The sequence below is a fragment of the Beta vulgaris genome, chromosome 3 (assembly GCF_026745355.1).
Source record: "Beta vulgaris subsp. vulgaris cultivar EL10 chromosome 3, EL10.2, whole genome shotgun sequence".
NCBI classification, from domain to species: domain Eukaryota; kingdom Viridiplantae; phylum Streptophyta; class Magnoliopsida; order Caryophyllales; family Amaranthaceae; genus Beta; species Beta vulgaris.
In genome coordinates, this window is record NC_079204.1 from 22,425,436 (window position 1) to 22,486,383 (window position 60,948).

Genomic DNA, 60,948 nt, shown 5'->3' on the forward strand with positions numbered 1-60,948 from the left:
GTTTATTTCCTAAGCTAAAAACAAAAAACCAAGGGCCCGTTCGGTAACAATGTGGTTTTCTTTTTTTTGGTTTTTTGATTCTCAAAGTCATATAATATATGTCCTATAATGAATAAAAAGTTAGTCAAATTTATTGAATATATGATGATTTTGAAAACTGAAAACCACCTTTTCTGGTTTCCAGTTTTTGGTTTTTAGTTTTCAAAAAAAATGAAAACTGAAAACAAAAAACGATAACGAATGGGCCCTAAGTACTCAGATATATTCCCTAAATTTATCTAAAAGGTCGACTCCATTAATCCCTACCAAAAAAAAAAAAAAGTGAAAATATGCCAATCAAACGACAACAACATTTATAATGACAAGGTGTGTCAAACGACATGGAGGGGGATTACCTATGTTGCAAAATGCAAACCTCTGACCTCAGACGGACACCCGTATCAAATGACACACTGGAGTGCATCAACACACCAGTGTCAAATGACACATTAAGGTGTGTTGTCCCTGTTAGTCATCAAACCATGCCCAATTTAGCTCAAATCAACTCAAGGAGCTCGAAGGTCGTCCTCACTCATCTCAGACTCCAGTTCTTGTGCTATAATGATTCAAAAGCCAAAAGATTCTCCAATTCTGCAAAAAAAAAAAAAAAAAAAAAAACAAGAGAAAACAATACCAAGTCCAAGCCAAGAAAAACTCCCAAATCAAGCATAAAACTTCTTATAAAAAAGCAAGGGGATAACGAAGGGAAAAATCCAACAAAATATAAGAACACCAACCACTCTTATACGATTTGCATAGTGGATGCATTTGTTGGCCCGAATCCGGACTAATGTAAATTTATCTTTCCTGCAAAAAGTTAACCAGAAATCGACTTAAACAGTTAGTCCTTTTAGGTATAAAGGACAACTGAGTTCTCGATATGCTTTGGTTCGTCATCATCCATAGGTGTTAGTGGGGTATAGAGAACATATCTTTTATACACCCGATTGCACCTATTAACCTATCTTCAGGCTTCAGTACATCCAAGGCACACCCAGAAGTTTATGTTTAAGACACACCCAGATGCATGTAACAATTTGTATTTAGACTGATTTTCTTCTCATGTCTGTCCAGGAAAAACCAAAAAACCAAGTCTAATTGGATAAACTTTCAAACAAAAACTGTTACTAATGTAATACATAATTTACATTAGTAACATAAATCCAGAATAAATTGATGTTGACCCAGTTAAGGAAAATTTGATTTCCAATCAATGGTCATCAATTTTTGGCTATCTAATCCAACTTTCTGCAAAAGATTTCAGGAGACTTTCACCAGAAAGAGGCAAGAAACGGAATCAGACCAGACCAAGGGCTTCTGCAGCACTTCTTGGACTCTCTTCACCACAAACACTGACAATATTAGTTAGCAGAAATTCCCGGTGCTCTAGTTTCAAGTGTTTCTGTAGACCCCGAGCAACCATCTCCATCTCGGGCTGCAAAAAAGAACATCAAACATCAGAGTGAACATCATAACAGCAAGAAGTGCTACACTTCTGAGCAACAGCGCTGCATAGCTAATCAGTCAGTCACAAGTGTATTTAGGAAATAGACAACAACATTTGGAGGTTTGGGAAAGAAGGAAGAACAGGGGATGGGAGAAAATTCAAATCTCCTAGACATTAATTTTCAGATCAGTAAGCACACAGCTATTGCATTCCATATGTCCTTTTAGGATGTGACTGCACCAAAATAAATATTTTAAGGCTATTGCGATGGTCCAGGACGAGGTGGTACTTGTGATATTTCGGCTTGGGACGCATTTTATTTGGCAGTTTTCTTGATGTTAAATACCATTGGATGGGTTACCAAAAATTGAAATTCTTGATCAATGGAGGAACAATATTACCATCTTTGTTCAATAAGACACCAAAGTGGATGATTGTATCTGTTTGGTTTAAATTAGGTTATTCCTTGAACCAAAACTATTATTCAGATTTCAGACCATTCACACCAATTTTCCTTATTTCAATGTAGTCAATCACAGTCTATGGAAAAACAAACGAATATCTGACTCCATCAGAATGGACTACAATGCTACTGCACTAAAAGATAACAAATTCAAACATGGCCCACCCAAATTTACAAATAGAAAGTTCTTTAAGATACCATGCAGCTCATAAAAATTTAGTTTGAAAAGCAAGAAGACATACGGAGGAAGGTTCTGGTGGAAATATCTGGTGAATTAGACAAATCTTCTTTAACTCCTCCATCGCTTCTGAGTGTTTTGCTTGCATCTCCAAGGCCTGGAAAGAGTATAGAGCAGCACCAAACAACATCAGAATCAATTCATTCACACTTCAGATATGGAGTTAAATGGAATTGAAACATGGAGTGAACTTCTGGAAAACCAACAGAATGAAAACAGGGGTCACCATTTCCTTGTCCAAACTCCCATTGATAATCCCATCGAACAAGGCCAATGTTGTTGGTGTAGGTATAACTGCAAATGGCTCTCAAAGAAAAGGTCTACATAGTTTGAGGCAATTGTGAATGTTGGACTATATTTTGTGTTTTTTTTTTGGGGGGGGGGGGGGGGAGGGGAGGAGAGAGGGAGAGTGGATGATGTCTGTTCCCCAACAACATAGAATAAGTAAGAGGCTAATAGCAGTTTAAGATAGTCCCTCGTGAGCCAAAAACATTTCAACTTATGCTATGATGCTCAGACTCTGATATGAGTGCTGAGACTCAGGTACGGATCCAAGAGTTTGACAGGAAGAATTCTGAATTTAAAGATATGGGACACGTAAACCATGCTTAAGTTAAGATATGGACATGGGGAATAGGATGCTTTCCCTTGTTTTTGTACATGTAAACAGAAGTATTATTTTCCTTTTCTTTCTAAAAGGGAAGCGCCTATAACCCATATTGGAGTTTCAAGTATTCGATATGGATGCTTAAGCTAGGATGAAAAAACCGAGAATCATAAATGTATAATGTATGATGAAGAGAGACTTTAAGTCATAAAATAAAACATTTACATGAACTAAGGATTGTATATTTCTTTGAAAATGAGAAGGAAAAAAGATAACTAGATGTGACAAGTATAGTTCATCATACATCATTTCATAACCATTTTTAGCATGAATGTTACACCATCAGATCTTAATGAATGTTAAAATGTGGCAAATGCATTCTCTATTGCTGGCTACTTCATTAAACTTTTGCCAGGTAAAGGAAGGCTGTAAAACCACCAAAAATAAATACTAAAATGTAAAATCCCAATGACACATCATACGGGTGCAAAATGACATTGAAATCAATAGTATTACCCAAGCCTGTAAAAACCATTGGCGTGTTTGAGCAGCAACAGCAGCAGAAACAATTGTTACAGCTCGGGGATCAGAGAGACCTACATCATAAGCAAGCCCAGCTACAAACAGTCGTGCATCTTCACCATCAATTTGAACAGAAGGACTTCTTGCCCTGCAAAGTAACAGAATATATCACAAGTAAAGAAAATATCTGGGGTGCTCCAGATTCGGGAAATAATAAGCGGATGTTATTAGAAAATATGACCTGTACCTGCAACAAGTGTTTATGACATTGTGCACAGCTAACCGATAAAAAGAATCCCGCGCATTCTCCGTTCCGAATGAGAGTTGTACTCCAGACATTCTACAAATCCTATGCAGCTATTCTCACACCCAACAACAAAATAAAATAAGATACAGAAAAACCAGAAAAGGTTTCCAGTCAATTAACAAGTAAAAATTGAAAATGATAGGAGAGTACTCTAGCCTCTACGTAGAAGTCAATACCTATACAATCTAGCATTTGGACTTCTACTGCAATAAGACAGTGATCAAGAAGGAATAAAAAGAGGCTCTATCCATCCAGTGCCTTCAATCCTAATTGAAAATTGCATCATAAATCCTACAACTGAACTCTTCTACTTCAAACCAGGTGTTCGTCACTAATTAGGGTAAGTTGACAGACGCTTCATGTAACATCTTCTATCTTAAAGGAAAAGTGGTCTTTGTCACATAAGGATATAAATTTCCACTGAGAATACCTCTCCTGCATACCAAGTCTTAAGTTCCGTAAGAGTTCCATCCAGGTAATCACACTCATCAGTCATCACGAACTACGTATCCCTTCTCTCGACCTATTGGACAATATCATAGCACATAAATTACTTAACCGAATCATTTACCCGTCAAACATTGGTTAAATGTTGGTGGATAAAACTTTCATAAAAGAGCTAGCGCCTTCTTATAGAACATTGAAGGATTAGGAAACAAGAGGACCAGATATTTTTTTCTAACAAATGTGATCAAACTATTAGTCTTATAGTGACCCTAAAAAGGATAAAACCAAGTTACAAAGTATATCTAAGGGGATACAGATAAAAGATAAAAATATTAGGTTATATTCCTAGATTAATCTACAAGAGTTTATGTAATGTATTTATCAAACCTCTAAATCACAAAATTGTAGATTATTCCACGCCAAAAGCAAACAGAATAATTTCTTAAATCATTCTTCCAAATATGTCATACTGACTTTTATGTCTCTATTTATAGAGAAAAGTGGGAAGAGGTGCCTCTAATTCCAAAAGACAAGTCTTTGATATAAATGTTCTTTAAATCGATAGACTTCTCAGTGATTAATGTATTAATTAGTATAACATCATATCTTCACAACATAATCAATGAAACCCACCGACTGGACTTAATATTAAAAATTATAACATCTATTCATGTGTCTAATTGTCTAGAATCCTGAGAAATTTTAGAGCAACATGAACATTCTTAATGCCTGGTTGGGCCAATCTGCTCGGTTTCCCATGGCAACCCCATAAATTCCCTTTTTACTCCCACTTTTTTGCCTTAAGCTTCAAACTGTGCTGTGTAAATCCTTTGAGTATATCTATTACGCAATTACTCCTCCACATGTTGCATAATATTCCCTCCCTCTCACAAAGATTGACTCACTTTCGTTTTCGTATCTTTCACAAAAATTTACTCACTTCACTTCTTCTATAATGGGACATGAGGCTCACAACTGGGGTAAATAATAGTGAAACGAATGGGAGTATATACTGCATACATGAACAATGAACGCACCTATACCATAAATGTTCCAACTTCCAACACCTTAAATTAAATTTAATCATACTCTGTGACATGGTAGTGAAGGAACGAGTATGGTTCATATGATGTTCAAAACTCAACCCCCCCCCCCCCCTTTCCTTCAAATGCCCAAAAAAGTTCTACCAAACTTGACAAGGGGAGTGAAAAGCAATTTATACCTATATAAGATATCAATATCACTGCAATTCTGTAGCAGAATGTACAACAAATGAAGCCAATATTGTTGGAAAAAGCCAATATTACTTAATCAAATACATGACTCAATGTTATTCAAGAAAACTCTACGATTCAGATTCAACAAGGTAAAGCAGCTAATGACCCCAAAGAAGTTGAAAATTATTTTTAAAAAATGTCAAAACAAAGGTGTCTATAAAATACATATATTAAGTTAAAAGATTAATAGAATAAAAACCCACTAACTTCAAGTATATCTTCCTCTGAGACGTCCTTTCCTCTCAATTTATCATCCATGATTGCTGGAAACAGGCCAACAAATCATGATTGGAAGGATAAAGTATGATTCTAACATTTAGACAGGCTTGAAAGGCATGCATTTACCTGTTCAAAAGGCAAATTAACATCAATCAAACACGCAATAAAGACAACTTCAGTAGTAGAATTTTAGACAATGGCAGATGCGGGAAGACAGACAATATCAAACATTACTATGTCCGCACAACAAACAGGTAGCTATTTTCCCATACAGCATAAAGGTACATCAATCACCCTCTTACGGAAAGAAACAAAAAAAAAAAAAGAGGAGACATACATTATACTATTATAGCCATATTGAATTCTATCCCACAGAAGAAAAAAGTTTATGAGCCCAACAGGCAGTTTGACGGTTTCACCTTGGGTCATCTCTCTCCCTCTCTCCCTGCGGCCCCAACTAAAGCTTTCACTTCATGCCCTCACTCTACCTCTTTCCCCATGCCCCAGCTCCTAGTACATGTAATTTAAGAAAAGAAAAACTGTTCTAGATGTCCCATACCCATGACAACTGTGCAATTCTCTACTTCGAAATGTTCAGAAAAGTTCACCAGCTCAATCACCTCCCTATATTACCTATATGTTATTCAGCTCAAAATTCAAACCAAACATTCCTATATAGATATTTTGTCATCAAGAGCACAGTATAGGGCATACGAAACAACAAACAACCCATCCTTGGAAAAAGGCTAGAACCAACGGGAGGGTAAGTTTCACAAAGGTTTAGGGTGTGTCATTGTGATCAATCCATATACTTTCCCCTTTCTTTTTTAATCCCAATGTTTCCCTTATTTGGAAGATTCATATTAATTACAACGTTCCTTTATTTGGTAATATCTTCTCTCTATCTCTCTCATATCACGTGGGTCCCACTTTTTATCTATGTCTATCTCTCTCCTCCTTTCTTATAAAATGTGCCAAATGACAATGTTGCAATAATAATGGAACGGAGGAAGTATCAGATAGTAACTTCCCTCACCTTTCTCCATTAAATCATATCAAATAACAGTCCACTTATATTATAACAATACTCCACACTCTATCTTCCATAAAAGTTTGTTGCCACAACAAAAAAAGCCAATTACCAAAGCGAGAAACAACTTCATATTAAGAAAAACTTTCATAACCTAAGAAACTTCTTTTCAATCAATACATAATCTAGTCTCCTATCATTAACAAAACAATGTGAGTCCTCAAAATTACTAACCTTGAACGAGTTCGTCGGCCTGTCTCTTAAACTCCTCCCTATTTAACACCAAAGCAGGTCTCGGACCGAAAACCGGCCACCAACTCGGCAACTTCCTCTGCTCTTTACGCATCGAACTCTTCGGCATTACCTCCAAATCCCGCTCATTCGTCTCGATATCACTCTTTCTCTCTCCTCCCTTAACAACTCTCCTCTCAACCACCACTTCTCTACCACCTAAACTCCTATCCCTCCTCTTAACAACCTCCACCTTCATAACCCCAACCCTCCGCCTGAACCCTAACCCTAAACCAACCAAAACCCTAACAAAAACAACACTAACAATACTCCAAATCACAAAACCACCAACAAATCGAATAGTAGACTCGGAACACGACACTACGATTCGATTACTCCCTGGTTCGACAATTATAAGGTTTCGAAGATCATTATACGCTTCAATTCCAGACGATACGAATTGATTGAACTTCGATTCCCAAAGATTAAGAGGTGTTCTAGTTTTCAATTGATCGACGTCGAGGACGAATTGGAGCCTGTTATGCTGATCGGAAGAGGAGGAGTGAGAAGGGTCGGCTCTTTTGAAGGGGTTTTTGCGAGTAATGCGGCGGCGCCTGCGGCGGGGAGAGAAGGAGGAAAGAGAGAGGGGGATTGTGGAGTTTCTGGGTTGTTGTTGCCATAGTCGCCATTGTTGGTGGGGAAGTGAGGTTGTGGAGGTCGTCGCCATTGAAGGGGGAAGAGAGAGATGGGGAGCTAGTGACTATGAGTGAGCAGCTGACTAGCTTCGGATTATGTCAACGCTTGTCATCTTCTATGATATAGTTCCTATTCGAGCACACTGACCAAGAACCATTATAAAGCAACTATACGTGCGACTATATATTATCTATTGTATGATAGAGAGATTTTAAGCAAGATTGGAGAGTAAGCTCTTGTTGTTGTGTTGTTTATTTTCTCCCGCGAAGTGCGGTATATATAGTGCCGGGTGAATAATTCACCCGGTGATACATCAAATCACTGCATAACTGCAGTGTAGTGTCTAATCATGGGCGGCGCCGTTTTATCCGTTCACTGTTTACATAGAATATTACAACACTCCCCCTTGAACGGATCTTAAAACATATATTACGGGGTGACAACTGCCTCATTAGAAACTTTACATTTGAAAAACCCTAATGGGATAAAAACAAATAAAAAGAGTACAGTTGGGCTCTGATATGCCTATATGCTTTTCTGCCTCGTTAAAACCTTGCCAAGAAAAACCCTATGGGATAAAAACTTGGACGAAGGAAAAAGAGTACAGAGCATATGGCGCTCCCCTCAATTTAACGTATATCACGAAGGCGACGCAGACCAGTTAGGTGTACAAGCTCTTGGAATTGCTTTGCTGGTAATGCCTTTGTGAGTAGGTCGGCTAAATTGTCGCATGATTGAACTTGTGTGACATTAATTGTTCCTTCCTTCTCCAAATCATGAGTGGAAAAGAATTTAGGATCGATATGCTTTGTTCTGTCACCTTTGATATAGCCTTCTTTAATTTGTGCAATGCAAGCGGTATTATCTTCATGGATTATAGTTGGACCTTCTTGTGTCTCTTTGATACCACTTTCCCTGAGTATATGATGAGTCAAAGATCTCAACCATACACATTCTCTACCAGCTTCATAGAGTGCGATTAATTCAGCTTGATTTGATGAAGTAGCTGTTAGAGTCTGTTTTGTTGACTTCCAAGAGATTGCTGTATTTCCATAGCTAAAAATATAACCTGTTTGCGATTTTGCCTTGATTGGATCTGATAGGTAACCTGCGTCGGCATATCCTACCAGGGTAGGATTTCCGTCTCGTGGATAGAATAATCCCATATCCGTTGTCCCGCGTATATAGCGGAGTAAGTGTTTCACTCCACTCCAGTGCCTGTTTGTAGGTTCGGAGCTGTATCTAGCTAATAAATTGACCGAGAATGCAATGTCTGGTCTAGTATTGATGGCTAAGTACATTAGGCTCCAATGGCACTTAGGTATGGTACTTCGGGACCGAGTATATCCTCACCTTCTTCCCTAGGGCGGAAAGGATCTTCATCAATTTTAAGCGACGAACAACCATAGGTGAACTCAACGGATGTGATTTGTCCATATAGAACCTTTTTAGCACTTTCTCGGCATAATTGGATTGGTGAACAAGGATTCCATCCTTTAGGTGTTCATTTGTAATCCAAGACAAAATTTGGTTTTTCCAAGTCTTTCATCTCGAATTCCTTCATCATGCATTTAGCGGTTTCTTCAATTTCATCGGGTGTCCCGATGATATTTAAGTCATCAACATATACTGCAATTATAACGAACCCTTTTTCGGTTTGTTTGATGAAGACACATGGACAGATTTGGTCGTTCTTGTAGCCTCGATTCATGAGGTATTCACTAAGACGGTTGTACCACATCCTTCCAGATTGTTTTAAACCGTAAAGTGATTTTTTCAATTTTATGGAATGTAGTTGCCGAGGTTTTGACCTCAAGGATTCAGGTAGTTCAAGCCCTTCTGGGACTCTCATATGGATATCATGTCAAGCGACCCATAGAGATATCCGTCACGACATCCATAAGGCGCATTTGTAGTCCTTTGCATGCAGATAGACTTATAAGGAATCTTAGTGTCGTGGCATCTACCACTGGAGAGTATGTTTCCTCATAGTCAATTCCAGGTCTCTGGGAGAAACCTTGGGCTACAAGTCTGGCCTTGTATCGTACGATTTCATTTTTCTCGTTTCGCTTTCGCACGAAACCCATTTATATCCAACGGGTTTTATTCCCTTTGGGGTTTGGGCTATAGGGCCAAACACTTCTCGTTTTTTGAGAGATTTCAATTCTACCTGAATGGCCTCTTTCCATTTAGGCCAATCACTCCTTCGTCGACATTCATCCACGATCTTGGTTCGGTGTCCTCGATATCAGTGGTGATTTCTGTGGCTATTGAATATGCAAATATTTCATCAATCGGGGTTTTTACCCTATTCCATTGCTTTCTAGAATGGACAAAATTTATTGAAATTTCGTGATTGTCGATGCTAGCATTTTCATGCTCCCCCTCAGATGCACATCTGATTCTTTGAGTTCATTTTCGGGATTCATGACGTTTTTATCGTTTGAAAATTGTTCCACTTTAGAAGAATCATCAGTTTTTCATTATTGGTGTCTATTCTTCTAGACTTCCTCGGTTTCAAGTCTTTGGCTCCGAGTGGTCTTCCACGCCTTTTGCGTGTTATAGATTCATTTGCGAGTTGATTTTCCGCTTTTTCTCTTGGAATTTCAACCCGTGCAGGAGCATTTACAGCAGGTATATGTGATTTTATCACTCCTTTTGAATCAGTGAATGCATCTGGCAATTGATTGGCAATGTTTTGCAAGTGTATAATTTTCTGAACTTCCTGCTCACGCATATTTGATCTTTGATCAATATATGATAAATTTTTGGCATTCCATGATATTTCATTCCAACATGGGCCTGCTTTATCTCCCCCTAAGGTTGGGAAAATTGTCTCATCAAAGTGACAATCCGCGAACCGAGCGGTGAAAAGATCACCAGTTAACGTTCTAGATATCTTATGATGGACGGTGATTCAAATCCAACATAGATTCCCAACCTTCTTTGTGGGCCCATCTTAGTACGTTGTGGTGGTGCTATGGGAACGTAGACTGCACACCCAAAATTCGTAGGTGAGCAAGGCTTGGTTCCTTTCCAACCACTAACTGTAGTGGGGATAGATCATGCTTGCGCTCGGCCTTAGTCTCAGTAAAGCGCAGCATGTAGTATGGCATGTCCCCATGTAGAAGATGGGAGTTTTGATTTCATGAGTAATGGCCTCGCAACTAATTGTAGTCGCTTTATGAATGCTTCGCTAGGCCTTTTGTGTGTGAACATGGGCTACAGGATGTTCCACGTCTATCCCAATTGACATACAATAGTCATTAAAAGTGCGGGATGTAATTCTCCGGCATTATCAAGCCGAATTTTCTTTATGGGATAGTCTGGGAATTGAGCCCTTAGACGCGTAATTTGTGCTAGCAGTTTTGCAAAAGCAACATTCCTTGTTGATAGGAGACTAACGTGAGACCAACGTGTTGATGCGTCTATCAACACCAGAAAGTATCTGAATGGTCCACATGATGGGTGTATTGGCCCGCAAATATCTCCTTGGATTCTTTCTAGGAATGCAAGATTTTCACCTTCAAGTTTATTTTTAGAAGGTCTTATGATTAATTTGCCAAGGGAACAAGCCTTACAATTATGCTCATTTGAGTGTGGGGCCCGTATGTTTTTCAACGGATGCCCATTTGAGCTTCGGACGATTTTCGTCATCATGCTTGTTCCTGGGTGACCCAAGCGATCATGCCACAGAGTAAATATTGCTTGGTTGTCTTCCTTATGGTGGGACACCAAATTTGTTTCGACTGGACTGATATAAGTAAAATACAGTCCGGAGGAGTATGATGGCATCCTTTCAAGGATTATTTTCTTCGCCTCGTCACATTTAGTGAGATACATGTACTCCTTTCCGTTTTCGTTAATGGTTTCCACATGGTAACCATTTGTGCGCAGATCTTTGAAACCAATAGATTTCTTTGAGTTTTACCTGAATACAATGCGTTGTTTATAGTGAGTGTGTTCCTTTTGGTAACACTATGCATGCCTTTCCTGAGCCCTCAACCATCTTTGCAGTGCCTGCAATGGTGTTGAGGTCGCCTTTTCTTGGCTTGAGGTGAGTGAAGTATGACTTGTTGCTCAGGATGGTATGTGTAGTGGCACTATCAATCAGGCATTGTTGGGCGCCTTTGTTTGTCATTATCTTCATGAAAACATAAATCTGTCAAAATCTAAAAATTTATTCATAGAAAGAGGTACATTACATGGAATGATAAAAAGGGAACGCAAGATACAAGAGACATCAAGTAAGGCAAGAGTACATGAAGTAAAGTGATAAAACAACATCACAGGTTGATCTAAGGGGGATAAGAGGGCTAGGCATTAGAAATATCTTCCATGAGGTAATCAGCTACATCGAGGTCCGGGAGCGGAGGAGTTTCAGTGACTAAATTTGTTTCGCCACGTCTACCTTGACCCTTAGTAGAGGCCACATATAGATCCACAAGATGTTTGGTTGTGCGGCATTCATTTGCCCAATGCCCTTGAATGCCACATTTAAAACATTTTCTTGTGTTCTTTGTTGGGAGTTTCTTCCTCCGCGTCCTCTATTTGGGCGCCAGTTTTGGCGTCCTCGTCCTCTTCCTCTTCCTCTTCCTCTTCCACTTCCATTGTCATTTCTTTCCCCATTACCCTTATTTTTGAACTGGCCATTCCAGTTTGAGTTGCCTCCCGCTTATTCCAGCGCTTACCACCTCTAGTGGCATTTTTTCAACTGTTGCTGCGCTGGTACCGCTGGCCTTTGATTATGAATTGAGAGGAGGATTTGATTGTTCTGTTCTGCAACCAAAAGGATGGCAATTAGGTCGCAGAACTTTTCGCAACGCCTTTCACGATATTGTTCTTGCTGAACAACATTATTGGCATGCATAGTAGAGAGAGTTTTCTCAATCATGGCTCGTTCAGACACAGGTTCTCCGCACAGTTTAAGTTGTGAAGTGATGCGAAGTACTGCAGAATTGTATTCGCGTACTGATGCAAAGTCCTGAAACCTGAGTACTGACCATTCATGTTGGGCCCTTGGAGCGATAATTCTTTGCAAATGCTCAAATCTATCTTTTAGGTTATCCCATAACTCTTTGGGATCTTCCACAAGGATGTATTCAATTTGAGTTCTTCATGTATATGATGTTTGAGATACACCAATGCTTTCGCTTGCTCCAAAGGGGTAGGGGCACCACCTTCGACAATGGTGTGGTCGAGGCTAAGTGACTTTAGGTAAGCTTTTGCATCCACCCTCCATTCTAGATACCTTTGGCCTGAGGTTTCAAGGATCTCAAAGTCTCGGTTTGCAAGTCTAGCCATTTCTGAGTTCATGTGATGTTTTAAAAGTATTAGTAGAAAATTAATGCATAAATATATAAAGTTCCGAAAGAAAATCACACTGGGATATAAGCCATAGTGGTCCGAGAATCCTTAACCGTTCAAGAGGTTAAGGGTTCGATTCATGATAATAACATGAAAGGTGAACAATAAATATATATAAAAAAAAGGCTACATATTTTTTTTTTTGTTTAACCAGAATTTGACTATCATGTCTAAAATTAAACCACATGTGTTAACAGCATATTAATAGAAAATTTACATAATTAAGCATTATAATTGCGTTTTACAATATGCAGAAACAGAATTACAATAATTCATACTAAAACTGTTATAAGTATCATTCCCCAGTAAAACATGACCTTCAGCTGTCTGAAAGATTCTAGAAGATCTGGTGTGTCGTTTTGAGGACGGCGGTTTCCGGCATTGTACATGGTGGCCGAAAATAGTGGAGATAAAATTTGTGAAGTTTTATGAGAGAGAAAATTTTATTGGGTAGAAGTGAGTGAGGGAGGCGGACGAGAAAATGAGAAGGGTTAAAATCCCTTTTATAGTGGTGTAAAAACACTATTCACATTTAACAGGTAAGATATATATACTGGTATGTAATACATAACGTGTTTACAAAACAGAAAATAGAGTATTACTATAAGAAATAATAATAATTAGTTTTCCAAAAAATAAATAAATTAACTAACGTATGTTCATGGTCTGAGATATTAGATACTAGTCATACCATTTATTGTCTAAAAAAGGCTTTTTATATATGCTTTTTAAGTCCAAAAGAAAAATAACAAAAGGCAAAAAAAAAAGAGAAAGGAACATAACTTTGGATTCCTAATGTACAACTATGAAATCCGACTTTGGATTCCTAACGTGCCACTATAAAATCCCTCCCCCTTTTTCTTTTTTTTTTTTTTATAAAAAAAACTTAGTCTAACCTTGAAAAGGGTGGACATGCATTTAATGAAAATCAGAAGAAAATAAATGGGGACATGCATTTAACAGTAGGCAGGAGTAGGGGTGAAAGTTCGGTGTGCGGTTTGGATTAGGGCCTAATCCAATCCGATCCGAATAAAATTTGGATTTAAATTTTTCAATCCGAATCCAAACCAATTAGGGTTTGAATCCGATCCAATCCAATCCGAAATTTCATACTCTAGATTGGATCCGATCCGAAAATCCGATTTTTTTAAAACTCTAGTTTTTCGATGAAATAAATAAAGCACAACATCAGCCTAGTAGATTTAGGAAATGAGTAATTGAGTGCAGTTAGTGTTTTAGGGGAAGGATTGAAGTGCTATATGTACTGGGCTATGGAGTAGGTTTTTTATAATAAAAAATCAGTTAAGCACTTAAGCCCAATCCAGATACATAAGACAAGACATATTACTATTCGGTTATATTGGATTTTTGGATCCAATTACCCTCAATCCAACCCGATCCGAAAATCCAATTTTTAAAAAAATCTCAATCCGAATCCAATCCGAACACAGTTCGAATCCGATCCAAATTACTAATTCGGATTGGATTGGATTGGATTTTGGATTTTATCCGAATAACTTTCACCCCTAGGCAGGAGAAAGCAAAAGCACAAGTCAAGTCAAGGGGAAGAAAAATTTTGAGAGATGCGTGTAGTAAAGCAGTAGAATACAAAACTTTAAGTTAGTGTTGGAAATAGGTGAACACAATTTACAAGGACAAGTCATCAGATTATGACATTATGTGTCATCATATGGGCATTATAACTAGTATGCTTTTACAATTTATAGAAAAACTGAAGATAGATGTTATAAGTTGTTTCATTTATGTGCAAAGAAAGTCTAGCTATTTCTTTAACCATTTTCTTTCAATGCTTTCTCCCCCTTTTTTTTCACTCTCCAAAAAAAAATAAAAAATACAAGACATAAAAATCAAACAAGAAAAAAAAAATAGCAGGTAGCTCCACCATTATAGCTATTTTCTGGCCAAAAATTCATCCTCTTTGTAGTGTAAGCCGTCCATCCAGGCGGCGGAGTCCGTCCATTTAGGCGGCAAGTTTGACATAATAGCCCGTCCATATAGGCAGCTTTAAATGCAAGGTCTTTTTCCTCCATGAAGGTGGCGCGACTTGCTTGGCGGCGGCCGAGCCGATACCGCCAGTTAATTACTTTGCCGTCGCTTGTTGCTGACGGAAGGACCCTCATCGTCCCTACTCCTTTTATTATTATTATTAGGAGTTTGTCGGATTTCAGTTGGTGGTTCCGGAGGAGGGTTATCATTGAGGTTAGGGACGGTGGTTTGTCGGCGTTCACCGACGTGGCTATTAACGTTAGTATTATGGCATTGGGGTGTACTACCAACTCCTCGTGCCGGGTATGTGGTGCAAGGTACACTATTACGTTCTATGATAAAATATATACTACAAAGAGATACATTGTTTAGAATAGTATTGATCCCATTACATTGGTGATCCATATTTTTTTTTTTTTGAAAAAAAAATTAGTAGCAATTGAGAAGAACTACCTTCTGATAGTAGAGCGAAATGGTGCTGATAACGTATTGTATGATAGAGAGATTTTAAGCAAGATTGGAGAGTAAGCTCTTGTTGTTGTGTTGTTTATTTTCTCCCGCGAAGTGCGGTATATATAGTGACGGGTGAATAATTCACCCGGTGATACATCAAATCACTGCATAACTGCAGTGTAGTGTCTAATCATGGGCGGTGGCGTTTTATCCGTTCACTGTTTACATAGAATATTACAACATTATCTTGTATTTCGTAGATAATTCAACAGCTCTTCGTTTAAAAAATGATCTAAGTTATCTGTTATATTTTCTATTCGCTCTAGCACACTGACCAAGAACCATTATAAAGCAACTAGCACTATATGCACGCGATGCGTGCAATTTGTATTTCGTAGATAATTCAACAACTCTCCGTTTGAAAAATGATCTAAGTTATCCGTTATTTTTTATATATTTAAAATACATATATTTTATAGGCGTATTTGACGAGTAGTAATTCAGTTTAATTTCATTTGGTAATTGAGATTTTAAGCATATTATGTTGAATAGTGCTTCAATAAAAAAAAATTCTAAATTGATATTATCAAATGATGTATGTTCCAAAAAATGAAAAAATGAATATTCTCTAAGTTTCTTAATTCTTTTATGATTTGTTTATACATGTTATTTGACATTGTTATTAGTTCAGATAGTAAAGACTAAAGATCTCTGTAAATCTTTGTTTTTATAATTATTTGAAAATTGATTTAGTCATCGTTTCATGTTTTCAATTGTAAGTTTCCTCTTTTTACACTTTCGTATGTATGTCTTTTTGGTAATGTAGAACTTTTCTTATTACCCACATTTGTAAATCAGGAAAGAATTAAGAAAAAAAATCTATTATTTTTTGTGAGATTAAGGGTATATAAGTATTTTCAAGAGGGGACACCATAGCTCCCCCTTGACTTATATAATAGAGATAAATCATAAAGTATATGTCTTTTTGTGCAATGAAGACAAAAATAAATATAATGGTAAATAATATATGGGTACCACATACTATAGGTAAAAACTAGTTATTATGTCCGGGTTGTGCCTCGAGTTAGAAAAAATTTCATTTATTAATATAATACTTTATGATAATCACACTAAATACAACTTAGCCTAGTGGTTAAGACTTTAGTATATGTACTTGAGGTTTTGAGATCAAACCCTATACTACGCAATTTCTAAGTTTTTTATATTATACATGGACTACATGAACTAAAACTCCCTAGGGAGAGCGTCGCATGGCCCAGTTTCTTGTTTATGCATGCCTTTTAATGTATTTGTATAGATACTAGTTTTTAACCCGTGCAAAAGTTGCACGGGAGCCATATTTGTATGTGATATTATAAACTATTTGTCAGACAAAAAGAGACATGTTATTAATGTCTTCAACATTTTTGTTTGATGAGATGATTGAATCAAATTGAATTAACACATTATGGAAAAAAAAAATTGCACTTTATCTAAATTGATACATATAAAATAAGGTCAATTACAACTCAATACACAATTCAAACATTTTGAAAAACTTAGCTTCCTTATAAACCACACTAGTTGTAACAGATGAGTTGCCACGATTTTTATTATATATTAAGATTTTCAAACCCTGTTTGCTTGTAACTCTTCAAACAACGTCATGCAACAGTCCATGTCTGAAATATAACCTGGGCTTTAAAAAATGGGTAACTTTCTGCCGTAAAAGGGTCAATTTACTTATACAAAGCTGACTTGTTTAATGTTAAAAGTTGTCTTTTATATAAAAGTGACCCATTTTAAACTAAAAAGTGACCCATTTGGACTTGAAAGTGACTTGTTTTGACCAAAAGTAAAACATTTTGATATAAACTTATTGTACATTGAATGCACATAATAGTAATTGAATATAAAACCTACTAATCCTAATACTTTTATCATCCACCACTTCGTTATACACCCTCGTTCCTGTATTTTTTTTTTTCCTTTTCTTGTTCCTCTTCCTCTATCTCTTTTCTCATTCTCTATCTTTCCCTTGAAAATTGCCAAAGCAACATGAGTAACGTAGAAGTTATAGATTTTTATTACATTGTTCTAATGAACTTATTCTCATAAATTTTCTAAGTTGTAGTAGTACCTATGTTCGATTTTGAAATATTAAGTTAGTTTAAACTACTAATTAAAATTGCAAAAAAAGAAGACTCCTCGTTGGGAAGTCTATGGAATCATGCCAAAGGTGCATGATGTGATACATATATATCCCGTTAGCAAGTGCGCTAATTTCCTGGAGAAAAATCAATTGAGTATTTATTGTTGCATCCACATTATGATCGATCTTGGTAATAGCAAAAACCCCACCCATGGTTCTGTATAAGTTAAAAACAGAAAAGATAAATTCATATTACTTTAGAAAGATAATTCCAAAATATTTTCTTTATCTATATAAGCATATCCACCAACAACTTTGTAAAGCCTAAAAGGTTTAATTTGTGAATAGGAAATCAAATGAGAGTTTCATATACTCTAAGCTTTAGTTTCTTTTTTTGAAGGGGGGTTTCAAATATTCAGCTAATAGGATAATACATTTGCTATTGGCATGTTTTATATTTTTTGATCATATACGATGGCATCTTTAAATATTAAAGGGAGATAAAGTCATCCATATGCCCACCCATCACCCGTGGCAAGTACAAATAAAAAACCATCCCTTTTCCACTACCACTTCTATATCAGTACCTTCTGATACCCAACCCACCACCTATCTTGTCCTCCAAAAGATTCACTTTACATGCCAAAACATCCACCCCATTTATGTTAATTAATTTTAAGTAAAAGTAACTATGTATGTGTACTCCATCACTTTTGAGCAACGTACGTATATAATGTAGAAGTGTTATTAAAAAAATTCTACGGGCCATATAAATTATTATAAATTATAAAGTAGAACCTAGCACATACAATTGCAGATTATCTATTTAGCAAGTAATTTTGATTATAAGATAATATTATAAATATAGATGATATGTTGTTTAACACAATTTTTTTTTACAATAATGATAATAATACATTAAATTCATTTCAAATATATTGTTTTATACTTCCTCCGTTTCTTTTAACTTGCAACGGTTTTACTTTTACACTATTCATAAACTCGAATTAGTTTATCTTTGGTGATTTATAGTTAACGAAAAACATATTCATTTTTAATTTTGTTATGCTATGATTTGGTAACTCAAACATCTAATTGTATTCAATAACTTTGGCGAGTAGATTTCGTGCATTCCCAAGTTGCCTTCTTCTTTAGAAATTGAATTTGAACTCATACAAACTTTTACGCTCCCCTGATTCAAATCCGCACAATTTGCACAAAAAATTTTCCATTTCATAAATTTAAGATTTAAGATTTTTTTTTTCTATGATCATGGTCTAGCTTGTGATTTTATGTTTTTTAATTGTATATTAAATATACATTAAAATTGGCTTATGACCCATGTGTTGAGCTGTCGATTTAGTTAATGCCATGGTGGATCAATGAATCACAATTTTTTTTACAAAAAAGTTGATTAAAAAGTACGGATAAAGTACTTCACTAATCAGAATTTTACATTATCCACTTTGAAATATAAATTTTTGTTTATTTAATTAAAGGGAGGTAAAACTCTTTTTAATCTATTAACAATTTGGATAGCATTAATCAAATAAACTCCTTTTCTTTTAGTTTGAAATTGAAGTATGGATTATGATAACATTAGTTAGGTTTCAACTTTTCATATTTATTAACTTTAATGAACTTGTAATGAGCCTTCAGTTTTAGACTACACTCATGACAATAATCAAAATATACAACAAATTTAATTATATTGTGCCTTATAAATTCACCCTACTTAGATGACTAAAATAAAAAAATCTAAAATATTACTTCTATGTCATTATTGATAGGGTGAGAAATATATATATAATCTCATGTATAAAGTTTGATGAAAATTAAAGAATTATTTCAATGTTATATGTTTTCCATCATCTCTATAAAAGCCTTTTTGGTCTGCCATTAAATAAGGCTAAAAGTCTGGGTAAAATGCGGCTTATTAATACCCGTAATTTATGGTATCTATATGTATAACGCCAAAAATCCAGCGAAAAGTATAAGGATATATAAAAATTGATTTTGATTTTTAATTAAAGAATGTACTTTTTTTAAGAATCCAAAATCAATTATCTGCCACACATAAAAGAGATGCATTAGTAGTAGCATAATACATGAAATATATAGAATTAATTATCAAATTGAATTATGGATAAATCCATAAATCATGGCATATTTTTAGGGGTTGTGATTTGGAATGCAAAAATCAACTCTAATTATTGAATTTCAGCGGCTACCATGATTGAAATAAATGGTAAAAAAAAAAAACTTACGAATTTAGGAGATTTTAATTGATTGATCGTCTAATTGAATGGAAAAGTATAAAGCAATGTATGGCACACTTTTGTATTGAAGGAAAGAATGACACATTAGCATGTTCAACCATCATACGACACATGGCATTCAAAATTTTGGAGGAATTGATTAAAGATGACAAATGGCGTTGATAGTCTAAATTGATGACAAATAAGCTTATTTCTAGGTTTATATATATATATATATATATATTATATATATATATAATATTATATATATATATATATATATATATATATATATATATATATATATAGATTTGGCAAGTGTAGCAACTAAAAAGAGACATATTTGAATGGTAAAATGAGAAAGTATTGGCAACTCATAACTAAGTCAAAGTGGTACAAAAATAGAGTACTTTGGTACCAACTCTATTTTGGTATCAAGTTTCAGTTTGGTACCAAGGTTACATTTTGGTATCAAATAACTCTATTTTGATACCACTTTGACTTAACTTTGGTATCAAATTTTTGTGAGATGTCATTTGGGCATCTCACTATGAGACACCTATAACACATCTGTTAAAATATGACAACTAAAAAAACGGAGAGAATACCTCTGTAAAAAAAAGTTTTGATATATGTAGCTCTTTAGGTTATAATATTAGCCATGTTGTATACACTATACAATAACGGATCTAGAAATTTTATATGTGGTAGGCTGATTGTGTTAATATTCTTTAAATATCATATTTAGATCATGGATAAATTATAATGGTTTTGTTTGATAAAGAGAGGTTTGGGTCAAAATTAGAGATTTGAGCTCATATTAGAGGATTTGTCTATTAAATCCTGTAACGGTAAAAAGAGGTTTCAATTAACTTATTAAGTTCAAAACGCTCTTTTTCTGAAAAGTTGGGAGATGAGCCGTTTGACATCAGAGGTTTTGTGAATGAGTGGATCAATTACATGTATGTTCTAAAGTTGTTAAAAATTGTATTAATAAATAAGGTACAACACTTAGGACTGATTAATAGATCAGGTTGTGTCGTGTTCGGTTTAATAATAAACGGGTTGAACATGTCGCAACCCAAACTATACCCATTTATTAAACGGGTTGAAAAACTCAATCTTGACCCAACCTGTTTATTAAACGGGTTGCCCATATAACCCATTTAATTCATTAACATATATTTATTACTATTAAATTTTTATGAAATTTTATTAATCTTCAACAATAAATTCACATAAAGTATGCACAATTAGATTTTCTTTTCAGTATTTGTGTTCTACAATTAATATTTTTAAAATTTTCACCAACTTTAACACAACTTTTTAGGAAATTTATATTTTAATGAGTTAAATAGGTCAAAGCGGGTTAATTTCAGGTTGAAAATCAACTATAACCTAACCCATTTAATTAAACGGGTAAGTCATGTCAACCCATTTACTTAAATAGGTCAAAGATCTCAACGTAAACCCGCTTATTTCAGGTCAGGTTCAGGTTCAGTAAACGGGTTGGGTCAATTTTTCACAATCCTAACAACACTAGATTATGCACATGTCCTTATTGATCATTTTATACAATAATGTAGCAATGAACTATTAGCTACTTAGCAAACACCTTTATACAAATAGTTAATACAATTAGCTAGTCAAATCAGCTAATACAATCAGCTAGTTAAATCAACTAATACAATCCGCTAATACAATCAGCTAATAGTTATCAGCTAATACAATCAGCTAACAGTTAACAATTATCCACTAATTGCCAAACAAGACCAATATATATTACTCATTATTCTAATATCAACAAAACTCTCTATATCGCATTCTCCCAAAGTTAGGTGATAATTTATAGTGGGTATTTTCTCATTGAATTAATTAGTAGATCAGGAGAAAACGAGGTATAATTTCTAGAATGAGAGATTACAATTTACAAAACTGCATAAGAAAATCAAATAAAAAAATGGGAAGAAAAGATGCGAGAAAAATCTGATGCGGTTCTCTTGTAGACCGCATCAGTTACAAAAAACTGATGCGGTTTTGTTGAAATCTGATGCGATTCTTAGAACCGCATCATATTTTCTCATTTTCCTTAAAAAAACCGGAGATGCTGGCCCACTACTCTCGTGCCCATTTCTTTCCCTTATAACCCCATAACACTAGCCCATTTCCGCCATCTCAAACCCTAATCCCTCTCTCTCTCTGCTCTCCTCACTCAAACCACGGCGCCCTCCTGTCTCTCTCCTCACTCAACACTCAACCCTAATATCTAGTGGAAAAAACATCAAGTGCTCCGGTTAAAAACGCTACAAGTGCTCCGTATTTCACACGTAGCAGACCCCATACGAGCACTTGAGCATTTTTCAAGTGCTCCGGTTAAAAACCGGAGCACTTAATTTAACAAGTGCTCCGGTTGTTCTAACAACCGGAGCACTTGATGTTGTTTATATGCTTAGAGTAGTTTAAGTGCTCCGGTTGATAGGAGACAACCGAAGCACTTGTGCTTATGTGCTCCGATTGTTCATTATCAACCGAAGCACTTGTTGTATTTCTTTTTTTTTTTAAGGAAAAATTGTCAAGAATAAGTCAACTTTTGCGTTGACCGTTTTTAACAAGTCAACCTTCATTTATTCCAGTAGCAAGTAAAGCTTGTACATGAATTAGCTTTTAACAAGTTTTTTTAAATGGTAACCTGCAATAGTAGGTCCCAATAGGTAATTAAAGATTCGTTAGGTTTATTGCAATTAATCTTTAAATTTTTTCCCACTTGTTATAAAACCCACCCAACTGCTTCTTAATTCCTCCCTCTTTGATACTCTGCTTCTTCTTTCCTTCTTCCTCCTTTTCGTTTTTTTTTCTTCTGTTATCTGATCCCAACTGACATTACTCCTCAAATGAACAACAAAGCTATCATTTTTATAAGCCCTACTCAAATTTTCATCAGAAATGATAAAACCCATTTGTTAAATTAACAAAGTTTACAGGTTGTTCAGGTCATAAGTAAAAAAACTCGTTAAAAGCTAATTAATGTACAAGCTTTACTTGCTACTGGAATAAACGAAGGTTGACTTGTTAAAAGCGGTCAACGCAAAGGTTGACTTATTCTTGACAATTTTTCCTTTTTTAAAAAAAACCAGCGCTAGTTATATTATTAGCTTCCTAGAGTATATATTACAATAGAACGCTAGCTGCAACATTAATAAAACACATTTATGTAGCCTACAACCTCATTTTCACCATCATACTTAACCTCCTCTTGCCCCTCATATATCACCAACATAATATGTACAATGATACAAAAAAGTACACATGAAATTCAACAACAAATAAACATTCAAAATTAAAATACGTACTATTATTATATAAAGTGTAGATTTGATTTACAAAACATTACCATAAATTTAAAGTACGCGTTTACAACGTATTTTGAAATTAAATTCATAGACAACAATCGGTAACGAAGGAAGCAAATTTGTCTCGAACTTCATTGATGTCCTCAACAGTAAGTGACTCCTCCCTTGGTGTGTTGTAAACCTAATAATTAAGATCAAATAAATACAATTATATATATATATATATATATATATATATATATATATATATATAATATATTATTATATATATATATATATATATATATAATATAATATATTATATATTATATATATATATATATATATATATATATTGTTGAACCCTAGTTTTGATGATGACAAAGAAACAAAGATGCAAACTAAGTAGTGAACTAATGAGTTATTTAAGTGTATGATGTTTAAGGTATCAATGAAAGGAACTGGGAGAATACGAAGTCAAGGAAGAAGTCAAGAGAGGATTTCAAAGGCTAAGTAAAGAAGTTTCTATAAGTTGATACTGGAGCAAGCATTGGATCAAGAAGAATAAAAGCTAGGCGTTTTATTTTCTAGTTCCAGTGTAAAGGAACAAATTAAGGATGGTAAGGAATAGTGGCAGTTTTATTTGAGAATGAGAGTTTGTTCCTTGCTAAGGAACAAACTAAGTGGCACTAAACGAATCTGTTAAAGGAACTTGGTTTATAAAAGGAACTAGACTTAGGCGTGCAAAAGTATAAACGATACAATTATACAATTGAGTAAGTCATTCCTAAATTATAGGACATTAGTTTTATCTAATTTAAAATCAGTTTTAATAGAAAATATGTTTAAGGAAAAGATTTTGTTTTTCGGAAAATATAAGAAAATAATTATCCGGTTTTCAAAGAGTTTGTTTAAAAGATAATATTTTCTTAAAGATTAAAAATCCAGTTTTAATAATAAAATCTGTTTTTATGTCTAACTGATTTTCGGATAAAACTCAAGAAACTCCTAATCTTTAGGAGTTGTGGCTTAAATATATCCACGTTTCAAAATGAGATCATGGGATCATGGGACATGATGAGAAACGTGTTCCTTAGGGGAAGGAACATCATGGGTTAATGGACTTAACATGTAATCGAGTTTTACTCCCACGTTCTTCATGATTGTCACCATAAATATTGAAGTCTAAATGAGTTCCAAAGTGTGTCTGACTAAGTAATTAAGTGAGTTTAACTAATTAAATGTCAGTACCTTCATTCTCTCATAATAGCCATTTGTTCTTTGCTTTCTTACTCTAATTCCACTAAGCTTATTTCGATCAATTGTATTTTGGTTTTTGGGGTAAGGGAACTTTGAGTGAAGTTCTGTAAAGAGAGGCTTTGAGTTAAGCTTGTATGAGTGAGAAAACTTCGAGTGAAGTTGAGAGGAACTACTGTTAAGGGAACAGTGGCTCAGGAACTTGAGTTTAGGAACTCAAGGTGTGGCTCGAGTTAGAATTAGTTTGTAACAAAGTTGTTTGGCCTAATTAGTGAAAGAGTTGAGTTTAAAATCCCTAGTGGTCGAGGTTGTTTCTTCTTGTTGGGCCCAAGAAGTTTTTCCTCGTAAAAATCCCTTGTGTTCCTCTAGCTTGTTTATTCGTTTAAGTTTAAATTTCCGCAAAAAGTTACGTTTATTTCTACACCTACAATTCACCCCCCCTCTTGTAGTGTTCCTAGGGAAATAACATATATATATATACCTTGTTGGGCCCAAGAAGTTTTTCCTCGTAAAAATGTGTTTTGCAGCAATGTTTTGGACATCCTTTTTTAAAACAGCTTTAGCAGCTTGACAATCAACTCGTAAGAGGAATTTTCTATTTAATAAATCAGACTGGAATTTAGTAATACAAAGAACAATTGACAACATTTCTTGTTTTATAGTAGAGTAATTTTTCGGTATCATTCCAGTGCCCTGAGGTAAACCTGATAATGTATTCTTTTCCATTGTCGACTTGTTTTAAGATACCTCCGTAACCTTTGTCACTGGCATCTGTTTCAACTATTTTAGATAGGTTAGGGTTTGCTAAACTAAGGCATGGAATTTCTAAAACACGGGTTTTTATTGTTTTAACAGCCTGGGTATGGACATCAGACCAAGGTGGTGGGTTTTTCTTTAATCTATCATGGAGAGGTTTGGCAATTCTACAAAGATTTGGATAAAAGTCTAAGACATAATTAGAAATATAATCTCTTCATGACAATGACGTTCTAAATCGGCATTCATCTGGGTTGGCCGGGCCTTGGTAGGGATATTCTTCTCATCATAATCTGGTTCATAAGGTAAGTCGACCATGTGTTGCTTTCTATCCCAGAAGGCATTTGGAAGATCAGAGCAAACTTCTCGTTCAAGGAGACTTTGGAAGTCAGCTATTTGAGTTTTTAGAGCACTACTTTGTAACTGATCTTCGATCTTTTGTAAATGGATTTTTTGTTTTAGATCGTGCACATCACTTTGCTTTCGGTTGATAAGAGAATTTATCTCACTATTGTAAATAGAACTTGCTTTTATAATGTTGAGATTCCTAGTTTTTGGTTTTTCTAGGAAAAGGAATTCTAGTTTCTTATTTTTGGTTTTGAAGGATATCCTATCATAGCTAACATTGTAAGGGGTTATTATATTTATGAAAGGTGTTCCCAAAATTACAGAATGGTGTATATTGGTAACAAGGACAAACTGGCTTTTTAGCGAAAGACCTTGATTAAGAATGCTGGCTTCAGTTTTTCCTTCTATTTGCATCTTGGTGTTATTAGCCGAGCTAAGTCTTTCAGAAGTTTTTTGATGAAAACGTCTCGGGACAAGACTAGATTTAATACAATTTAAATCTGCCTCGTGCGTAATCTTCGGGGGTTTTAGCTGAGGCAAGCAAGGAATTTGCTTGTGATTTACGGGCTAGGAACTGAGATTGTTCTGCCCCTGATGTCATGATACCTGTGTTACTATTTTTCTTTAGCCATTCTCTAATGGCTGGTTCGAGAATAGACTGCGGAGCATTGAAATTTGACCACCATCTAGTTTTAAATTTTCTTTGTAGGACCATGCCCCCTTGATCTTGGTTGATTTCGAGGAACCATTGACAAACCCAAGGGAGGTAGAACTTCATTGAAAATAAACATAAGGCAGGAAAACGCCTTTCAATATTTGAAGGTTTATATTGGGTTCTAAAAGTATTATAGCTTTTTGTGACTTCAGGGTGAAGGATTTCTGTAGAAGAGCCATAGAATTTCCACCAATGTGTAAACCAAGATGGCAATTTTTCTGGCTGTATGGTTTTAGTGTTAAAGTAGATTAACCAAGAATGGGAAATCTATTGTTTTGTATTAGGAAGGTGGAGAACCAAGCCTGTTGGTAATCCCAATAATTAAAGGTTTTACAATGTGGGAAAGTGTTGTTGAAGCTAATAGGGAAGGCTTTGTGTTTTGAAAGGTCTTGATTCCAGTCGTGAGGACTGAGAACCTTTAGGATTTTGATGGTTGAATAAGAAGGCTCGGTATGTTCATTCTTATAGAAAAAATGCTTGAATTCAGCAGAGCCAGTGGTTTCAAGGATCGTCTGGTAATAATCTGTTGTTTTAGTACGATCCCATGGTTTGTAGAACCAGTTTTTCCCAAAAATCTTTTGAATTGAAACATAAGGATCATCATCATGATACCCATGTTCAATGGTTATAATGTTTTGAGAAGCAGTTTTTACAAAATATTCGGAAGTCTCATTTTTCTTTGGTTGAGCCAACACAACCTGAGAGCTGCCTGTTTAACAAATTGTTTTTGAGGAAGGGTTTTTTGGGAAGATTCTCCTTCCTCTGGTTTTGAAGTAACTGTAATATTTTTACCTGCGTTATTTTTGTCTTCTATGACTGCTTTGTTGGAGTTAACCTGGCTTTGCTTTGAGCTTTGGAAAGCTTGGAGTATTTGGGGGTGTTTTAGGATAGAAGAAGGTTGCTCAGAGATGGAAAGGAGCCAGTCTTGAACTTCCTGAGTTCTATCAATGGAGGAGGTTTCACTTTCCATATTCTGAACTGCGTCGTACCAGGTTTTTATTGGCTTTTGTGTGGTGCATATGGTTTTCTCAGGAGGAGGTCGGGACTTCTCCTTATCTTTTGTCTTTTTTGGCATTTCTGTAAGAAATTCACGGGTTAAGAAGTCAGGGATAGAATTCTCTTCTCCTTTTATATGCTCAATCTCAAATTCAAAAATGCTTAAAATAGACTGCCATCTGGCAAAAATGTGTTTTGCAGCGAATGGAAAGTACTATAACCAGAAAGATAAAGTTTTATAAGGAACAAAATACTACAACCCCTTGGCTCTGATACCAGGATAACGCCAAGGATCTGGGGGTTTTAACAGATAATACAGAGATAAAATAAAATCTTAAAAATAAAACATTAAACAATTAAAACTAAGGCGGTTTAACCAGCCATTGCTTAAAATGAAAGACTTACAAATCGTCTTGATATGAAACTGAAAATACTAAAGAGAGTTACAAATTTATTTGTGGAAGAAGAGAGAGAGAGAGAGAGAGATTTTCTGAGGAGCTTTTGTTCTTGTGTATTTTGCTCTGCTCTTAAACTGAAGAAGAGTCCTCAATATATAGGCAGGGGAGAAGTAGTAATGTCACGTTGTTTTACTGTGTATGAACAATTTGTCTTCTGCTTTAAACTGTTCACAAATTTGTCTTGTAGAAGCTTTATAGTTGATGAATAGTTTTGTAGCTTTATACTGTTGAGAAACTTGTCTGTTGCTGTTCAAAATTACTAGTAAGACTGTAGTTCTGAAGCATTTTGTCTGTTTGCTGCGTAAAACCAGTTGCTGCTTTGAAGATAGTGAGCGATAATTTTTTTTTTTTTTTTTTTTTTTTTTTTTTTTTTTTTAAGTCTGGAAACCAGCATCTTCTTCATCGTCACTCAGGTTTCTATATGTTGTTTAAGAACTACTAGGACGACTACAAGTCTGATTTGATCGTTCTAGTCAAGTTTCTGCAAGTAAAGGCCATTTCAAAGCCATTGCTTCCCAATCATATAGAGGGCTTCAAACAAACCGACAAGCATTAGCTAGTTCACAACTATATATCATGAAATAACTAGAAGATATTACAGCCCATTAAAATGACGTATGCTCTCCTAAAGTAAACCAAGTTAACATCTAGAAAGTGAAGGAAAGTGAAGAAGTACAAATCAAAAGTGGGTGGTTCATGGTTGAGTGTGAGGCTCCAACTACATTAAAAAGTAGGAAGGACAAAAGTACTATAAATGGGATATTAGCTACTTTGTGAGACATCCCAAGATGAAAGATATTAGTACTTATTTTAGGAAAAATTGACAGAAATAATCCCAACTATGAACGGTCCGCTCAAAATAATTCCAACTTTGGGTTATTCTGGAATAATCCAAACTGTTTGGGGTACTTTCCCAAAATAATTCAAACTTTTATTTTTCTTTCTTTCAATGATCCCTTTTGGGTCTATTATATATAGGATAATTAAAAGTTTGGATTATTTTGAGTAAGTACCCCCAATAGTTTGGATTATTCTAAGATAACCCATAGTTGGGATTATTTTAAGCGGAACGGTGATAGTTTGGATTATTCTTGTCAATTTTTCTCTTATTTTAAGGATAAAGAAATTATATTTATAACAGAAAATAATTATATAAAAGAACAACACAAAGCAGAGGCGCATTGCTATTTGCCAGAGACCAAGTAGGCTAGTAATTATGCAGAAACGACATACTTCAAAATTTTATCAACAAGGATGGCAACTAGGAAGATCATCCACTTTAAGCTTTACCAAGATAGGGCGAGTTTATTACTCAAGTGGGCGGTAGGTGAAGCAAAATCACCTAAAAACAATGTCTAATGTACAAATCACCACTTTAAGCTGACCCATAAAACAAAAAATAGAAACTGCTGGGCGATGAATAAGTCAATCTGTCCAACTTGAAGTATGAGTATTTTATCAATAAATGATTTGTCACACACATAATATTCAAGAATATAAGCTAGTCAAGTCTTACAAAGTGTTTTTCGCTCTGATGTATTTTCACCAGTGCAGAAAGATGTCGATTTAGCAACTAAAGATATGCTGCATCCTCAAGCCAGCCTGCATAGTATAGGGAAGAGTGAACATTGTCAACTGATCTATTTCAAAATTTAGCATTCCACTCTGTATCCAGCATCTTGGACAAAGAGAACTATATTAACAAATTCCAAAAATTTCCAACTCTATCTCGATTGACCTTGCAAATGAATTTGCCCGATCACCACTGCCATAAAAATATTATTGTTCATGGGTAGCATACACTGCCCTGCCATTCCTTCCTCTTATAGCCCTGATAATTATCTTATTTACATTGTATTAAGATTGATATTTCTTACAGAAAAAAAAAACTAGCTTTCTCCTATTTGGAAGTGAGGCATTCACAATTGCAGCATGAAATAGCCATTCCCAACTTCAAAGATCTCGTGCAGCTCCAAGTGATTTTTTTTAAACAAATTAAAAATTGACTGAATCATGATTCATCTTACATATTTAGGATACAACAAGACTCATAAGTTATGCAAATCAGAGAAAGCAACTGACTTGATATCTCAGGATCCCTTTGGAATTCTTCAAGATGGCTTTTGAGTTCCTATCACTCATAATAAGGCGCTCTGCAGCCTAGCAAATAATGTGCTATTAACAAATATCAATCTCAAGTAGAAACACAAAATTTGTAACCCTGGAAATAGGGTAGAGTTAACATATACCACATTTAATGTAAAATAAAGAATAGGACAGGTTCTAACATATACATACTAGCTTCTCTTCATTGCAGGAAACAACTGTGGATATTGATGCCTGCTCCCGCATACTTATGCCAGTAATAATTTCATCTTACTTGCGAAGCTTTAGTGCCATTGCCCACGGTATCTTAAGCATGGAAGCAAATTCCCACAATAGTTTCTAGATAATGGTAAATATTCCCTCTTCCCCAGAATGATGTATCACTATGCTTAATTGCTTATGACTTGGATAAAAACGTATCCATTTAACAAGAATGTACCTTTCCAGGAAGTGCACATTTGCTCATATAATAAGCATGTACAAATACTAATAGTGGGAGGGGAACACTTTAGAAATTCAGAATACGTGTTCCTCATACTAATAGTTATTCCTAAGTCACCCCTTCTCACAACACCAAAATGATACACCCCAAACCCTCAGCAGGGAGAACACGACACATGTGCTGCTCCCTTTAAGTCTACCCTGTGCATATCAACTTATATCTTTCAGAATATTGCCATGTTCTCTTAACCTAAAATAAGGTGATCAAGCTTGGATTTGCTAAGGTTCAGTTTGGTCTGGTCTAATCGGGTCAGGTTTGGATATTTCTGGTCTGATTTTCCTAGTGTGACTAAACTTTGACCACTTTTGTACATGAACATATAAGAGAAATCAAATGTCGGATTTTGTTAGATTAGAACTAGATGTGTTTCCAAAATATCAACTTTCCATAATTTTGTATACATAATAAAGATATTGATGGAGATCAGTTATCTTGTATGAATATTTGTGGTCTGGATTTTGATGATTTGGTCTTTTATAGTCTCATTTCAACAAGAATATGTAATAAAATCTGTAATATAGTGAAGGAAACATAGTCTTATTAAGGAGTATATCTGAAACTAATTCAAAGAATTAAGAATACTAGGAGAAACGGCTAGATATGTAACATAAACTTCTTGCATATTCAAGTGGTAACGGGAAACTATTATGGTTAGGTATTCGGTAGAAGACAAAATCACTATGAGAAAATAAAAGTTCATCATCTTTGCTGAAAATGGGGAGATACTGGGAATGAGGTCAGCCGCGAATTTCAACATGAATAGCAGATAACCAACCATCACGCTCTACCACATTTGGCTTACAAGAACTTCCTAACTTGGCCTCTAGCATATTAAAGTGACCATTTGTCCCTGATGTAAATGGTGATGGTGGTTGAAATATAACCATGGTATCAAGCATTATGTCAGATTGTTATAGTAGCATATTAATCAAAGAAGAGTGAAGGATGAGGATGATGACATCCTCTCTCTCTCAAATAACAAAAGCAACACATAGAAAAGGTAAAAGCAATTAATCTAAAAATTCAAGACATGTCATCACTTGGAAACTTATCTCGACTCCAGTCTCCAGCTATACAAAAGCCTCAACAACAGGAACTTAAGACATCAATGAGAGGAGTAGATATTGTTAAGGGTTTAATTTGCTCTCTATGTAATAGACTAATTTAAAGGGGGAGGAGCATTTTAGGTATGTTAGTTAAGAGTAGCTAGAGAAATAAGTTAGAAGATTAGTGGGAAAGACACTCTATAAATAGAATAGTTTGGAGATGTTATGGAAAGATATTGTTAAGGGTTTAGTTTGTTCTTGGGAGAGATTCAAGCCTCTTGAATGCTTGAAGTTATCTTTTATTTTACCGTCAATTTTCTGATTATAACTCCAAAGTTTATTTCGTTTTCTATTTATCTCTCTTTATCGGTCCTTAATATGTCAATTCATCACACTTTAAATGGTGGTGGTCTTGAAGGATAGCTTGTCAAAAAAGCAGAAACTGGCTTGCCATATCTTATCAGCAAAATTAACCGTCGACGGTACTGATCTATAGAGATAACAGGTTTTAGGTGGCCAGCATATGTATGGAAAATAGCGTTAAGAATATGCCACAGTACTAATATGCCAAAGAGGCAACAATAATAATAATACCTGTACATAAGATCCAGTATACATGACATTTATTAACTTCAAAATACGTGCTATAAGTTCTGCATCAATCACTTCATTTGATTGGCCACTGCAAGAGTAGAAGAGAGATTATTGAATGCAATGTCTAAAACAAAAAATAGAATAAAGTCCATACCCAGGATATCCCTTCATTCTCATGATGGAACCCACTATATGCACCAGCCATGCAAGAGTGGTCTCGACTACAGAAACGTTGCTACTAGTTACGTAATCCTGGAGCATCACGCCATCCTAAATTACACAATCAGATCAGTCATTTAACATTAATGCTTAGTTCTGATATTGAGAGTTGTTCACTAGAATAATACATTATACCACATATTCTTGTAATACAGGGTCCATTAAATATTTCAAGTAGGTACTGCAAGCGCGATACTGCAATAAAGAAGAAAATACTGCAATAAAGAAGATAATTATATTTGCATACCTTAATTAGGTTCATTATAACAATTTTGCAAAATAAGATAAAAGTACATATTTTAAACAAATACCTAATATACCTCGAGTAATTTGAACTTGAAATCAGATGGAGAATCCTGAGGTTCTACAAATTGTGAAGAAACAGACCTAGTTAGTGAGACAACCCCTAAAAACTTCAATTGAAAGCCCTAGGAGAGAGAAAATTGAGGCGATTATGATGATGATTGAACAGGGTGTGATATAAATCAGGAAATATGCAACAATAATTAAAACAGCATTAACAACAGGAACTATATATTATATACAAATATTATTGATACATACATAAAAAAAGGTATATATAGCACGAATTTCCAAGATTTAAAACGCATCAAAGTATTGAATTATTACCAAAAACTAACTACCGGAAAGAGAAAGAAAGTTAAGAGGGGACTAAAATTTCAGGAATCACGAAATTTAGGGCTAGATTTATCTTCTAACAATCAAAGTTAAGAGGAGACTCAAATTTAGGGCTAGATTTATCTCAGATTACAATTGATGAAACAGAAACTCACCATTTTCTCCAAGACTCTGACGACCGACGCACCACTAGTTGAACGGACCGCGGACCGACCACGACGAGGCGACGACCAGCCGACTGAGAGGAGATGAAGTGCGAATGTGCGATCTCCGAGAGAGTGAGAGAGTGACTTGAGTTTGAGAGAGTGACTTGAGTTTGAGAAATGAAAAAACGCTGAGGAAGTTTTAGGCTTCGTCATTTTTTTGAAGGAAAACTTGTGCAAGTGCTCGGGTTGATTAACCGGAGCACTTATTCACAAGTGCTCCAGTTGACTAGTCAAACGGAGCACTTATTCACAAGTGCTCCGGTGGGATATTCAACCGGAGCACTTGTAAATTTTTTATATTAAAATTTTCACAAGTGCTTGGGTTGACTATTCAACCGAAGCACTTGACAAGTAGCACAAGGAGTTTTTTCCACTAGTTGACAGATGTTGAATGCCAGCGCATTTGCATAAAAGCTGTGTGTGGCACTATGACATCAACATGACGTCATTCACCCTAATTCGTATAAAAAAGGGTCTGGATTCCCATTTATTGAGGTAATGAGTATTTCACCTACTTACTCTCTATTTAGCTTCTCTCACTCGACTTGACCTATTGTTCCAATACTGACTTGAGCTTCAGAGGGGCGATGCCAGAAATACCCTTGGGATAGTCTAACTCTTGTTCCGAAGGATCAACATCTCCTCCCGATGAACGACACACGTTCAAACAACATACACCCTCGAATTTATTCCAAGTTCCCTACTCGTAAGTTTCATACCCTAACAGCTTGGAGTCGTCTATGGGAATCGAACATCACAAAAGGAGGAAGCCTCAGGTCGAGGTAGCTGTCGAGATATATAGCGAGGCATCTGAGAAGGGCACATGTCATGTTTGAAAAGAAAGCCCACGTCCTTGAAGAAGTGGTACCTCGCAAAGCAGCCAATGTCGTCAAGGGACCGGGCCCCCAAAAGCAACTGGCTTGCCTCGGGTCGAAGTTCCACAAGTTGAGGAACCAAGAAGAATAAGCTAATCCCACTAAATTTCTTGTAGACACAAGGTTCTTGTTCGCTTTTAAGAAAATCAAATTATTTTACCTCATCAAATCGAAGACTTTAGCTCTGAGATGATTGCTTCTATCCATAAATGGATCTCTGAAGCTTGCAAACCCTTATAGGATTTTCAAGATCCTCAAAACCCCCAGGTTGTGTCATATACACATCCTCATTCAAGAACCTATTCAAGAATGTGGTTTTGACATAAAAGTATCAAAATCGATTTAACCATTGCTACTGGAGAAAAGGTCTCATCATAGTTTATACCATGAATATGTCTGAATCCTTTTGAAACGAGTTTTGCTTTATAGACATAGACATTTTCATCTTTGTCTGTTTCAATTTGAACACCTACTTGCATCCAATAGGGTTAACCCCATTAGGCAAGTCGACTAGGGTACAAACTTATTCTCAGACATGGAGTCTAACTCGGGTTTCATGGCCTCAAGGCATTTCTCAGAGTCTGGGATCGTCAAAGCTTGTCTGTAGGTAGTAGGTTTTGAATTTTTCAAAATCATAATTTTGAAGTTTTCAGTTAACAGGAAATCAACAACCTATTATTTGGAATCCTTGGTCTACTTGACCTACGCGGGGCCTAAGCATTAAGATAAATGTTCTCTTCAACTTCTTGAAGATTTTCGATTGAATTATATTCAAGTGGGACGGTAGGAGGTTCACGCGTTGAATACGTCATCTCCTGAACTTGACTTTTGTCTTGTCGGGCCGTCTCTTACATGGTGTGAACCACGTCCAGTTGTTGCTCATCTCGAATTTCTTCGAGATCAATTACTTTACTCCCACTTGTCTTTCTGGAAACAAATTCCTTTTCGAGAAAGACGTCATCATGAGCAACACATACCTTGTTCTCTTGACGGTTATAGAAGTAATAATATAACCCCTTGTCTCCTTTGGGTATCCCACAAAGAGACATTTATCTGACTTGGGTGTAAGTTTGTCTGATAGTAAACGCTTTAGATAGACCTCACATCCCCATATTTTAAGAAAAGACAAGTTTGGAGTTTTCCATTCCATAACTCATATGGAGTCTTTTCTACAGCCTTTGTCGGGATTCTATTTCGTGCGTGTGTAGCCGTTTCGAGATCATATCCCCAAAAAGAAATCGGAAGATCAACAAGACTCATCATTGATCGAACCATATCTAGAAAGGTCTGATTCCTCCTATCAGATACATCATTTAATTGCGGTGTTCCTGGTGGAGTCAATTGTGAAAGAATTCCACAATCCTTTAAATGATTGAATTCTAGGCTCAAATATTCGCCACCATGATCGGATCGCAGTGCTTTTATTGTCTTACCAAGTAGATTTTATACCTCATTTTGGAACTCTTTGAATTTGTCAAAACATTTCGACTTATGTTTCATTAAGTAGACATACCCATATCTACTTAAATCATCAGTGAAGGTAATGAAGTAGTTAAACCCTTCCCTTGCCTTTGTGCTCATAGGACCACAAATATCTATATGTACGAGGCTCGAGAGATCACTGGCCTTTTCACCATTTCAAGTAAATGGTAAATTTGTCATTTTCCACGTCAAGCATTGATTCACATACATTAAACGATTCGAAATCAAATGATGGAAGAATGTCATCTTATTGTAACTTTTGGATGCGCTTTTGGTTTATATCACCAATCTGATAATGCCAAATGTAGGTTACTTTGAATCATTTGATTTTTGTTTCTTGCTATCTATGTTATAGACCTGTACTAACCTAACAAGCACATATAAGCCATTTTTCAATTTAGCACTAGCATAGAACATGTTATTATAGGGAATGGAACAACACTTGTTGTTTATTTCAAAACAAAAATCTACATCATCCAAAACGAAAACAGAGATAATGTTACTTAGTAATCGACAAAACAAAATAACAATTATTAAGCTCTAGAATTAAGGCAGGCGACAAACGTAGACTATAACTTCCTATGGCAAGCGCATAACAACCTGTGCTCCATTTCCAATGCGAAGCTCTACCTCGCCCATCGCTAGCCTCCTACTTCTTCTTAGTCCCTGCACATCATTAAGTATGTGAGAACCACAATCGGTATCCAATACGCATAAAGAAGTAAAAGTCAAATTGATTTCTATAACAAATAACCTGAAGTGGAAGTACCCGACTTATTTTCCTCCATGTATTGAGGGCAGTTCCTCTTCCAGTGTCCTATCTTGTGACAGTGGAAGCACTTGCTTTCCACGGCTAACTTTGGCTTGGTGGTTGGCTTAGGTTTTTCCAACAATAACGACAACTTGCTTGCCTTTGTCCTTCTTTCCCGCCCATTTCTTCTTAAAACCCTTTCCCTTTTGAACCATCAAAATCTCTTTCTTTGCTTCTTTGGGAATGCTCCTCTCAGCATTCTAACAACCCATGCAACTCTTTCAAACTCTTTTCAAACTCATTCATGTTGAAAGTAATCCTGAACTGATTGAAGTTGTCAGGCAATGAATGGAGAATGATGTCAGTATCCAACTCTTCCCTATAAGGGAATCCTAGTCGTTCTATATTCTCAAAAAGAGCCATCATGTTGAAAACATTGGGGCCAACAGCTTGACCCGATTTCATGTGACATTCTAGTATCTCCCTATTGGTCTCATACAACTCAACTCGGGCCTGTGTTTGGAACATGGCCCTTAGCTCTTTCAAGATGGTGTAAGCATCTTGGTTTCGAACCTCTTTTAGAGGTCTAGCTCCATGGATGCCACCATTAGACAAGTGATTGGTAGAAACCTATCATTAGCCTGCTTAGCATGACGTTTGTCTACTTCAGTTGATTCATCAGTAATCACTGGAAGTGGAGTTTCTAAGACATCCTCTCGACCCTCTGACCTCGAAACGAGTCTTAGGGTTCTTTCCCAATTAATGAAGTTTGGACCATTCATATCCTTTTCGAGAAAAGGACGAATGTTGAAAACGAGATGGTCATTGTTATTAATCATAATATCTAGAGACTAGTTAAAAACAAAAGCAAAGTGCAATTTTATGTTTATAAAAGAACCTAAAAAACATGCAAAGGTTTCTAGGTTGGTCACTCTATTCAATTTTAATGTCCCAATTTGAATAAGTGAATACAAGATCCTATTAACATGCAACACTAAGCAGATGGAGGCCTTATCTTAGATCAAAGTTACATTCTCAAGGTAAGTGAACTCTTTTCCTAATTATAACATCTTATGATTCTTGTTTAGATTGGAAAACATCACATGCTTAACTCTCTCTTGCTTCAAAATCCAAAATGCTTTTGATAATTTTGTTAAGGATAACCAAACTAAGTAGTAAAATTCGCAATTTCAACTTATCTCCCAAAATTAATGATAATACCCTACGGAGACATGACCTATTACTGTAGGTGGGCATGGGCCGGGCCAGCACGCGGGTCCTCCCGGCACGAGCTCGCTCGAGGCGCGACCCGACTCATTGTCCACTACGTGGGTCGCGGGCCTGTCACGGTCAAGAAATTTTATTTCAGGCCCGCACCGGCACGAGCCCGCCTAGATGGCCCGTGCTCCTTTTCTTTGTTTTTTAGCCTAAAACTGTCAAAAATCCAAAAAAACAACTTAAAACACAAGCCAGCCAGCAGGAGGCACGAACCCGAGCGCAGGCCCATGGACAAAATCTGGAAATTTCAGGCCCGACCCGCCATTTCCCCAAGCCCGCGGGCCGAGCCCGTGAACAGACCCGACCCATGCCCAGGTCTACCTATTACTATTAATTAAGGGTTAATAAATAATTTATGTTTGGAAGAGCTAACCGTAATATTTGTAGGACCTAAGTTTATTATGTTGTTTTGAATTAGTGAACTCTGGCGCATTGATAACCAACATACAATAAACTTATAAGCATTTTAAATAATAATAATAAAATGAAAAATTAAATATGAGCTAATATGGCCCCTATCCTAATAATTAAGCATCTTGATTGGGCACCTCCTTGGACTCTTTATGGATCTCCATCCACCTTAGTCATAGGCCTTCTCTTCTTGGGCTTGTCTTTGAATTAGATAAATATCAAAATAATTTGAATAATTTCTAAATTAAATAAATTACAAAAATAGTTAACGATACGCAAATCTTATTTAAATTACAAGAATACATCACGATTCGTAGAGCGTATTTTCTAGCTTAAATTTGGGCCATACTAGTTATTCATAGCAATTATATCAAATATAAAATGCCACATTATAATATAACATATTATACTTACCAATAATCAAAGTATCAAATATTCTTAATTAAAGCAAGAGGATAGAATATTTAACCTAGTAAACCTAACTACCTAAAGATTTTATCCTAGTAAATCTAGCCTACTAATTTTAATTAGATTAAAGAATCAAATTATGGAATTATTTTAGACCTAGTCAAATATAATTTAACTGGAAGTTTGCTTAATATTCTGAAAATCTGTTTTTATAATTTACCAATTTTTTTTTTTTTTTTGTGTGAAATAACGTTGCTGGGCAGCAACAAAACATGGCTACCGAGCTACGCTGCTGCTGCCGCTTGCCGAGTGCCCGCCCCAGCGACCACCTAGAGCAGCCACCATGGCCCTCTTGTCGGTGGTTGCGCCACCCAGTCGTGGCTACTCCTCCTCCCCTCTTTAATTTTTCGATTTTTTCACCATATACCCATGACAGTTTTTGTGCACCATATACCCTTTCAATTTTCCGAATTCACCATATACCCCCCCCCCCCTTTCAAAAAATACATCCACTCACCCTTTTGAATGATGGTGTTAGACTTCTGTTGATGATTAGGCCCTAATCCTCCCCAACCCTAATTGACCTATCCTCTTTGTTGACGGAAGTCTGGATAGGATTTGGCTTCGGCAGGGGGTACTTTTCTTTGATGTCCAAGTAGATCTCTCTCCGGTTCAAATTATACCGGGGTTCGTGCCTGTTGTCCTCCAATCGAGGATTTTTGTCTTTCTCTTTTTGAGGGACATCCCTTGGGTTATCCGTTCGAGGAGTGTATTCATGCTTTCTTTTTCTGGAAATGGGCTCCTCATGCGTTTTGCAGATATCGGAGGCTTGAATGAACTTCTGGGCAAGGTTCCTAGCTTCTGAGAATGATGAGGTTTCACTTTCTGCGAGCTTCAGCTTGAATCTGCTCGAAGGGTACAACCCGGACATGAGAGTGGGGAACGCGACACTGTCCTGGAGATCGGAGACCTTTAGTGACTCCTCGTTGAACCTTTTGATATAATAGGCTAAGTCCTCTTCTCTCCGCTGTCTAATTGACATGAGGTGAATACTAGTCTTTCGATATCTTCTACCGGCGATGAAGTTCTGCTTGAAGGCTATCTCGAGAGCTGCGAAGCTCGATATACTTCCGGAGGGGAGCTCCGTGAACCAGGTTAAGGTCAACCCCTTCAAAGTAGTTGGGAAAAACTTACACCATGCCGCTTCGCTGCTAGTCTGCACACTCATATGTGCCTTAAATGCTGCCAGGTGATCGATGGGGTTTGTAGTCCCATCATAATGGTCGATGGAAGGAACCTTGACCTTTCGGGGGGTGAGAGCTCTCATGATACTCTCCCCGAAGGGAGTCACGAACCCTAGATTGCCCATCTGAGCCTCTGACTCACGGCTGGACTCAGAGCTATAAGACGCTCGTTCTCGATGCCCCCAACGATGTTGAGTCTCCCTTTGTATTCGAGGCTCCCTCTGCTCCTGAGGCTTCCTCTGCTCTCGAGGTTCCCTCTGTTCCCGGTTAGGGCTGGGAGGGGTATTCCTTGCCTTGGATTGTGCTTGTTTTTCGTTCAAGACTTCGCGAGCGTCACGATTGCCAATCTTCAGATGGCGCTCGTTGATCACATGTCTCGCGTCCCCCTTGCTAGGGGCGACCCGAGCTGTCCTTCGAGGTACTCGCGGTGAATTCGGCGGGTCGAAGGCTATGACCTGGGTTGATCGAGGTTCCTTGCTCGATTGTGATCAATGACCAGTCAAGGCATGGGAGGCATAGGGGGTCTATTCGAGGTCCCTTCTCCTGCCTGGAAGTTCAATATTAAGGCTCGGAGGCCGCGCTCAAAGTTGTCGCTAAGACGGTCGGTTAGCTGCTGAAGATCTTGTTGAGTGACCGGATTAGGACTGGTCTGCTCATATCGAGGGGGCCCCACTGGGTTTGAGTTGTCCTAGCTCGAGGTGCCCCGAGGTTGATTGCACTTGTAGCCTCTCGAGGATGAACCTCTTTGAGGACGTGCTGGTGTGGCGGGATGAGAGGACAGCGGCCTGCCGGGGGTTCTCCGCTGTCTCGTCAGCCACCTCATGGGATGGTGCCCTCAAGTGATGGCCATGACTTTTAGTTCGATCTCCTCACAGACGGCGCCAACCTGTTTCGGGTAAAAACTTGTATTATGCGGGATGGATCGAGATTAGGGTTAATAAGGGCCGGATGCTCGAAGATTGCGGGGAGACCTGCACAGGACGAAAGTTAGACTACCCTGGGGGTGGATCCGGGATCGCCCCTCCGACGATCAAGTCAGTTGATATGTATTAATTGGGATTTGTGAAGTAGTTTGTCTAGAAGTTCTTACCTCAATGAATGGGGATCTGTTCCATATTTATAGGTGTTGAAATGTGTGAAGAATGTCCCTGCCATGCTGGCACAAGATTTGAGATGGGTGGGTCCCACTGGAGGATTGCCACGCTGGCGGAGAGCTTTGGACCATGTAGTGGCCCACTGAGGATTATTGGTCCCAAACACATATAATTTTCAAAATTAACATAAATCTCCATTTTAATTAATTTTACGGTTATTCACATAATTTATTCTCTAATTCATATAAAATTCTTTTCATATGAATTTATTTTCATACATAAATAATTTTTAAATATGAAAATTTGATTAATAATATGAATATAATTTTCGAAATTTTCAAAAATTAAAGAGCTAAAATTAAGTTTTAAATTCGAAAATTTGGGTTTAAAATTTTTAAAACTTCGGCCAACTTTTAATTTATTTTCGAATTTCAAAAAAAAAATTAGGTCGAAAATATTAAAAATATTTTTCCGCCACTAATTAAATTTTCGAATTTCGAAAATCTTTAGGTCAAAATTTAAAAAAACGACTATTACTTTTCAAAATTAAGCAAATTAAATCTCTATTTAATTAATCCAATTAAATAATCCAATCCCTTATTCAATTCCTCCCCTTAATCAAATTAAAATTACGGTTTTTTCACCAGGTACCCCTGTGGTTTTTCAAAATTCATGGAGTACCCCTGGTTTTAAAAAAATGCACAAGGTACCCTTATTATTTAAGTTAAATGCACAAATACCTTAATGACTAACGGTGTCAAGTTTTCGTTAGTCATTAGGGTTAATTAACTCCTCTAATCCTAATTAAACCCTAATTAAGCCTTAATTAACTAACTAAACCCTAACTCCATAACTTGAAACCCTAACCCCAACCACCACCACCACCAACCCCTTCCTCTCTCCCCTAACCACCACCCCTCCAACAACCCCAGCCCCCACCCAGCCCCTCCCCTCGCCGGCAACCCCTCTCGTCGCGGAACCACCTCCTCTCGCGCCGCCTTGCCGGCAACCCCCTGCAGCAGGCCTCCTTCCCCCTTGATTTCCCCAACCACCGCCACCCCAACCCCACGCCACCCCAACCCACGACCCACCCACGCCCCCCCACCCCCGACAACGTACCCCTCCCTTGCAGCAACCACCACCATTCTTGATTTCAAAACCTGTTTTCAAAAATTAATTTCGAAAATCAATTTCAAAAACAATTTCGAAATCATTTTCGAAAATCAACTTCGAAAACATTTTCGAAAATCAATTTCGAAAACATTTTCGAAAATCAATTTCGAAAACATTTTCGAAATCAAGAACCATTTTGAAAAGGTTTTTGAAATGGTTTTCGAAAACCTTTTGCGAAAATTTGCGAAAACCTTTTGAAATCATTTTCGAAATTAGTTTTGAAATCAAGAAAATCAATGAAGAAGGAGAGAGAAATTAAGAACATTTGCAGGGGTGGGGGTGAGGGAAATCGACGGGAATGGGGGAGGGGATAGGGCTGCGAGGGATGGGGAGGGTGGTGCCGTGGGGTGTGGAGGGGAGGGGTGATGCGAGGGGGTGGGGGGAAGGGCGGCTGCTGCGAAGGGTGGGTAAAGGAGGGAGGGGTGTTGCAGGTGGTGGTGAGTGGGTGGGGGAGGGCTGGGGAAGTAGAAGGGGGATGTAGTGGGTGGGTGGTAGTTAGGGTTAGGGTTTAGGTTGGGGGTGGGTGTGGAGGTGTTAGGGTTAGAAGGCTTTATTAGAGTTAGAGGGCTAATTAGGGTCAATGACTAACGGAAACTTAACGCCGTTAGTCATTAAGGGCATTTGGTGCATTTTATTGAAACAATAAGGGTACCTTGTGCATTAGTTTAAAGTTAGGGGTACCCCATGAATTTTGTTAAAGTACAGGGGTACCTGGTGAAAAAACCGTTAAAATTATCCATGAACACATCAAAAGAAATCTAACTATACTGACCACAAAAACTACATGCAAGAGGCCAAAACTGGTACCACTGAAAAGTTGTTATTTTTTTTTTGTTTTGTGAAAATGAAATTATATTTACAACTTGTAAAATTAATTTAGTGATCTAATTAAATTAAACATAAATTCCTTTATGCCTAATTCAGAAAATTAATTTAAATCTCCATTTTAATTAATTTTAGGACTATTCATGTAAATTAACCTTCAATATATAAAAAAACTCCTTTTATATGAATTAATTTTTCATACATAAAAAATTTTAAATATGAAAAATCAGATTAATTATATGGATATAATTTTCGAAATTAACATAAAATCTCCATTTTAATTAATTTTAGGGTTATTCACATAATTTAATCTCTAATTTATATAATTTTTTTTTCATATGAATTAATTTTCATACATAAATAATTTTTAAATCTGAAAATTAGATTAATAATATGAATATAATTTTCGAAATTTTCAAAAATTAGAGAGCTAAAATTATGTTTTAATTTTGAAAATTAGGGTTTTAAATTTTTAAAACTTCGGCCAACCTTTAATTTATTTTCGAATTTCAAAAAAAAAATTAGCTAGAAATTATTCAAAATATTTTTCGGCTACTTAATTTAACGAATTTCGAAAATCTTTAGGTCGAAGTTTAAAAAAATCAGCTATTACTTTCCAAAATTAATCAAATTAAATCTCTATTTAATTAATCCAATCCATAATTCAATTTCTCCCCTTAATCAAATTAAAATTAGCCATGAACACATCAAAAGAAATCTAATGCGTAGACTAAAAAAACTACATGCAAGAAGCTAAAAACTAATACCACTGTAGGATTATAAGTATTATAAGCGAAATTTTATCAATCATATTCATAAGCACTTAAAACAAGATTTCATGCATAGACAATCAAGGATCAAATAATAGTTTAAAAATAACCTTTGATGCGTGAATTTCACAAATCTCGTCAAGATACCAGAGAAAGAACCTCACTGTGATTCATCTACTTCCACCAATCTGGATCAACATTCCACCAAGTCTAGTTGGAAAAAAAGAAAGCCACTTCTTTTTTTGGAGTAAATATTACGTGACTTTGAAAGAGAAAAAAAAGATGAGAGAAAATATTGAGAGATATTGACTTCCTTATTTTCTGATTTTCTCAACTAGTTATAAGAATAATTAGGCCAGGAAACTTAGGCTAGGAAACCCTCCCCCCTTTTCTCCTCTTTGGCCGATCACCCTAAAGTCTCTTGTGGACTCTAGGTCTTTCTTTTGTTGATCCAAATTGACTAAAGTGTGGCCTTGTAGGATTCATTTAAGCGGACTTTGGGTTTATTATTTACTAACCTAATATTATATAGCATTCTCTAACAAGACGTACAGACGACTCAATTAAATAAACTTATTATTTCCATAATATGATCCATATTATATTTAGTAATTGCATTAGAGTCAAGGACATAATTCCTTCATAATTAACCGGGAAAGAAGTGTTTTCAGTGACTGTTGTTATTCCCAAGGGTAGTTTATACGCTGGTTTCCAAGTTGTAATAATGAACACCAACAATACAGTGAAGGAGTGAGGACTTCGTATTTGATAGCAGCTACGCATTATGCAGGCAGAAGTAGGGTAATGAAAGCATAAATCACATATATTCTGCTTGCCTCCGTCCTGCTGGAGTCTGGGATAGGTCACTAATCTGTTTCGGACCTCTAGAGAGGTCCGAAGAGTTACGATGGCTGAAGAAGGCAGGTTTTCTCATATGAGCAAAAAGCCAGCTGTTGAAGTGTGCTGGCATGCCTATCATGTACACGGTGTCAAATAACCAGAGATTTGGTTATATATTGAAGAGGGAGAAGTTATTGTTTTTACTCTATTAGTAAACTCATAGGGCACAGTTAAATATTGCAGAAGAACCTGAAATCGTGTAACAAAGCAGTTAAAGACCCCCATTGTGCATACTCTTCATTACATCTTTTTTCTCAGCAGATGGCTTACAATAGAACAGAAATTTTTAAGCACAACTAGGGTGGTGGGGTTCAACATAACTACATTAGACATGTAGTTGAACAATATTTCAAACTTACCTACATTTACTGCAAAGTTGAGACCATTGTTTCTACATGATCAAACAATACTTAATACAACCAGTACCACAACCTAACATTTTAATGGAGGGGAGAAAAGATAATACTAACCTAAACTTACAGATTTTTAATGGGAGCTGGAAAAGATTACTCGCAAACTTATCTGAACATTCATTCAGTCGCAGCATCTTCATTGTTCTGAATCTCATTTCTGATTTCAGGCAGCATGCCCAAATCTTTCCTAGATTCTCTCTCCTCCTGTATAAGGGTAGTAGTATCAGAAGCATCGATTGGGTCATGCTGAATTTCATCTGTACCCTCAGAAGAGTGAGCCTCCGAACTTTTATCTAAGCCAGATTCACTGTTTTCCTGTTTCTCACCCTGGCTCTCTTTGCCTACCAAAATATCTTTTGCAGCTTCTATGGCATCACGATCATTTGTATCATGAGATGAAGCTAATGATGGATCGTGGGAAGTTAAGGACTCTCCAGCATTGGTATTTACATTATTCCCTTTATTGCCATTTTCTGTAGCTTCCTGTTGGTTCTTGTCATTTGTAGCTAGTTCAAGCTTAACAGTGTGTTCCAATACATTGCCAGGCAAGTTTGGTTCTTTATCACCAAACACTTCAACTGTGCCATTTTGGGGAAAATTGGTGGAAGCAAGTGCTGCTTGTGTTTCATTAGAAGACAAAGTAGCAGAATGTTCTCCACCAACAGTTGAATCAGTAGTGATTTCAGGCAATTCTGAGTTCTGAAGTGAGTTCTCATCAGGCTTTGTCAAGTTGACCTCCTTTTGCTTTTGTTCACTAATTATGATATTAGAAGTTGCTCTGTCAACATCTTCTCTTGGTTGTACCTCGGGTTTGATCAACTCATCAGCATTACCAGAGGTTTTGGTTTCATTCTCCTGTCCAAAGTTGACCTTTCCCCACATTCCATTTCCATGATCCGCAGTGACATTCTCTGTTTCCTGAATAATAGATTGGACATTTTGAGCAACTTCACTGGAAGCATCATCTGCCCTATAAAGCTCTTCTTGGGCCTGACGAGTATTGGTTCTGGACCCAACATGATCTTTATCATCTAATATGACCTCTTGTTCAATACGGTTTTCATTATCTACATCATCATTTTCGTCATGTCTAGTATGACTGTCCTTTCCAGCATCCTCATTCTCTTCATCTTCAGGATGCCCTTCTTCATGAACATCTTCAGAATCTTCATTTTCTATATGTCTTTCTTCAGTGACACCCTCCTTATCTTCCCTCTCTTTGTCTTCATCTTCTCCTTCCTCTTCATGTTCAGATTCAATTTCAACCTTTTCTGGTTCATCTATCTCATCGTCTCCACCTCCTCTTTCATCTTCTTTCTCAACAACTTGGACATCCTCTCTTTCTGATTCATCTTCTTCATGTTTATTTTCTTCCTCGTCACCTTCTTTTTCTTCCTCATCTTCTTCATGCTTTTCACCATCTTTAGCTGACTCTGAGATTCTAGGAAGATCTTTTCTTCCCAAGCGTTGAATTTCACCATCACTTAGGATCTTTCCCACAACCTTTTCATCCTTTGCCTCAAATTGCCTCCTTTTCTCATGAGAATGCTTAACTTGGTAAATTAACCATAAGCAAACAGCCAACAAGACACAGATTTGCAGAATGTGTTTTACTTTAATTCCTTTGGATCTATAGTTTGTACTAGGGGATCGTTTGTACATTGTGATATCCCAGACGATCAGGTGCTATAGAAAACGTCCTATAAAAAAGAAAAAAGAAACGACATGAATTCACAAATATTAAGCACAGCTCACTGCCAGCAAAAAACTAGTTATTGTTGCCACTACAAACCCGACTACAGCTACTACTTTCCAACAATTAGGCTTCATGAGTTTACAATACTGTTAAATTATGCAAAATGTCAACCGCAATGGAGTATACACATCTATAAGCATTAGTTCTCTAGCTAGCCAAATAATATAATACAGATGCCAATTTTATTGGGGGATGTCTTGGTAGCATTTGTCAAATTCCTCCTATAATACTAGATTGAACATTAGTACATTTGCAAGTCTAAGTGGTTGCTCATGGAAATCAAGAAAATTACGCAGACAGCAAAATGCCTTGATGTTGATGTTTTTACTTTCCACAAGGAAATTTTGTCAGATAACTTTTTATGAGAAACTACCTTATAAGTTATATATAAAAAAAAAGCAGCATACTGTTACAGCACCTTTTGATTTCACCACAATACCAGTTGCTTGAATCTGATGGTTTGACCCTAGTTAGCAGCATTGTCCCATTGCATAAGCAGCACATATTATATTTTCTCCTTTTCACTTCCTTTAATTCAGCAGAAACCTTCCCACCCCTCCATTATAGTCCCTCACCTATATTTCGATTACATTTCTCTCTCTCTCTCTCTCGTGTTCTGTTGATACTCTCCAGTCTCTCTCTCGCTGGCTCTCTCTAATCATCTTAATTCTTTTTCTATCCCTTTAATATTTGCTGCTGCTACTGATTCCTTTGCATCTCGTCTAAGTGTATGTCTTATGAGCTATGAGCTAAAAACACAATTTGAAGAATAGACAATAGTGGAAGATCGGAAAGGTAGCTGCTCTGCCTACTACAACAGCAGAGGAGCGCATCTTATGCATTAATGTGACCAGTAACAGTAAAAGGTTTATAAGAAAGAGCAAATTGAGTTCTACCCAGCATTATCAAATCTTAATTAAATAACATTTACAATAGCAACAGTTGACAATAAACACAAACTGTCTTGGGATGCACTTAAAAATAAGGGGATATCAATAAGACATGCAGGCACAATACCCCAACAATACATCCCATGCTGAAATCCATGAGCTTGTAATGTGCCCCCTCCATTCGAAGTAGAAGGCACAGATGCTATTTCCTAAAATAGAAATGGATTCTGTATAAACTTCCCAATGTGCTCCCCAGCTGTTAGAAAGAATTTCTTCTATAAATGAATGTCATATCCTTACTAATGAGGAATGTCATATCCTTAACTGTGGGGAATTTTGACAAAACTCCCAACGGAGAACGTATAATTCTAATCTTACCAGGTCAATTGTTTTTATTCAGGCATTTGAGCACCAACAACTTGCCAAGCCAGTCTCTTAAACAGCCAGAAGATGCAAGATCGTGCATATGAAACCATTGCCCTATTGCCTTTAAGGCTTGGGGATATAGATTATTTAAATCAAACAGCACAAAGTACAAAACCAAAATCAAGATCAACGACCAGATTACAACTATTTCAGGAGGGCAGGATTACTTGATTGACCAATTGAACATTCCGATTTCAAAATGACTCAAGGACTATATTCATCCAATAGACTCGTCGATATGACCATTACCAATTATATAAAAAACACCCAAAGAAAACAAGACGACAATGGCATTATTATAACAAACTAACAAAGAAACCTAAAACGAATGGACATATAAACAACAAACAATTGACAACAAATTTACATTATAAACAACAAACAATTCACCGTAGTGGCTTCAAGGCTCAAGTAATTTTCATTTTCTTTCAAGCTAGAGCTTTATAAATTCTATAGCAATGCCCTTGTAAATTCAACAGTCTATCGACTAATCTCAATTCTAAAACCTTAAACTATCAAAAAAGTAGATAGGAGAAGCAGATGATTACCTGTGAGCGGTGGCGAGACTAACTGAGGACAGATTGAGGACAGTGAAGCGAGAAGGGTTAGACTTGAAAGGCCTAACTCAGCTGCAGCAGTGCAAAACTTGCAGTATGCTAAAAGAAGAGAGAAAAGTCAGTTTTTTTCAGCAACTTTACACTTTCCTCGATTTTTTTTTTGGGAATGGTGGGCCTATTTTAAGCAATCAGAAACCAATAGATTGAACTATTAAACAACTACATACAAATGAAAAGGTCAATTTCTTGCACCAACAATGGAGGCCATTATCTGGCAACTACATCTAATTTAATCCCATATCACAAACTAATGATTCAGCAGTACCATACAAACAAATCTCATCATTACATATACAATCGTATGATTCAACTGAAATTAACCCGAAAAGGGTTTACTAAAACCCCAACATTTCTCATAAAACCACTGCTACATTAAACATTTAAGCAAAAAAAAAAAAAAAGACCCAGCACAAAATTTAAACACCCAATTCCAAATCAACATCAATGACAAAAATTCAAGAGTGAAAATGACAAAATAAACTGAATTTTCAGGTAATAAAACAAAAACCCAGAAATAGAAATTCTAATAATAAACTAAAAACCCCATCTCAGAAACATCAAGATCAAGATATATATTAATATGGGTAAGATTAATAGAGAAAGAAATAATGAAGAACAAGAAGCAATCAAATAAAAAGGAGAGGTGTTTTTGTTTACCTTATGAAGAAACAATTGAGAAATGCTGCAATGAAATCAGACAAAAAGAGAGTGAAGTGAAGAGAAGAGTTGATGAATTGATGTGATATTAAAAGCTTTGATGAGAAAAAAAGAGATTGGAATTGGAGACAGAAGTAGTGTAAGTGACCTTAGAAAAACGTGGACAAATGAGATAGAGAGAGAAAAATGGTGAAAGATGAAGCTTATATTCGATGTATCATGTATCAATGTATGAGATGATAGTGCACAGGTGAGGAGTTGTTTTTTACTCCTGAGTTTCAATGGAGATTGTCGTTCCTTCGTCTTCATGGGCTCCACACCTCCACATTTTTCTTTCTTTATTTGTTGAGTTATGTTAGACTCGTTCAACTTGGGTTATTATGAGCATATGTCAACTAATTAAGTTGGTTAAAGTTATAGGAAGTATATTATTTGTCCTTATAATTATTTTTGTACCAAAAAAATTTGGAAGTCTAGGATCGGGTCAGGGGATAGGTGAGTTGTGGAGTGGTTTAGACTGTTGGATTATGAGAATCTTCTTGAGTGGAGAGATTGTTATTGATGATAATATATAGGGTTACAAAGATAGTCCTAACCGTGTTAGGAAACCTGGCAATAATAGAAAATATTTACATAATAAATATCCTAAACATATAAAGAGAAATATTTACATATATTCTCTATCACACCCCCGCAGTTATAGCGGGAGGAGGTCGTATGCTAAGATCGGATTTGAATTCCAAGAAAAGTTATCGCGACAAGCCTTTGGTGAAGATGTCAGCGAACTGATAACGAGTAGGAACATGAAGCACCCGAATATGACCAAACGCAACCTTTTCCCGAACAAAATGAATGTCCATCTCAACATGTTTGGTGCGTTGGTGCTGAACTGGGTTGCCAAATAGATAAATAGCACTAACATTATCACAATACACAATAGTAGCTTGCCAAAGAGGGCAATGAAGCTCAAATAAAAGATTTTGGAGCCAACATGCTTTAGCAACAACATTAGCAACGCCTCGGTTTTCTGCTTCGGCACTCGAACAAGAAAGAGTAGGTTGATGCTTCGACGACCAAGAGACAAGATCGTCACCTAGAAAACAACAATAACCAGAAGTCGAACGTCGGGTGTCAGGACACCCACCCCAATATGCATCAGTGTAAGTAATAAGTCGAGTAGAAGCAAAAGGATATAAATGAAACCCATGATCAATAGTGACCTGTACATAGCGCAAAATACGCTTCAAACCCTGAAAGTGAGGCTCCTTGGGCCATGCATAAAAAGGCAGACATGCTGTATCGCATAGGAAATATCCAGGCGAGTGAAAGTGAGGTACTGAAGTGCATCTGCTAAGTTGCGGTAGATATCAGGATCTTGTAACACCCCGATAATTCTCTCTTTTTAGGAAATACTTTTATAATATACTTTTATACTTTTATAATATGCCTATATCGGGCAATTTGCACATGTTAGTGCAAAAGAAGTAGATTCTCCGCATAAGAAAAAGTATTCATAAGTAACACAAGTGTTTTAAAACTGGGAAAAGTGCACAAGGGGCACGACTTTTCTTTAAACCTCCGAAATGATGAGTTTAAACCTTTGAAAGCATGTGGGTTTTGTGCTAAGTTTCGGGACAAACTTCTTTTAAGGGGGGGTAGACTGTAATCCCCCATAATTTTAAAAGATTTTATAAATATATATTGTAATATCCCGAAATTCTTAAAACTCCTAAATAATTATTTTCTCCAAACTACAAAATTCATGATTTTATTATTATTTCAAAAATACATTTATTACCTAATATACTTGAATTATTTTATTTGGAAATCTGAATTTCGAAAATAATAATAATATTAAAAAAACAAAATTCTGTTTTGAAGCAAATATCTCACGCAGATTCCAGAATTTCGTCAGTTTATCAAGCAATCTGTCAAATTGATTTCTCAATCAATTATCACCCAAAATTTCCTCTCAATCAATTCTAACCTTCCTCCTTTGTTTCAATCAAATCTTTCCTTCCTTCTTGAATTATTCCTATCTCCCTCTTCTAAGACTATAAATACCGGACTTCTACACCTCATTCAAACACAATTTTCGCTTCAAAAATTCAGTAGGTGAGAAGCCCTTTTTTTTTTAAACACCATGTTCTGTTAAACAAAATCAAAGAAGAAGAAGAAGAAAAAAAAAGGGAGGGGTCGTGTACCGCCGCGGGATGGCCAGCCGACCAGTTCCTGCCTTCTCTCTTTCTTCATCTTTACCTTCTTCTTCATTCTTCTTTCTCTCTCCTCTGGTCTTTGTTTTGGTTCTTCATTTTATGTTTCCTTCGTACGAACTGAACTGGACTCCCAGAACTAGAGGGACCTTCTTTTCTTTCGTAGCTTTGTGTCACTTTACTGTTTTTTTTTCTCTCTTTGTTTCTTTTCCTTTTATTTTCTTTAATCTTACTTTTTGACTTTTTCTTACTAACTGATTCCTTGAATCAGTAAAGTTGTTTAATACAACTTCTTTCTTTCTCTCATTTTTTATATTATCTTTTCTTTCTCTTCATTCTCTAAATTTTGAACAAATATTTTTTTTACTTTTGACAATTAAATTTTGTGAAAACTTTATTATTTCATCCACCTTCAATTCATAAACTTAATAAATTCGGATATTACATAGGTGACTAATTTAGTTCGTTCACTTACTATTGTAGACGGAGATTTTGTAGAAGGAGCTTTCTAGGGGTGACTTTATTATTCGTATCTGTGCTACTCGAGGTAATTTCGATGTTCATCGTACCCTAGTTCCTGTTGCAAAATGGCTATCTGTATGATTATATGATTATGTAGTTATGTATGTAACAAATATTTTATAGACTAACATTATGAATTTCTGAGTTAGTAATCACTATTATAAAAGTATGATTCTCATAATACTATGAATTAGAGTATGTTATTATAACTTGGTAAGAGTATAAATATGTTATAATCATGTGATTTCTTTTGAAACTAAAGTATTAGTATGTGAATATTCTTGTGGCTAACCTTTATGACTGGAGTATGTTTTATGTTAACAAACATGTGGAATTGTATGGTTATCAACTAATTGAGAACTTGTGTTTATTATGACCTTTTAATAAAAACTAAGGAGGGTAATGAAGCCCGAAAGGGTGTTGAACAGGTTGCCCTATATGATGGTATAACTATCTATAGGTTGATTATTATATACGATATGAAACGTTGTCTTCCTTCTATTTGTTGTGATCCAAGTAGAAGGGTGTGCACACTAGGGACTCTTTGATTTTGGCCATGGTATATTGGGGTGACGACCTCTTGTTGAAGTAGGCGGATAATAGGGATTAGTCCCGGCCTACTGGCGTTCACATTTCCCTCTCTTAATTTAAAATTATTGTTTTTGTTTGTGTGAATAAATGTTATGATTATATGACTTGTATTTGGAGTTAGTAATACAAACGTTTGAAAATCCAAACACTAATATTGAATTTGTTGGAGCACTTTATTCTACTTCTAAAATCAAAATTTATTTTAAAAATTATTATTTCTACGGGATGGAGTCGAATTACTCAGTTTTTCTGATTTTTGGGAGTTGTCTCTCTTGTTGTCTTCTTTCTATTACTTTGCAGGTTGGACTTGGTGATGGTATCTCGTGTGAGGAGGCTTAGATAATTCACCTAGACGACCTCATTTAGTTTTTCTATCTTGGAGCTACTATGTTAGATTTTATTTAACTTTGGTTGTAATGATATTTCTATTTTAAGATAATTGGGTTAACTTATCTTTTGTTTGCCTTTCGTTTACTCTTAGAGAGTAAATGGGCGGTAATATCCTCCAAGTTTGAATAAAGGATTTTCTTAAAATTATATTTATTTTACATTAAGCTTATTTAAATTTGGAGGGTGTTACAAAGTGGTATCAGAGCTTAGGTTTAAGATTAACTAGGGATAATTGGGTTAAATGAACTAAATAGGTTAAGTAAATTAAATAAATAAAATTAGGACTAAATGAACTATGTTATGAGAGTGGGTTCGAAAAGGATTATTTATTTTATTAATGTTTTGAAGTACTACTTTTAAGTACTTAATATATGTTTCTTTATGTTTAGATGGCAAGACTTCACCAAACCGCAAGAAAAAGGACAGCGAGGAAAGTCACTGACCCTCTCTCTGCTTCACCTTACTTGATTCGCATGAGATACGGGGAGGATGTTTGTGATTATGTCCATCGTTTGAACTTGGCTATTGAAAGCTACCATTTAATGATTTATATGGAGATTCAGACTTTTGCACTCCTGAAAAGAAAGCATATGTTTTATTGACAACCCTACCCGAGCGAGGACCATTAGGAGCAATCAAAAGAAAATACAATGATGTTTATGTTAATGATACACCTAAGGTTGAGAGGTACACGCATAAAGGATCATGGTTTCTGACTATTGAGTATCTACGAAGGGTCATGATTGATGCTATGGAAGAATACTATTACAATCTCAATGTAAATGGCTCTAGTTCTGATGAAGGAGAAGCTAATAGAAGCCCTAACCCTACCCACCCTCAGTCCGAGATGGAAGATGAAGAGCCTATGGAGGATGATGACCTTTAAGTTGTTCTTTCTTTTATTTTATTACGTGCAATAAGATTTCTTTTTTTTAGAACCAATAGATGTTATGTTGACCAAAGATGTTATGTGGATTGAATGATTGAATAAAGATGTTTACTTTTTCTAAAGTTGTGTTCTATAGCTCAAACTAAATACTTATGTCTCTTATTATACTTTACATCAATAATAAATGGTGGTCACACCATTGTTTTCTCTTTTCTAGGTAGCTTATGCATTTAACGTCTATACTCGTTCCGTTCCGCACAAACAAAAAATGTCTGAGACTCCGAACAAATTCTGCTCGTTGCGAACTCTTGAGCAATTATCCAAAGTTTTGGACTTGTTCTTCAAAACCAACTCAACAACCATGTTGGTGAGGAATCCCAAGCAACCATGGCCAAGAAAATTGCCAATTTGAAACCACCAACCTTCATTGGTCGAGAAGATCCTCTTGTGTTAGAAAACTGGTTGCGCGATATAGAGAAGATATTCACCTCTAATGGAACCCTTGACAACCAAAAGGTTGACCATGCTACCTTTTACCTTCGAGAGGATGCTGATCTTTGGTGGGAAACCCAAGGACCTACCATTCGTATGCAACCTAATTTTGATTGGTCTACTTTTAAGACTGCTATGAGGACCCGATTCTTTCCCGAGCACATTAGGAGGCAAAAATGTAGTGAGTTCACTAGATTCAATCAAGGATCTACTATGAGTGTAGAAGAGTATGCTCGAAATTTCAGAATATGCTAGGTTTTCCCCAATATGGTTCCTGATGAAGCCCAAAAGCCCAGAAATTTGAGGATGGACTTAGTTTTAGAATTCAAAAGAGACTAGGAGTAGTACCTCCCCCACTTTTATGGAGGCTTATGGTAAAGCTTGCAACATGGAGAGAATTTTGAAACGAGAAGAGGAAGTGTTGGGACGAATCAAGAGGAAGGACCAAAGTGGGAACTCTCAAACTCAAGGTTATGAGAAAAAGGCTCGCTATGGAGGAAATAATAGCGGGGTAACCATCAGGGAGGTCGTTATACCAACAATAACAGTTCTCACAACACAATCAAGGTCAAAGGACGAAGGAGACAATAATAAGAAGGTGTTTGTCTGTAAGAAGTGCAATAAGAGTCACCCAGGTTTCACATGTCAGGGCGAGCGAATTGAGTGTTTCCAGTGCGGCGAATCTGGACACAAGGCCAATCAGTGTCCAAATAGGCAACTGACCAAAATAAGGGAAACAACAACAATGAGAATACCAATCAAAACCAATACCAGACCCATAATCGCCCTGCCAATCCTCAAGTTCCAAACACCAATGGTAATCAAGCCACTCCAAATGCTACCCAGAGTAACAACCAGATCAATGGAAATGGTGACGTCCAACTTAGGCAGAATTCACGTCATGAGCAGAACTGAAGCACGACACCAACAGTAACGTCGTGACGGGTACTTTTCTCGTAAACTCTAATCCTGCTTTCCTACTTTTGACTCTGGAGCGTCTCATTCTTTTATTTCTCAGTCCTTTGTGGAAAAGTTTTCTTTAGAACCTTCATCGTCGTGTCTAGCCAACATTGTCATGTCCACCGGGACCACAATCCCATGTAATACCCTTTTTCAAGACATTCCTATTACCATAAGCGGAACTGATCTACCTGCTGATCTGATCTTGTTTTCCCTGAAAGACTTTGATGTTATCTTAGGAATGGACTGGTTGAGTAGATATAAGGCCAAGATTGAGTGTCATAAGCAAAAAGTGTCTCTTAAAGGACTAAAAGGGAATAGGATATCTTACCAAGGGGTTGTCTTTACACCTGGAATCAAGATTATCTCAGCTTTGAACCTTCAAACTTACATTAGGAAAGGCTACACAGTGTACCTATGTCACATGAAAGATATAAGTAAGGAGGATGAGGAGATACCCAACATTCCTGTTGTTTGTGAATTCCCGGATGTATTTCCAGAAGAATTCCAGGAATCCACCAGAGAGAGAAGTTGATTTCAAAATCGACGTAGTTCCTGGAACAGGCCCTATTTCTAAAGCACCATATCGAATGGCCCAGCCGAAACAAGAGAATTAAAAGTGCAATTAGAAGAACTCTTGGAGAAAGGATATATAAGACCAAGTGTCTCACCCTGGGGAGCCCAGTGTTGTTCGTTAGGAAGAAGGATGGGTCTCTAAGATTATGCATTGATTATAGGGAGTTAACAACGTCACTGTCAAGGACAGATACCCACTTCCTAGAATCGAGGATTTATTCGATCAGTTAAAAGGTGCTGCAGTATTCTAAAAATCGACTTGCGTTCAGGATATCATCAGTTAAGAATCGTGAATGAGGATATACCAAAACAGCCTTGCACAAGGTATGGCCATTATGAGTTCACAGTTATGCCATTTGGACTCACTAATGCGCCTGCTGCATTCATGGACCTCATGAATAGGACCTTCAAGCAGTACTTAGATAAGTGCGTGGTCATATTCATCGATGACATTCTGGTCTTCTCAAGAGATAAGGAAGAACATGAGGCCCATTTGAGGATAATTTTGGAGATCCTTCGCCAAGAGAAATTGTATGCCAAATTCTCAAAGTGCGAATTTTGGTTAGAGAAGGTCGCATTTTTAGGCCATGTGATTTCAAAGGACGGAGTTGCTGTTGACCCCTCAAAGATACAAGCAGTGACCGATTGGGCTAGACCCACAAGTGTTACGGAAATTAGAAGTTTCTTGGGTCTTGCAGGGTACTATAGGAGATTCGTTAGAGATTTCTCTAAGGTTGCTCAACCTCTAACCAACCTGATGAAGAAAACCACTAAATTTCATTGGGACGACCAATGTGAGTCAGCATTCCAAGAATTGAAGAAACGACTTACAACAGCACCAGTGTTGACCTTACCCTGTGGAACAGAAGGCTTCGAGGTTCAGTGACGCCTCAAAGCATGGGTTAGGGTGTGTGCTAATGCAACATGGAAAAGTGTAGCGTAGCATCCAGGCAACTGAAACCTTATGAACAAAATTACCCTACTCATGATTTGAGTTAGGAGCATTGTGTTTGCACTCAAAATATGGAGACATTATTTGTATGGAGTCAAGTGCACAATGTACACAGACCATAAGAGTTTAAAATATCTCTACACTCAGAAGGAGTTAAACATGAGACAAAGGCGTTGGCTTGAACTCATCAATGATTATGATCTCGACATTGTCTACCACGAAGGCAAAGCAAACAAAGTCGCAGATGCTCTAAGCAGGAAGAGTAGTCATACTTGAATGTATTGATCTTAGCCGACGAGTTATGCAAGGACTTCCATAAGTTAAACTTAGAGGTGGTTGAACATGGTTATGTAGAAGCTAGATTAAATGCAGTCACTGTCGAGCCTAATCTCTTCGAAGAAATTCAAGCAAAGCAGAGCACAGATGATTGGTTGATTAAGTTGAGGAAGATGAAAGAGGAGGGTCAAGCACCTAAATTTGAGGTAATGCTAAAGGAATAGCAAAGTACAAGGGAAGATGGTGTGTTCCTAATGATGAAACCCTAAAGGACAAGATCTTGAAAGAGGCTCATAATTCCCATTACTCTATACACCCTGGCGGAGACAAACTTATAAAGACCTCAAACAACACTTTTGGTGGCCCAGAATGAAGCGAGAAGTGGCGGAATTCGTAGCCAAATGCTTAACTTGCCAAAAGGTTAAGATCCAGCACATGAAACCTGGTGGAAAGCTACACCTTTATCGGTTCCAGGATGGAAATGGGAATCGATCTCTATGGACTTTGTTATGGGATTGCCAAACACTAAGTCAGGAAAGAATGCCATTTGGGTTATAGTAGATCGTTTGACAAAAACAGAGATTTGTGGCAATGAAGGACACATGGTCAATGCAACAACTAGCAGATGCTTATTTCAAGGAGGTAGTAAGATTGCATGGTGTACCCAAGGATATTGTTTCTGAGGGATTCTCGATTCCTATCCAAATTCTGGCAGAAGCTTCAAGAAGCGTGGGAACCATACTCAAGTTTAGTACAACATTTCATCCAGCTACTGATGGACAAACGGAAAGAACTATTCAGACACTCGAAGACATGTTACGGGCGTGTGTGATGGACTTTGGAGGATCAGGTGAACACTTAGATGTATATAGAATTTCTCATATAATAATAGTTATCACTCAAGTATAAAGATGGCACCTTATGAAGCTTTGTATGGACAAAAATGCCGAAGCCCTATATGCTGGAGTGATGTGACTGAGTCATTGAATTTGGGGCCCGACATGATTGAAGAGACCACCAAAAAGGTGAAACTCATTCAAGAACACATGAAAGCCGCTCAAGATCGCCAAAAATCGTATGCAGATAAAAAAAGGCAAGACTTAGAGTTCGAAATTGGAGAAAAAGCCTTACTCAAGGTCTCCCCAACTAAAGGTGTAATGCGATTTGGGAGAAAAGGGAAGCTAAGCCCTCGATATATTGGCCCTTATGAAGTTTTGGAGCGAATCGGAGAGGTGGCCTATAGGTTAGCATTACCTACGGAATTAGCCAATGTCCATAATATTTTCCATGTGTCTCAACTTCGCAGATATGTTCATGACCCAAACCATATCCTTCAACCAGAAACTGTCGAATTAGATCAAAACCTTACCTTTGAAAACCGACCCATTAAAATCTTAGATACCAAAACGCGAGATACTCGACGCAAAGTTGTGAGGTTAGTTAAGGTATTATGGTCGAATCAGAAAACCGAGGAAGCCACTTGGGAAGCTGAGGATGCCATGAGAAACCGATATCCGGAACTTTTTCCTCAGGTATGGTAAAGTTTCGAGGACGAAACTTCTTAATGAAGGGAAGAGTGTAATACTAACTTTTCGTTTTCTACTTAGAGATCTTAGCGATTTAAGTTCGAGGACGAACTTTGCTTTTTAGGAGGAGTGAATGTAATATCCCGAAATTCTTAAAACTCCTAAATAATTATTTTCTCCAAACTACAAAATTCATGATTTTATTATTATTTCAAAAATACATTTATTACCTAATATACTTGAATTATTTTATTTGGAAATCTAAATTCCGAAAATAATAATAATATTTAAATTTTTTTTTTTGTTTTGAAGCAAATATCTCACACAGATTCCAGAATTTCGTCAGTTTATCAAGCAATCTGTCAAATTGTTCTCAATCAATTTCACCCAAAATTCTCTCAATCAATTCTAACCTTCCTCTTTGTTTCAATCAAATCTTTCCTTCCTTCTTGAATTATTCCTCTCTCCCTCTTCTAAGACTAAAATACCGGATTCTACACCTCATTCAAACACAATTTTCGCTTCAAAAATTCAGTAGGTGAGAAACCCTTTTTACATGTTCTGTTAAACAAAATCAGAGAAGAAGAAAGAAAAAAAAAAGGGAGGGCGTCGTGTACCGCCGCGGATGGCCGGCCGCCCTTCCTCCTTCTCTCTTTCTTCATCTTTCTTCTTCTTCTTTCTTTTTCTCTCTCCTCTGGTCTTGTTTTGGTTCTTCATTTTATGTTTCCTTCGTACAAACTGAACGATCGAACTAAGGACTTCTTTCTCGTAGCTTTGTTCACTTTACTTTTTTTTTTTCTCTTTTGTTTCTTTTCCTTTTATTTTCTTTATTTACTTTTTGTCTTTTTCTTACTAACTGATTCCTTGAATCAGTAAAGTTGTTTAATACAACTTCTTACTTTCTCTCATTATTTATTTTATCTTTTCTTTCTTTTCATTCTCTAAATTTTGAACAAAGATTTTTTTTTTACTTTTGACAATTAAATTTTGTGAAAACTTTATTATTTCATCCACCTTCAATTCATGAACTTAATAAATTCGAATATTACATAGGTGACTAATTTAGTTCGTCACTTACTATTGTAGACGGAGATTTTGTAGAAGGAGCTTTCTAGGGGTGACTTTATTATCGTATCTGCGCTACTCGAGGTAATTTCGATGTTCATCGTACCCTAGTTCCCGTTGCAAAACGGCTATCTGTGTGATTATATGATTATGTGGTTATGTATGTAACAAATATTTTATAGACTAACATTATGAATTTCTGAGTTAGTAATCACTATTATAAAAGTATGGATTCTCATAATACTATGAATTCGGAGTATGTTATTATAACTTGGTAAGAGTATAAATATGTTATAATCATGTGATTCTTTTGAAACTAAAGTATTAGTATGTGAATATTCTTGTGGCAAACCTTTATGACTGAGTATGTTTATGTTAACAAAACATGTGGAATTGTATGGTTATCAACTTGAGAACTTATGTTTATTATGACCTTTTAATAAAAACTAAGGAGGGTAATGAAGCCCGAAAGGGTGTTGAACAGGTTGCCCTATATGATGGTATAACTATCTATAGGTTGATTATTATATATAATACGAAACTGTTGTCTTTCTTCTATTTGTTGTGATCCAAGTAGAAGGGGTGTGCACACTAGGGACTCTATGATTTTGGCCATGGTTATATTGGGGTGACGACCTCTTGTTGAAGTAGGCGGTTAATAGGGATTAGTCCCGGCCTACTGGCGTTCACATTTCCCTCTCTTAATTTAAAATTAGTTTTAAGTTGTGTGTAAACGTTATGATATATGACTTGTATTTGGAGTTAGTAATACAAACGTTGAAAATCCAAACATTATGTTGAATTTGTTGGAGCACTTTATTCTATTTCTAAAATCAAAATTTATTTTTAAAATTATTATTTTTACGGGATGGAGTCGAATTACTCAGTTTTTCTGATTTTTGGGAGTTGTCTCCTTGTTGTCTTCTTTCTATTACTTGCAGGTTGGACTTGTGATGGGATCTCGTGTGAGGAGGCTTAGATAATTCACCTAGACGACCTATTTAGTTTTTTTATTTGGAGTTACTATTTAGATTTTATTTAACTTTGGTTGTAATGATATTCTATTTTAAGATAATTGGGTTAACTTATCTTTTGTTTGCCTTTCGGTTACTCTTAGAGAGTAAATGAGCGATAATATCCTCCAAGTTTGAATAAAGGATTTTCTTAAAATTATATTTATTTGACATTACGCTTATTTAAATTTGGAGGGTGTTACATATATATTTATATTTAAACCCAAATTAGTTTTAAAATGATTTGACTAGTTAAAATGGTTGACTATTTTAAAAGTCAGATGAAATTATTTTCATGATATAGTAAAGTTGAAAATATTTTAATTAAGCATGCTTTGATAAAAAGTTTTAAATATTAATTTATATTGAAAAAGAAGTCTAATGGAATTGAGAAAACTAAAAATCCTAAAAGGATAAAAAGGAAAAGAGTCCTAGTGATGATTAACGTCTCAAATTAATTATCATGTTCATCATCAATTTTCATTAAACTTTATCTCTTTTCCTAAGCCCCAAAAAAAGCTTTTTATACTTCCTCCGTTTCTTTTTAGATGTTACACTTTCTATTTTAGGAAGTTTTAAATT

General features: G+C 36.3%; 6 protein-coding genes across 9 annotated transcripts; 2 read left to right on the forward strand and 4 right to left on the reverse strand.

The window, feature by feature from the left end:
- Positions 1 to 1,063: 1,063 nt before the first annotated feature.
- On the reverse strand, positions 1,064 to 7,648 carry LOC104884272 (hypothetical protein). 3 transcript variants are annotated; one of them, XM_010668893.4, is made up of 6 exons: positions 6,831 to 7,648; positions 5,555 to 5,610; positions 3,564 to 3,673; positions 3,311 to 3,464; positions 2,192 to 2,284; positions 1,064 to 1,474 (listed from the first exon to the last, which is right to left on the reverse strand). In XM_010668893.4, exons 1-6 carry the CDS (start codon positions 7,552 to 7,554, stop codon positions 1,337 to 1,339), a joined length of 1,275 nt encoding a protein of 424 aa, XP_010667195.1. In that variant the 5' UTR covers positions 7,555 to 7,648; the 3' UTR covers positions 1,064 to 1,336. The 3 variants fall into 3 exon arrangements, with proteins under 3 accessions (XP_010667195.1, XP_010667196.1, XP_048497244.1); XM_010668894.4 differs by having other exon boundaries at positions 5,555 to 5,692; positions 6,831 to 6,970; XM_048641287.2 differs by lacking the exon at positions 6,831 to 7,648 and adding an exon at positions 4,054 to 4,146 and having other exon boundaries at positions 5,555 to 5,694.
- A 19,338-nt stretch (positions 7,649 to 26,986) lies between these two features.
- LOC109133767 (uncharacterized) lies at positions 26,987 to 32,272 on the reverse strand. Its single transcript, XM_057393665.1, has 4 exons — positions 32,022 to 32,272; positions 31,868 to 31,955; positions 29,702 to 29,779; positions 26,987 to 29,221 (listed from the first exon to the last, which is right to left on the reverse strand). The coding sequence occupies exons 1-4, from the start codon at positions 32,126 to 32,128 to the stop codon at positions 29,186 to 29,188; spliced, it is 309 nt and encodes a 102-aa protein (XP_057249648.1). The 5' UTR covers positions 32,129 to 32,272; the 3' UTR covers positions 26,987 to 29,185.
- A 6,423-nt stretch (positions 32,273 to 38,695) lies between these two features.
- LOC104884279 (uncharacterized) lies at positions 38,696 to 39,463 on the reverse strand. Its single transcript, XM_010668902.1, has one exon. The coding sequence runs from the start codon at positions 39,461 to 39,463 to the stop codon at positions 38,696 to 38,698; it is 768 nt and encodes a 255-aa protein (XP_010667204.1).
- Positions 39,464 to 44,479: 5,016 nt separating this feature from the next.
- LOC104884273 (uncharacterized) lies at positions 44,480 to 49,238 on the reverse strand. 2 transcript variants are annotated; one of them, XM_010668896.4, is made up of 3 exons: positions 48,902 to 49,238; positions 48,176 to 48,272; positions 44,480 to 46,255 (listed from the first exon to the last, which is right to left on the reverse strand). In XM_010668896.4, the coding sequence occupies exon 3, from the start codon at positions 46,215 to 46,217 to the stop codon at positions 44,673 to 44,675; it is 1,545 nt and encodes a 514-aa protein (XP_010667198.1). In that variant the 5' UTR covers positions 46,218 to 46,255; positions 48,176 to 48,272; positions 48,902 to 49,238; the 3' UTR covers positions 44,480 to 44,672. The 2 variants fall into 2 exon arrangements, with proteins under 2 accessions (XP_010667198.1, XP_010667197.1); XM_010668895.4 differs by having other exon boundaries at positions 48,176 to 48,283.
- A 5,121-nt stretch (positions 49,239 to 54,359) lies between these two features.
- LOC130590777 (uncharacterized) lies at positions 54,360 to 55,493 on the forward strand. The gene is made up of 2 exons (XM_057393327.1): positions 54,360 to 54,815; positions 55,017 to 55,493. Exons 1-2 carry the CDS (start codon positions 54,360 to 54,362, stop codon positions 55,491 to 55,493), a joined length of 933 nt encoding a protein of 310 aa, XP_057249310.1.
- Positions 55,494 to 57,673: 2,180 nt separating this feature from the next.
- Positions 57,674 to 60,336, forward strand: LOC130590778 (uncharacterized). Its single transcript, XM_057393328.1, has 2 exons — positions 57,674 to 58,294; positions 60,295 to 60,336. The coding sequence occupies exons 1-2, from the start codon at positions 57,674 to 57,676 to the stop codon at positions 60,334 to 60,336; spliced, it is 663 nt and encodes a 220-aa protein (XP_057249311.1).
- Positions 60,337 to 60,948: the final 612 nt, after the last annotated feature.

Excerpts from the sequence above, each read along its gene's own strand:
- LOC109133767 (XM_057393665.1), bottom strand. The coding sequence starts at position 32,128 with ATGCTCCAGGATTACGTAACTAGTAGCAACGTTTCTGTAGTCGAGACC. Across the intron at positions 31,956-32,021 it reads AGAATGAAGGGATATCCTGG|TGGCCAATCAAATGAAGTGA; the intron begins GTATGGACTTTA and ends CTACTCTTGCAG. Across the intron at positions 29,222-29,701 it reads AAGGGATCCTGAGATATCAA|GCTGGCTTGAGGATGCAGCA; the intron begins GTCAGTTGCTTT and ends TATACTATGCAG.
- LOC130590778 (XM_057393328.1), top strand. The coding sequence starts at position 57,674 with ATGGCACCTTATGAAGCTTTGTATGGACAAAAATGCCGAAGCCCTATA. Across the intron at positions 58,295-60,294 it reads ATCCGGAACTTTTTCCTCAG|GTTGGACTTGTGATGGGATC; the intron begins GTATGGTAAAGT and ends TATTACTTGCAG.
- LOC130590777 (XM_057393327.1), top strand. The coding sequence starts at position 54,360 with ATGGAGGCTTATGGTAAAGCTTGCAACATGGAGAGAATTTTGAAACGA. Across the intron at positions 54,816-55,016 it reads TCAAGTTCCAAACACCAATG|TCCTTTGTGGAAAAGTTTTC; the intron begins GTAATCAAGCCA and ends TTTATTTCTCAG.
- LOC104884279 (XM_010668902.1), bottom strand. The coding sequence starts at position 39,463 with ATGAGAGCTCTCACCCCCCGAAAGGTCAAGGTTCCTTCCATCGACCAT.
- LOC104884273 (XM_010668896.4), bottom strand. The coding sequence starts at position 46,217 with ATGTACAAACGATCCCCTAGTACAAACTATAGATCCAAAGGAATTAAA.
- LOC104884272 (XM_010668893.4), bottom strand. The coding sequence starts at position 7,554 with ATGGCGACGACCTCCACAACCTCACTTCCCCACCAACAATGGCGACTA. Across the intron at positions 5,611-6,830 it reads GGCCGACGAACTCGTTCAAG|CAATCATGGATGATAAATTG; the intron begins GTTAGTAATTTT and ends GCCTGTTTCCAG. Across the intron at positions 3,465-3,563 it reads GTCATAAACACTTGTTGCAG|GGCAAGAAGTCCTTCTGTTC; the intron begins GTACAGGTCATA and ends GTTACTTTGCAG.